This window comes from Anoplopoma fimbria, chromosome 2, assembly GCF_027596085.1.
Source record: "Anoplopoma fimbria isolate UVic2021 breed Golden Eagle Sablefish chromosome 2, Afim_UVic_2022, whole genome shotgun sequence".
NCBI lineage: Eukaryota > Metazoa > Chordata > Actinopteri > Perciformes > Anoplopomatidae > Anoplopoma > Anoplopoma fimbria.
In genome coordinates, this window is record NC_072450.1 from 20287222 (window position 1) to 20359310 (window position 72089).

The 72089-nt window shown below is 39.3% G+C and overlaps 3 protein-coding genes across 3 annotated transcripts; 1 reads left to right on the forward strand and 2 right to left on the reverse strand.

Annotated features, from left to right (window-relative positions):
• Positions 1-14520: 14520 nt before the first annotated feature.
• apba2b (amyloid beta (A4) precursor protein-binding, family A, member 2b) lies at positions 14521-38124 on the forward strand. The gene is made up of 14 exons (XM_054617343.1): positions 14521-14980; positions 16205-16512; positions 16585-17259; positions 20387-20467; positions 21563-21602; positions 22140-22285; positions 27489-27524; positions 29520-29606; positions 31894-32079; positions 33804-33983; positions 35530-35742; positions 35858-35977; positions 36519-36659; positions 38053-38124. Exons 1-14 carry the CDS (start codon positions 14521-14523, stop codon positions 38122-38124), a joined length of 2745 nt encoding a protein of 914 aa, XP_054473318.1.
• Positions 38125-40577: 2453 nt separating this feature from the next.
• On the reverse strand, positions 40578-44507 carry sord (sorbitol dehydrogenase). Its single transcript, XM_054613948.1, is given in 10 exon segments — positions 40578-41077; positions 41305-41426; positions 41808-41986; positions 42211-42276; positions 42752-42870; positions 43007-43058; positions 43061-43165; positions 43489-43653; positions 44188-44221; positions 44332-44507. Coding segments are annotated over 10 exon segments (1062 nt in total). The 5' UTR covers positions 44386-44507; the 3' UTR covers positions 40578-40911.
• Positions 44508-45667: 1160 nt separating this feature from the next.
• On the reverse strand, positions 45668-47594 carry terb2 (telomere repeat binding bouquet formation protein 2). Its single transcript, XM_054620637.1, has 7 exons — positions 47495-47594; positions 47110-47191; positions 46754-46893; positions 46285-46346; positions 46139-46200; positions 45964-46043; positions 45668-45793 (listed from the first exon to the last, which is right to left on the reverse strand). The coding sequence occupies exons 1-7, from the start codon at positions 47556-47558 to the stop codon at positions 45681-45683; spliced, it is 603 nt and encodes a 200-aa protein (XP_054476612.1). The 5' UTR covers positions 47559-47594; the 3' UTR covers positions 45668-45680.
• Positions 47595-72089: the final 24495 nt, after the last annotated feature.

Here is a 72089-nt window from a genome sequence, read left to right on the forward strand (position 1 = left end):
GAAATTGTTGTATAACTTCTGTAGGTCAATAGAGGTCAGAGTGCATCTTCACATACCAAACATTGAATCAGCACCTTTTTGGGGTGCAATGGATCACAAAACTCAGGGTTCGGACAGCTTCACGGTTTTGAGTTTCAGATCGGATTCAGCAGAAAAAAGGACCAAATATAACTTTGAGAGAGATGACCCGGTCACGGATTGCCAATCATTGATGAGTCATATCCACCAGTACAGATTGTTTTTGCTGCTGTTGTTTTGTTTTGTCATAGCAGTTTGTATACAAGGCTTCACACTATTTTTTTTCCACCAACGTCCCTAAAAATTATTTTAACAGCTCTTATTTTATCCTTTTATTTTGTATAGTCATCTTTAGAGCTTATTTACATACACACGCACAATTTAAATTATTAGGAAATAATAGTTTTTCCCTCCCTAATTTCTATTTTATATTCCTGTGAAAACCTCTCCTTCAAATAACTGGATTTATTCAAGTTCCTTCAACAAAAAGTACATTTTCTAAGATTAAATTTGAACATATGAAAACGTTACAATTTACCTTTGCCCAATACTCATTTTTACTGAATAGAGCTTTAATGTATCATAATGTAACTGAATGGAACCTCCTTATGTTAGCAGTGCTGCTATCGTTACTGGCTCTCCTGCTGCCAATTTCAACACACATTTGTTATTCACAAAGTAGCATTATGGGGGATCGCCGACTAGAAAGCATTAATGCCCATCTCCCGATTGCATATTTTTATTGAATATCAGCCAAAAACAATTGTCGGTAAGACTTTATTTCACACTATGATGGTAAGACTGCGTAATTGAAATGCAGTTCATATGCATCCCAAACGTTGCATGGGGGGCATCAGTTCGGATCATGGATCAACTAATATCTGTTCCACCTCTAGGACCTGTCATGCTTCAGTGACATTTGCAAAGTTTTTAGTAGGTGAGCCTACAGCTGAAGGGCAACCTTTTTATCCAGGCTTATATACTGCCTCTTAATACTATAGGGACTAAATGAGGGAAAGGTCCATAGTTTTAGTTTTAGAGCAGAGCGTAGAGACCAGTTACAGAGTGATGTGATGTAAGGGGATTCAAATGAGAGCTGCATTAATCCAGATGTCTGTCGTCATGGGATGAGTGCTGCTGTCGGCTGTGTTTGGTCAGCCAGCCCTGTTGAGCCCCGTCAAACCCTCTCTGTCCTTGCTATCTCTTATGATCTCTGGCTGCATCCCAAGGGACAGTGAAATTAGTACTCAGCACATCACAGTGAAATGACTGAGGCAATGTATCTACAAGCTGCCATCTTTGACATTGATTTATGGGTCTCCTCATATCTGACCTTTCATGAAATAAATACAAGCATGACAGTTCTCTCAATGAGCCATTTTGTACATACTGATGGAACATAAACATCATCAGTGAAAGCATAATCCAGCATTTACATTGAAGGTTGATATATTGTTTGGAAACCCTTGGGATATATTGTATTTTTACCGGGGACACTAGATCTACATGTCAACTGTCAACTTCATTTAAATGTCTTTTCAACTCAAGTACATTTTGTTTACAAAACCCAAAAGTGTGTGTCAGAGAGATTTGCGATCCCTACAAAACATGGCACCCTCTAACATAAGACCCTCAGTCAGTAGAGGGAGAAACTTTGTGCACACACAAATGGTAGAAACACTAGGAGACGCAACAAAGAGCCATGGTGTTGTTTATAAAGAGCAGGCAGAAATAGCAGTAGTAGAAATACAGTACGGAAAAATAGAGGTATAACGTTAAGTAAATAAAATGTAGATGTGTTTTCAACAGCGTCTCTGTTTTTTGAACTGCAAAGCACATTTTTTTGTTCTAATGACAGATGTGAAGTAAATAAAGGAATGTAATCTCCAGCCGAGTGTCACCGATCGTTTTCACTTTAATTGCTCATGACATTTTTGCTGCGTATTGTTGCATCCATTCTATAAACTTGGGAGCATGAAAGCATTAACGCCTCATTGTTACAACCAAGAAGTCATCAAAATCTGCAGCCAAATGGGCACCCAGTCTTGAGTGTTTTGGCTTAATAACTGTTAGACCAAGCGTTCATCTCCTCAAGCTACATCTATGTTTTTACTGTTTTCACTGTTTTATGGGTAGTATACCTTTGTAATCTGTACAGCCTGCAGTCTGCTTTTACATTATATTTTTATTTTGTGCTCTTTGTTTTTTATTGACCATCTTACTTGTATTTATTTGCCTGTATATTATATTCCACTTACCTTGCATGCCTTTGCTGATTTTATGTTTTTAAAACCATAATACAATTTTTATGAATACAATTATTACTGTAGACTAGCGACTTCAGTGACATGCATGATAAATGAGTTTATTTTAATTGGGTGACATTGCTCCACATTAATTTGCACACACAACATAACTCAGTAGTTTTCTGGCATGTTGGTGCAGCATTTTTTTGCTGCTTTGCTCTCTCTGAAGCATGGGTCTCTTCTTCCCTCCTATAATACTCTGAGTTCCTAACTACCCCTGTATACAGAGAACAACAATTGCAACAATTAGTCGATTAATATATTAGTTGGTCAACAATTATCACCATCTATTTTGATAATCAAATAAGGATTTAAGTAATTTTAAATTACACTTGGAAGCAAAATAAATCTCTGTCTCTGTCCCATCTTCTCATTTGTGAGAATTTTGATACTTTTTTGTTTTATGTGAACATAAACTGAATAGATTTAGGCTCTAGGTCAGACAAAAAAAGACATTTGAAGATGTCACATTGGACTTGGACATTTTTCACAATTTTGTGACATTTAATAGACATTTAATAAACTAATTGACCAATAATCAACATACTTATCGAAAATGGAACTAATCGATAGCCCTAGTTTCAAACCAAGACATCAGCGTACTTGCACTGCAGGTTTATTGGCCAATAAGCAGCTTTTTAGCCGTACTAGCAGTCTCTTGATATCAGTCAGGGCTCCCAGTCACTGATAATAAAATAGCTCTGCTGCACCTCAGAACATAATCATTTCGCTCTACTTTAGTCTTCTTTCACAATACAGTCCTAAACCCCAAATCATTATATTTTATCTGAACGTTTTATGACTTTGCCCTTACAAGTGGTATTAGTCACTTTTAACTACAAAATGGTCTTCATAACAGCCTATTCCATGTTAATGTATTATTCAGTTTATCTTTTAACTATGATAGAAGAGAGACAGGAGAGATGTATCTCGGTAGAGACGACTGTGATCAGGGCTACTCTTTGATTCCTGCATGTGTTGCCTTGACATTCACTATTCAAACCAGGGCAAACCGCACAGATGGAGTGTGATGACGCCAAATGTGAGCAGATACATCTTCTCCTGCCTTGTAAAGGTTTAACACTGAGCCAGAGCTAGCCTCTTTACCAAACGCAGGCACTGACTGTGTTCCTGCTTGGCACTTGTTCCACTGAGCAATGTGAGCGAGATTTCCCCAAAGAAATCTAGGTTTAGAATTCTGCAACCTTAAAATAGCTTTGAATCATACATTATTACAAAGCAGGCCTGCCTCCTCTGTCAAACTGAACCTGCAGCTGCGATTGTTGTCTTCTTGTGTTTTCTCCCAAGCTTTCACATCTGAAAAGATTCCCAAACATCATTAGCATAGCTTTTTAGTTGATATGAAGAAACTCCCAGATGACTTTTCTGTCTCTCAAAAGCAAATGCACTTAAAAAGGAAAACAGCCTTTTGTAGATTATGCAACACACATGAATAGATATAGTAATGTTTTGACATTTAAATGTATAAAAGAACAGTTGCTGGGGAATACGAAAACCTACAGAGCTGCTTTTGGGACATGAGGGCGTGTGTTATGTGTTTGTGTGTGTGTGTCTGTGTGTGAGCGGAGGGGGCAGATTTCAATCTTCCAGTCCGACTGTGTGTTTCCCCTGGGTTCAGTAAAGCATAAAGGATGTTGGGAGGTGTGACACCTCCTACTGAACCTGCCACTGCTTCAGGAGGATTGATGTGACAATTTCACACATGCACACACGCATGCACACACGCATGCACACACCATGCCAAGGCAAACGCAACAAACTAGAGCTAACTGTGTCAACCGTTCTCACACGTTGTCATACATGCCTGAATACGCACACGCAGATGTCCTTGCAACATGGGAACTGGACTAACAATCAAAAAGCCAGCCTCTTTGTGTCTGTCTATCTTTTGTTTCTTGTCAGGAGTGGTGCTGCTCCTCTGTGTGGCCGCGCAGGCGCTGTGTGCGTGATTAATCCTCAGCTCTGTCAGCTGGCCAGCGGTGATACTGAAACCAGTGCATACAAAGCTGAGAAGCCTGCATGCTCTCAGGGTCCGTTTCAGGATGTGCAGATGTGCGCAAATTGGGCTAACACGTTGCAACACTGCAAAGCAAGGAAGAGTAAAACATTCAACCCTGTTGTGTTCTTCAGGTGCAAACGTTGAGAAATGGGAAAGTCTGGCACCAAGCTTCGTTGTTAATTAACAGTTAATTATAATCGACACTTTGTTGTCCAATGCGTTTCAGCATAATGTAGACTTGCATGTATTGATGAGGAAAAAGGAAGTCTAAGGCTGATTGAGTGTCCACTATAGTATGTGTGTGTGTGTGCGTGTATGTTTGTGTGTTTTCCTTTCCGTGATGTGAAAGCTGATGAATATTTTCCCTCTTGTTTTCCCTGAGGGGTTGTGTGATTGACCGAACCCAGAAAGTTATTTCATGTGCATGCCACCAAACTGCATTAGCGGGCCCAGCCGTTGCCGCTCAGCCTGTCTGTCTCTCAATAAGATAAGGGGGATATATCCCGGCCCAATATTGCTTGCTCCGTTCTATGCTGTCACTGAATACAATGACCATCAGCGCATTCAATGAATATTATTAGCATTTTTCTCAGGATTCTGTCAATGTGGAAGACAGCTATGTGGCAATTGGAGTACACGCTGTTTTTGCCGTTGGCTGATATCTGAGCTGCCTCTTGGAAAATAAAGTTGATACTGCGGTGTATTGTCCAGTCTTTAAATGTAATTATGAGGCAGCTGTCAAACGTCCATAATTGCCAATCATTAACAAGAATTCACCTGACTAAGCAGTTTCAAGCTGTTAATGTTTTTCTGGTTTGAAAGGACCTCATGGAGGTTAAAAGACTGAAATAACTTCTGTTGATTGAAAATTTACAAAGAATGAGGATTAGAGGCCCGGGGAGGGAGCTCTTTCTGGATCGGGATCGATAAAAAGCAGGATGGTGAAAGACCTCTAACTGAGGGACCAGGTGGACCATTGTGCCATTCAGAGAGCAATCCTCAGCTTCATCTTTCAAGTCTTTGAGTGACAATTCAGAGGGAATGACAGTTGAGTGTAGCAGACCAGTATGGTGTCGTGGAATTGTCCTTTCTGCTCCACGGCTGTTTGCAGAGGGCCATGTATATATTTCTTTATATGGTTTTACTCATTCAAAGGTTGGAGCTAATGTTAAGTGGGAAACAAAACTCCTATTCATATTTTCAGAGAATTCAAAAACCTGGATACAGTATGATGCAGAAGTGCCAAAATGACATCGCAACATAATTCTCTGGAGTATTGCAATAGTTTCACAATTAGTATAATTAACTCTCAGGTTGAATATGAAGTTAATTTATTATTGCATTTCTGATTTGATAGAACCACTTACTGGAATTTAGATTTTATTTTGCCATTGAATGATTCAAAGGATTTGCTACGTTCACAAGAACGGCTTGTGTACTGGTGCCGACATGATACCAGAGTTTTTTGCACCAACTCTGATATTGATATATTACTAATATGTTTTCAAAATCTGTTATCATTATTTGCTGAAATAGTAAAAAAGCCTGTTAGTCAAAAGCAAGATTGACCCGAACCCTGTTACTTGCTCATTGACTTACATTGTGGCTTTTGGAAGGGCATTAAGTTAGACCTCCTACACCTGAGTATAGTCAACCTGCATTGTAAACTGTTTAGTCTCAAATGAGTTTCAAATGATAGAATAAATATAAAAACCAAACACTTTACACAAATATCTCTTTTCCTATTTAAACCTTGGATCATAACTTTATTTATTCTGGTTATTTAAATAAAAAATGAGATTTAAAAAAAACAATGTTTAAAGAATGTACTGTTTTGCTTTTCAGATAAAATTTCAGTCTCACTCCTCATTTCCTGAGATTTATTAGAGCTGTACAGTTTTTGTCAGGATCCCCACAAAAAATGACTAATCCCCTCTCAAACTAAATAAATAGTGTTTATTTTTCTGTCTTGCATGCTTTCCTTCCATGTTTTATCAGCATAAAGAACAAACAAACATAGTTTTTAATTAGCAGCATCTCCGTCATCTCCCTCATTTTTTATTTGGCCATTAGATTAATACCCATTTATTTTCTTGTCAGATTTCCGCCGAGAGTGGTGTGGGAGGATTTCTCATTAAATCCAAAACAAAAAATATTTTCCCTGCTGCTAGTGTGTGCAGTGGTGGCATTCCACAACAATGAATGGGTGATGTCAAGGCCGCTCTTACTGTTTTTCCCCCAAGTTCACAATTTTGACATATTAGATTAACTTAATGCTTTTTATCTCTCGCTCTTTCTCACATTCCCTCTCATCAGTAACCAAACCCTGTTGACAGCTTCAATTAAACCCTGTGAAATTGCCCCAGTATCTGTCTCCCACTGGGGCCATTTAGCTGCGTTTAGCTCTCTGTAGACTGGGCTTGTTGCCAGGCAAACTTTAGAGAGTGTTTCATGTTCCTGCTAAAAAAGTAGGCCAATGTAGCCCCGGAGTGCCACCTGGCCAGTCTCAGAGCCCACAAACTGCAGGCTAAATGTATATTCTTCTCTTGCTGTGGTCAATTTTGTGAGATTTACTTAAATTTATTTAGCTAATAAGTTTGATTACTTTGTTAACTCAAAGGCCAACTTGTCAAAAACATATATCTTCAATCTTGTTTAACTTGAACTTGAAACACCCCAAAGACTACAGCCAGCTAAAGTGCACAAACATTCTTAACTTTTTGCTTTTCAGTCAAATATTTGGTAAAGGACAAATACAAATCTGCCCTGTCCTTTTTCCTGGGGAAGGTTTCTCAAATAGTCTTGTCTTTGATACTGTTTTACACCACTGTGAATCTGCGTTGAGGCTTGTTGCTTGTCTTTTTAAACCTAGACAATGTGTTCCTATGAAGGGCCACACAAAAAGAAAAATGTCAATCTGGTGTACTCATTCTGCTTTCATTTGTTGATTGGAGGTGAATTTATTCAACACAGCAAACACCAAAAGTGTTGCCATGTCTTGTCTCTTCAAAAAACGTTACTCTACAAAAGGCTAATGTAGTTTAAATGATGTGCATGTGTTTGTTCTGTAAAAGGGATTACTTGATGATTGGTTGAGACAGTCCTCCTCTGAGAGGCTGCACTGGGAAACAAAGAGTTGCTATGGTAACAGTCAAGGGTGAAGGAGGAGGGTGTGTCTGTGGTGTTGTGCTTGAAGTGGCGAGATGGACATTGGCAGGCAGAATGGCGGGGGAGCAATTGATGCGTTCTGTGGTCCTTTGCCTTTTCCTGCTGCTCACAAAGTCTCTGCTTTCCTGCTCTTCCGGTTTCCCGCTTCGCTCTCTTGTCGTCGTCCTGAAGCGAGTAGGAGGCTGTAAGGAGAACAAACGCTGAATCTCAATGAGACAGCTGAGAGGAAACTCATTTTCTCGCTCTGTCTCTTTCTGATAGAGCCTTTATTCTTTATTTACAAGCAGCATAATTCAGCATGATCGGGGTTATTTCACCATTTATCAACATATGTTTAACAATGTGGAAATGCTGTATGGTAGTTAAATGTTATACAGTTAAATGTTTACAAGATCATTTATTCATAGCTGACCCCAATAAAGATGATGGATGGCTGCTTCATGAAGGGCAGCAGGGATTCTTTCATGGATTACTTAGTGTCTCAGAAAGTTCTCCCCATAATGCTTGAATCTACTCTTTTGGACAGTCTGTTTCTGCCAATATGGATCAGCAGTGATCAGCAATTAGTATTGGTGGCAAAAACATGTGATCAGGGATCTCTAAAAGCTTATTTGCTCCCTTTTTCTTTTGTCCTGATCCAATCTGTAATCCGACCCGTGAAACAATCCAAACCGTGAGTTTTATGATCCATTGTACCACTAGAAGTTAGCATATATGGAATGCGTAGGACTGTTGTAGAGACGCCATATACAGATCTGGTAGCGGCATAGAACCTGTCACCCACAGTAAGCCCGCCCTTAAGCCTATTCCGCTTTATGGTCTATTTGACTCTAAATGGACCATAATTTACTACATGAACCTCATGTAGTATTGAAGAAGACTTGAAACTAGCGATTGAGACCATAAACTCATGTTTACCATGTTTACTGAGTTAATAAATCAAATAAGAAGTAGGGTCATCTTCTCCTAGACTTCTATACAATCTGACTTCTGTTTGCAACCGGAGGACTCGCCCCCTGCTGGTCAGTAGAGAGAATTATTATTATTATATTCCTTTATTGATCCCCATGGGGGAAATTCAAATGCAAGTTTTAAGACGCTTCCTCATTGACTTTACTCTGCAGAAAAGAGGTTGCCGCCTGAGTTGGCAACAGAACAATACCTCGGTAGCACTTCCCTTTTAAAGTCCTTGTTTAGTTTACTGACAACATTTTATGATAGTATGACGTATCCCATGTATTTCCATCAGCCATAAAGAATGGGTCAATTTATTTTGCCCCTAATTAAATGTGCTTTAGATTGAAATATCCTTCATTACTTCCCATTAGGCCTACATTTTTATATAGGCATTTGTGTGGGATATCAGTCATTTTAATACAATTTTGAAGCAACTGAACTGCAGAATGTCTATATTTTTCTCTGCAAATCTTTGTGTCTGTTTGTGCAAAATAGGGAGAGAGCACCAAGCAGAAATCACTTTTCAATTGAAACAGCAATTGCCTCTGAACTGAGTAGCTGCAGGTTGCTAGTTCTCCATCTTCAAAAAAATAGAGAAGATTATTTCTTTCCATTCTCACTTCAAAACTCAGTGAACTCCTCCGTATTCCATCCCTGTTTGTCTGCCTTTAAATTGAAATTCACCTGACGGGTCTCATTTTTTCCCCTTATTTTGAAAAATGGGCTACAAGCTGCATTTAGACCACAGTATGAGCACACAGGCACCCACAGAAATTCAGCTGTATGTATTTAATGTTAAGTCACCAGCTTGTTTTGCAATTACAGTATCATTGTATTGTCAAGCCAGGATGTTGAATGTAGTTTTTGCTTGTTTTAATGCTTATTGAACTAAATTTATTATGTTTTAAACCAAACAACCATTTTAATTTCTCAAAATAGATTGATTCCTCACGACCTTTACAGCAGAGTCAACTCATTTTCTTTTCTTTCTTTACCCCTTTGGCACTTCTCAAAAGTAGTCTAGTTACAATGGTAAAGAAATTACTGATAACCAGATAACCATTTTATATTATGATCAAGCATGCAAAATATCTGATTATTTTAAATCAGTTTACCTTCAGTCAGTCAAAACTGATACACAATGTATCATAATACTGAAGTTAGCTATGTAGACTAAGGCTTCAATGGTTTAACTAATAACTGTGTTTCTTAAGTATACCATCCTGCAAAATGACAAGACGCCACTTCTTATGAAATATACTTAACTAAATAATTAATTGAACTCCTTGTCTGGTTACATTGTGAACAAGACTTTACAATTCTACCAGTGACTAAAACGATCAAAGCAGCAGTTTGTTTCAACCCATATGTTTTAGGTTTGCAAAACAGTGGTGAAGCTTAGGTTGGGCTGTTTGATTGAAATTAATTTCACAATAAAGTAGATGTTCAGATATTGATCAATCACTATGAAAATGTATATACTCCAATAATCCAATTGATGTTTATTGAAAGGAATTGTGCAATGTATCAGGCTAAACTTTTCATACATCCAACAATAGATACAAATCTTTTTGCTTACAACCAGTATTTTAATTACTCAACTCGTTGCACTGATGATGAATTGCTATCGTTAAACAGGTGAGCAATATGAGGGATTTGATCTAAAAAAGTTAAAGGCATTTTATTTTAATCTCAATTTTAAATACCTCACTGATTTCTATCATTACTTTCCCACACCCTAAGAGAATTTGTTCATTCATAGACTAATGGAATCAAAAGAGATACTTATGTCTGTCCGACTCCATTTAAAGAGGACTTGAATAGTCGTATTATAGCTCGGTTGATAATCTTCTCTCTTCATGGCTCATTCTTCTGTCCCGTCTTGTCTCTTCCCTGTTGAAGCCTGACTGTCTAAATCACTGGTGTGAACAGAGGTCATGTCCTAGAAGTCAAGACAGAGAGACATTAGTATTCCCGAGACCCTCATTCTGACTAAGCCATCTGCTGCCTTCGGACTGCTTCTCTCACCCTCTGTCCTCTCGTCAGCCCCTTTTTTACCTCTTTATACACACACTACACACATTCACGCAAACACACATGTGTAAGACATGTGTCTGCCAAAACAAGGTCTGAGGGTAATTTAATGCTTTGTCCTACTGTAGATTAAGCGTTTTGGGCAGACATGAATAGGTCTGAATGGAAGACAGCCCTGCACAAGTGGTGCCCAGCTGCAGCTTAAAACAGGCAATTGGGATACTGCAGGCGGCTGTGAGTACTGCTTGTGTGTCTGTGTGTCTGTGTGTCAAACCTTTTTTGTGATGAAGGTAACAACTTGAATCCGTGCCTATATTTTAGCGTATTTATGTAGAAGACAGATATGTTGTGTGTGTGTGTGTGTGTGTGTGTGTGTGTGTGTGTGTGTGTGTGTGTGTGTGTGTGTGTGTGTGTGTGTGTGTGTGTGTGTGTGTGTGTGTGTGTGTGTGTGTGTGTGTGTGTGTGTGTGTGTGTGTGTGTTTTAGCCACTACTTCTATTACATACCCATTGGCTGGAGCATATTCCTGCATTAATTAGGCAGAGAATAGAGAATAGAAAACCCCCACAAAGAACGGAAAATGACCCATGTATTTCTGTGAATTTTTTATTAGACATGGACATATGCAGACAGATTTTTGTTTGGTCTATGCTTTGAGAAATTAGATGAAGGGCATGGCATAAGCCAATTTCAAAAAGTGATTAAAAAAATTGTGATTGTGTTTTTTTTTATTGCCTAACATTACAGCTGCATACGAGCTGATATTTACGGACATTCTCTGCTTGCGAAAGAGAAAATAACTAGCCGGTAGAATTGAACTTCAAATAACATTACAGCAAGACAAACCGACGAACTACCCATCCAGTTTCATGCCACTATGAATATAATGTATCTAAGAACAAATTGATAATATAAAATAAACAAAAAACGCAAATAGCAGTGTAAAGTTTTTGGATTTTCTGCATTAATAATCTTGTGATATTTTGCTTGTCGAAGAATAATAGAAAATGCTGAGATGAAAAATGCAGAGAAACAGCTCTCTAATAGAGGACATCAGTGATTCATGACTCACCGAATGCCCCCCATCGCGCTATTCAGCATCAACGGTTCCTATCCATAGCTGACTAGAGCCACCTGTGTGGTCACCTATGGCTCAATGGAGCCTGACTGCCAACTGTTGATCACAGCTAAATACACTGCATTCAACAAACTATATTGTCCTTTTAATCACCCTGTCCCTTAACTGATATGAATCTGTTTTTTGGCAATAAAACAAAAAAGGAAATGTGCTTATGAGCAAGGCAGTGAAATAACAGTCAGTTGTTTTCATTTATGAGTGTGTAAACCTGCCTTCTCTTGCAACTTCAGTAGGTACTTTAAAACAGATCTTCTCCTTATATAATTACCAAGTTAAATTTAAGTGTATTTTGTTGAGCAGCTAGCAGCATTTAATAATAATTTGGGATTCTGCATGTAAAGAAAAATGAAACATCATAATTAATGCACACAAAGAATGCAAATTCAGATAGGGATCTTTGTCAGCTAAAATGCAAAAAATAATCCCCAAAATGTCAAAAGAAATGTATTAATATTTTGGAGTTGATGATTGTGTTCATAAAGGTAAACATGGGAGTTGTGGATCTGTTGGTAAATGGACAAACAGAACGGAAGGATCATAAAAGTGCCAGTGTAAACTAACCTCATGACATGTAGACACATACTGTGTGTGTAAGCACACTTGTACTGTTGAATGTTCATTCTAAATCTGTCCTAATGGTACTAAACAGGTGGGATAAATCCCATGTGTGTCTTGTGATGTACAAATGCATGCAAATTCAATAAACACAGTCTGAAATATGTGCCAGACAAAGCAGATTTGGGAAAAGCCACCTGGCAAGGGACTTATAGGGTTTCTAAATTTACACAGCAGTGGTAATGGCCCTCTAAAAAATATTTCTATGATCAAAAACATGTTATGAAACACAAATACGGCAACAGTCGGACAATATCACCCCAAATACAAGGCTTTTGAATCCAGGAAGCCAAACAAAGAGAAGGTCAGGGGTACCAATCCCTAAGGGATGCAGTTACCAATAGTTACCAATCCTTACTCCATGCTCTGGAGAATTGAGCGAGGCGGGGCTGAGTCTTTGCAGGAGGATGCTGGGATATAATGTGGAGGAAAGAAGGAGGGTGGAGTCAGGGAGGTGCATGCTGTGTAGCAGCTGGTGGGGGAAGGGAGGAGCGAGGAGAGATGGGAGGGAGGATGGGGCCAGTGTTCCAGCAGATCCTAGTTCTATTGTATCCCACAGCCAAGCTCAGCACCTCAGGTAAGAGATACAGTTAGTGCAGGGTTTCCTAGACGATAACTAACTGAGGTGGCTTTTCAGTCATTAAGTGTACACCTTGTATTGTTTGGTTTTAAATGATGAACAAAATTGCTTCATTAGATGTACATGTTGCTATGTTTGATCAGGCATACAGATCATGTGTATCCATGTGTATGTGTGTGCATTTACAAATACTGTGGGATCAGTAACCTCCATAGAAGTGCTCATATTTATTTAGAACATGTAGAGGTGCCATTAGATAGCAGCAAGTGCTTTGTGTGCACATGTTATCTTTGTCCTCTGACTTGGCTACCTGTGGAATAACCAACTGTGTGCATATGTGTCTGTATTTCCACGGATGTGTTTGTGTCAGGTTGTGCAGAGCTAATTAACCAGTGTAATCTCTGGTGATGGAAAATGTAATTATGGTGAGGAAAAAGGGAGAAAAGCAGCAACAACACCCCTCTTGAGGCAGTTGTTCATGGCAACTGGATGGCACAACAGAGTGGTGATGGCAACAAAATGGATGCAGGGCATGCTGGACAGAACCACTTTTTCAGTTGGTTGTTAAATGCAGTACAACTAAAAGCAAAGTGCTCTTATGGCACTCATCCTGGAATATGTAGTTTTGTGTGCGTTGATGCTGGCTTGCATGTTTGAGTGTTTTATGTCTGTAGGATTTGTTCATGATTTTTGGCTACCTTTTTGAATAACGTCCATTGCATTTTTGTTTTGGTAAGCCTTAAAAAACTTTTCATCTACCTCTTTGCTGCTGCAGTTCTTGCTCCGAATGTTAATATAACCAATGCTAGAAAAACCTTCTGGTTAATCTAACTGGATTATGTAACTGACCGCAATCACACCACACTGACATGGGTAGAGATTCAACTTCATAATGTTTTTACAAAAAAGTGTACATTTGGGTTTTTAGTCTTATGCAAGATATCAGGCAACTTTCTGTCTCCTCACCTGCACTCTCTGACCAGGTTTTGTCTCCATGGTTGACCGTTCTCAGCAGGCTACTAAAGGATCAGGAAGTCTTGACTTCCGCCATCAAGCCTAATGTTATCAGGGCACAACAGCAGCACCGTTGCTGAGCTGACCTTGACTAAACTATTGATTGGTTCTCTGGAAGTATCCCCATAGGTTTATGTGAGGCAGTATGCTTAGAACGGCGCTGGTCTTTGTGTCTATTGTTCTAAAGCTGAGTCTGAGTGATATATTGAGACCACTGTATTTGAAACCAAAGTTGTGCTAAATAAGCACAAAAGAGTTTCTCTGAATGTGAAACGGAGGCTGCCGTGTTCAATTACAGGAATAGATTGGTTTCTTGGGCACTGAAAATGTGTTGCAGCTGTATGCAAAGTGCAGAAAAAGATAAATGGAGGACTATGTTGTGTGTTTGATAACGGGCATCTGCTGTGAGTAGATTTGTCATTGGATGTGGAGTTGTATACATTTCCTTATTCAGCTGAAACACAGTGGCACTCGTCTTATAAGCTCCAAAGCTTACTGTCTTTAGCCTTAAACGTTATATTTTATCTATTTCTATTGTAGTATATTCCACTCTTGTGTAAGCACTTTCATGTGTGGATTAACAGTTGTATTTGAAGTTGCTTTAACACTGTGTCTGTTTCTGTCTCCTAGGATCACACCAATAACAATGCATGGCCTCTAAGCAGCCAGTCATGGCTCATAGGAAGAGGCCGGGGACCAGCGGAGGAAACAGTATGGCTGCTCCAGGCCCCGCCTCCTGTCCCACCCCTCAACGTACTGAGTCGAGTGATCTGAAAGCCCTCCCCCAACGGCAACGCCCAGTTCGTTACCCAAAAGAGTCACATGAACCGAAACCCCTCCCCCGTTCCTGTAAGGCACAATATTCTTCTCCCAAGTCTCACGACCCGAGTCCCAGCCATCCAGAAGTGGATGTAGATGCAGAGGTTGAGGTGAAGCAGAACAGCAACCAAGCAGATGCAGAGGTAGAGGTCCAGCGGCCAGCAACACCCTCCACGCCAGAACATGACCATGAACGTGGCCAAGACTACCATGGTCGGGCCGACTTCCACGGTGGAGCTGACAGCCTGGATGATGACTCCAGCTCTGACTACATTAACAACACCTCAGACGAAGAGGAAGACTATGATGACGGTGAGTAAGATGTTGATCATGTGGATAATTAATGTTTCATCATTATTAACCCTCCAATAACCATTCTTCCATTAGTGATGTTTGAAAACTTTATCAATTTCTGTTTCTTCTTCAAATCTTAATCTCTGTTGAGCAAGAACTGAATTCGAAGAAAAATAATGTAACAGCAAGTAGATGAAAGCAGACAAAAAAATAGATGAATAACCCAAACTAAAACGAAACGTCAAAATTTTTCATTCAGGTATTCATATACAGCATTTCCCCTGTTGCTATTTTCAATTGAAGCAAAGGTGTAATTTGTCAAAATATGCCCACAAGTTCAAACATCTTTTCTTTTGCAGCATTACATTTCCACTTGAAAATAAACATGGAAACCATGTGTCCCAGTATCAAATAGCTGCATGCAACTGAGACAGGGACTTCCACAATGATCAGGCGGGAGGTTTTTACTTAAAACTATGCATTTTGGACCATTATTATTATTACCGTAGATAACGCCCAAAAGACATAAAGACAAAACTTGCTATGCTTGAATAATTATTTTAGTATTAACACATAACACAGCCTTCATCTGAACATTTAATTGTTCTGGAAGTGTTTGCTCAATGATATTCAGAAAAATGTAGGCAAATTATATTAAATTTATTATATTAATTCACAATTAAAAAGTTATTCTGAACATCTCACTAATTATTTTACAAAAAGGAGCTTGCTAATGATCCAACAGTAAGAGCTGCTGAGTTTCATCAGGTGTGTTCAAAACATAACGTGATGAGTATGTTACTAACTACCATTGGTATTGTGTCATCTATTTATTTTTAACTGTTTGGGGGGGGATACCATAGTATCAATAAACTTAAGAACTCTTGTTATCAGCCCCAATTACAGGAATAAATATATGTAAATATATTGAAATTATTTTTCAACACTGAAGATGAGCGCAAGCACACACACATTCCTATAGAGCATGTGAGGGCGGGACTGATACAGACGGTATGTCATCCTGCTCACATTGTTTTGAAGCGGAGGCTATTGGTCGTAAAATCTACATGCATAATGAAACGCAACTTGCTAATCAAAACTATTTTATTAGAATCCAAAATTTGATATCGTAAAGTTCCCGCCTGGACTTAAATGAGTAGTCAGCTGTTTGGCTTAAATAAAGATTAAAATAAAGAAGACCCAAATATTAAGAAACGTGTTTGTGATCATAAATCCCTGCAGGGCTGGCGGAGGAGGACGAAGGTGTGACTTACTACATCCGCTACTGCCCCGAGGATGACAGCTACATGGAAGGTATGGACTGCAGCAGCCAGGGAGACTGTAAACACAGCCAAAGCCACAGCCAGGGGGACTCCGTCACCAGCATTCAGCCGGACGGAGCCCCCACTGATGATTGTCAGGAGGCCGTGGAAGGGTGGGCCGAGGAGGGAGAGGGAGTAGGCGAGGGGGAGGTGAGGGAGGAAGAATGGGTGGAAGATGAGGAGGGAGAGGGGGCAGTGAGGGAGGAGTGGACAGAAGAGGAGGGAGAGGTGAGGGAAGAGTGGAGAGAGGGAGATGAGAGGGCAGGGGAGGAGTGGATAGAGGAGGAACAGGTCACGCAGGAGCAGTGGGTGGGACGAGAGAGGCACAGGGTGGAGGAGTGGGGTGAGGGAGAGGGAGAGGTTCGCTGCGAGGTGGTGGAGCAAGATCCAGATGAACAGATATACAATGGAAGACCAGAACCCATCCTCGACCACCACCACCATCTCCACCACCCACCCTCCATACAAGACACCGTGCACACCCGGGAAGAAGAGGGGGAGGCAGAAAGCGAGGAGTACTGCCCCAATGAGGAAGAAGATGAGGACGGTGACGAGGAGGAGGGACATGGAAGAGTCTACACTGGAGACTACTATGCCCAGGAGGACAATGGGAACTCAGTGCGAGTCTCTCCGTACCGTAGCCGTAAGGTGCTGGTGGTAGAGGGGGAGACGGGGGAGGAGGCGGAGGAGGACATTGATCAAATTGTCGCGGAGATCAAGATGAGCATGAGTATGGGGAGTCTAAGCAGTGGCACTGACCAAAGCCCAGAGGAGTTGATGCAGGACCCTGCACCAAGTGACTACCCTCACCCGAAGCCTGACGCAGCCCCCTACCCACAAGCTCACCATCGCCATGACAGCAGGCCCAAGTCCCTGAACCTGCCCTCCATGCACCACAACAACCCGGACCTCCAGAGGGGCATCAAGGCACACGCACGATCGCCTGAAGACAGGCAGAGATGGACACCAGAGCAGGTGAGCTTTTTTTTTTAAGGTTAAAAGCTCTGAACATACATATTTTTCCATTTACCCACTGACAGTATCACCATCCCTGTTGGTTTGTTTTGGCATAACATTGGCATGAAACCAACCCGATTACGGATCACTCTATTCATAAGTATTGAGTTGATAATCCTAAAACAACGACATATTGATGTTTACTTTCCGCATGCTGTTTTCTATTTACTGACAATGGCGTGTGCTGGATTGTTTTAGAGAAAGACTCTGAATCACTCTCACTCTTTTTGAACTAAAAGACACAGTCCATGCTATATATTGTTCCAAACATCGAAATAATACAAAGTGGTGCTTATTTCTACAGTATACAGTGTAAAACCACATTAACCAGACAATGAATAAAAAATGTCAAAAAATAATGTCGTATGATATAGCCTCATTAGAGCCATTTAAAAGGTGTTGTTATTAATACTAATGCCATGCACAATATTGGGACCCTAATCTGAAGCAACAACATGGCATTTTATTTTTATACTATGACATGTCCAAATGTCTAAATACTAGTGGAAAAATGTTTGCTGATTTTTAAAATTCAAAACTAGATGAATTTCCAGGAAAGCAATTTAAACACAAACTCCATTACTAAATGTAGTGTGAGGAGCTAGAGATGAGTTACATGACATGTTGCTCATCGCCACTGAGGATATCTGGAGCCTTTCCCCTCCACCCTGTTACCTTAAGCTGCCCCCTCCTCATCTCTCTCCCTCTCACAGCTCTGGATGACACACACACACACACACACACACACACACACACACACACACACACACACACACACACACACACACACACACACACACACACACACACACACACACACACACACACACACACACTATCTGTACAGTCACATCGATAAACTCAAACACATGCAGAGCTCCCCCATCTTCTAAAAGTCAGATGGTAAAAGGAGAACAGGGGTAGTCTCCTGTGGGCAGCATGCAGATACACACCTTTGTGTGTACACACCTGTGTGTAGCATCATGTAACACAGAGTGCACATGTTGCAGTCACTCTGTAGCTCATTTTTAACACAGAACTGGGTCAGACTGTGAAACTAGATTAAATTGCAAGAATGTAGAGCACAGTGCAGATTCAGATGACTTCCAGACTCAATGAGACGAATCGTCTTGTCCTCTGTTATTAAATAAAATGTTCTGTGTACACCACTCCAGCTTGACCTTGGAATGAATCAGGGCAGCAATGACTTCAATAAAAGATTTGCTGCAAAGTGTGGGTCAAGAGATAAGAAGTATTACGAAAGAGGTCATCTACACACACATTCTGTTGGTGTAATGCGTTTCATAAAAGCAAAGTAAATTATTAGCTATTTCAAATGTTGCTACATGTTGTAAACATCAGTATGTCAGGGTTGAATTATTTGTGATATGTTGGTGTGATCACCGATGTGGCAAGGGTCAAGTGCTTTTGCAGCCTCAACATTAAGATTCAACACTTACCCGCTTCCAGTTTGTTTTCAGCTGTAACCAAATGTGCCTTACTTCAGCGTTACTACCCAGTATAGAAAGGTGTTGAATTAGATGTTATCATATACAGGTCTGGAAAAAATAAAATAGAGTATGGAAAAATATTTGTTTCCAGACAATTACCCTTATTCTGTTTTCAAAAACATAAAATTCTAAAAAGATATTGATCATGTATTGTTTTTCATGGCATTTGGAGTTGGCAGCCAGAACAGCCAAAATGTTTCCCACTGTATGAGAGAGCATTGGCTAGAGCAAGCTTGATGTCGTCAAAAGCAACTCAGGAAGTATGGCGTGCAACTGAACGCGCACTTTATGTATATAGTATGACTAAAGTCAGTATTTAAAATCAAATGGTTCATTATAAATGGCTTCAATTAATCACCAAGACTGTGAAGTCCACTGACAGTCTCGCAAACCCAAAATGTACCAATAATTATGATTGTGTAATATGTTGTGCCCACAAAGCTAAACATGTATATCAATCAGATTTTTGACTTTTGTTTAAAAAATATAACAATCATATCGTTACCTTCAAAGATTAGATACATCTTTTTGAAGGTGACATGAATTGAGTTGCCAGATGTAGTACATTTGAGTGAAGGTTCCCCCTTTTAAATCTGAAGCTTCTTGTTTGCAATATTTTTTAATTTTCTGGGTATTTTGTTTTGCATTTCAATTAGATAATCTGAGTTCACATGTGCAGTACACATTGGCATAAACTGCCAATGCTGGTTTTGTAATTGTGTAATTACGCTAATGGTTTAAAATTGATGCAGTGCTGATTTATTGATGATAAAGTTTTTTTTCTGTTACAGATGAAGGCATGTACAAGAGTCTGTACATGAATGTAGTTTTGTAGAGCAACACAGTTTAGCAATCCCTCCCACCAAACAACAACACGGCTCTAATTAATTTAATGGTTGTTTGCACAACTGTTTGGGCAGCATGATGAATACTGATCAGGACTTTATGTTACGCTCTCTCTTCGCAAAGGAGGCCGCTAGTGTCATGTTTGTGGTAATTCATTTCTATTCCAGATGCACAGCAGCATGGGCTGAATTTCACTTTTTCACTGCCACACCAAGGAGGAGGAGGTTTTATTGGCAGGAGGATTTAATTTCAGCAAGTAATACGATTGAATCCTAATGAGCAATTGTGGACTTCAAGATGGATATCCAGGGGAATTAATGTAATCCTCCCTCTGTGTGACTATATGGACGTCTAGAATATGTCTATATATGTGAGGAGAGACAAAAGAAAGGGCTTAATAGAGGACAAGTGAAAGACAGAACTTTAACATGTGCCAGTTTGAACCAAGACAAAAGACTGCTTCAGCCTTAAGATGATCTTGTTTATTTTTATTTTTTAGGTTAACACTTTACATTTATTATTGTACATAGTTTTGACAGTGCGAGACTCTCAGCAGGCTCACCTACACCAGTCACATGACCTTTCCTCAAACCTGAACCTCTGCCTCCCACTCTAACCACCAACACAAGCAGAAAGGAAATGTTTTCCATGTGTTTGACTTAGCCTCTACAGCATTCCTCCTCTAATTATTATCCACTCGCACCTGTTCTTCTGTGTTGACCTGCCAGGTGAGCAACGGTGCAGAGCAACCCAGAAAACAGCAGCGCTCTGACCTCAACGTTCCCCTGGAGAACAACAATGTACTAGAGGTAAGATGTTCTATTTGCAGTGTTTCCTCCATCACCCTTTAGCTGATGCGAGGTCATTTACACTTAAGATATTGTTGTATGTGTGTTTGTACATGTGTGTGTGACTGTCTGAGTAAATGAGTAATTGAGTAATAACAACCTCAGCTCATGTTCTCGCTAACGGCGTGATAGCGTCCTGGTAATTAAGCAGCAGTGTCTGCTTGCAGTTTTACGAGCGGCATTTTTCACTGAGATGTCTTCAGTCAACGCTTTCTGTAAAGGCTCCACCCACACCTCCCTGTCTTAAATAAAGTAGCCGTTCTGAATGTGTAGTGAGCAGGTTAGAGGATAAAATGGATCCAGTGAAATGAGCGTTTGAATCCCATGAATCACTTCACATTTCACAGTTCTCTCTCTGGCCGTCTCTTGTTATAGCTTCCTCCCCCTCCTTTACATCCTCCCTCTTACACCTCCCACAGCAATGCCGTTGTGGAGTCGATGAGAAATGCTTTGTGCTCTCTCTACACACACTTTTGTAGTGTCCTTGAGCAAGGCACATATACCCAGTTCCTGCAGCAGTAGAAGTACTAAGGTGTAAGTGCATCTGTAACTGAGTGCATGTGTGGGTAGGGCGACTTCTTAAACCGTTTTCACGACAGTCTCTCATACTGTTCACGCAGGGTTTGTTGTCATGGCAATTGTGAAAGAGTAGGGGGGCATCATGTCTTGCACAACAGGAGGGACAAATCACAATCACAGAAGTAAAATGCAATGACCTTTCTCATAATCATGGTTTTACAGAATAGGATTCTCCTTTTGATTCTCTCTTCATCTGTGTTTCCTAATAATTCATTTAAAATACATCAGCAGGCTTACCTGCTCATCATGCCAAATGTTTTAGTTGGTGTCTTTAAAATTAAATATATGCTTTGCTGCATGATTTTATGAACTGACACATGCTATGTATCATACTTTAATAAAATCAGCAGATGTTATCCAAGTGCAAGCCAATATGCAGAAACGGAAGGAAATCTTGATCTGTTTCTTTCTTTCTTACGTCACTGTAAACATGATCACAAGCATTTATCTGTCATATCCTGTTGTTATTTCTTCCAGCCAACGAAGAAGGCTACATCGTTCCCCAGCTTTGTGGATGGTAGGTTAATCTGTTTGCACACCTGTTTGGTGATGAAATCAAAATATTTTAATTGCATGGAACCATTCCAAGCATTGTGTTGCCCTCAGTCTGTCATTTCCCAGGCCTGATATAACTCTTCCAGTCCTTTCTCTGCCTCTGGGCATAAGCTAGGCCTAATAATGTATGAGGGGCTTAGCTGCCTGTCTGCTCCTTCAGATCATGACAGCACATTGTGTCCCTGAGTGGGTGTCTGAGAGTCCACATCTACATATCAGAGACACAGATTAATCTCAGCCCCAGCCTCCCACCAGCACTGCACCTCCATCAGCTCACAGCCATCGGCCATCTCACTGCTGAATCCCATCCAGCCTGTTATCGCCATATCTCCATCTCCAGAGCAGCAGCGTTTGGCTCCATTTCTCCACACAGCACGTTGACTGTAGTGATTAAAATACTCTCCCCACCACACACCGAACCCTTTCAGTCTAACCGCACTCTGTCCTTCCCTGTGTCTCCCTGTTAATCACCATGAGCGTCTGCTTCTTTCTGGGCCAGTCCCAGGACCCTGCGAACCAGAAGACCTGATTGATGGAATTATCTTTGCTGCTAACTACCTGGGCTCCACACAGCTGCTGTCTGAGAGGAATCCCTCCAAGAACATACGCATGATGCAGGCCCAGGAAGCTGTCAGCAGGGTCAAGGTACTCCAAAACACGCTGACTCAAACATGCAAACACACACATCCATTGTGTTTAGTATTATCCATATCCATGCTTGTCCTCAATCAGCAGACCACATTTATTCAGTTTTGGCGTTTCCTCTGGAGGAGATTCACAGATTTAAATGAGGATCATTCACCCTTTTTGATTACAAATTCCCAGGAACTAACCTAAGGAACTAATAGGCAGTTTGCAATGCAGGGACTTTCTCAGGGATCCAAGAGCCGTTTAAAGAACTCGGTAACTTTACCTGCCTGAACCAGGGACTTGATTTAGTCCCTGGGTGATAGTTACAGATAGTACTTTCAGATGGTTCGTAAGCTGTTGGGGTGGAGTTTACAAGTCTAAATGTCTCTGATTGGTCAAACACAGGCACTGAATTGGCTTCAACTTGTGTACAGCATTATTCATAAAGTAAGCAAGTATTGGGCACCACTAGTATTAATGGTAGGATGAGGGGTGGACATTGCTTGTTGTTTGTTAATATCAAATACAAATATACGTATGTTCCCACTAGTTGAGCCAAGAGAGCAGCAAGTAACCCAGAGAGAGAGCGTGAATGAGAGAGAGGGAACGGTGATGAGAGAACAGAGAGTGAGCAAAAAAAAGTCTGCATATTGTTTCATGGCAGTTCTGTTCCTCAGTAGAAACAAATAACCATAAAAGACTCAGTTTTCAGCATCCTTCTTTATTCATTTATTACACCAAACTTAAAAATCAAAGCACTACAGCATGACTGTGTTGTTTTTTCTTTGTGTTTAAAAATTGCATTTCTAACAAACGCCATAGGTTTCAATTAGTCATTGGTCTAATTAGCCTAATCTTTACAGTTCTTCAGATGAGGTGGAAATGCAAACAGTTGACTACATACTGAACTCTTTTTTTTTATATCAATAAACATTGATGTTAAAGGAACTTTTTGGGTACCAGAAAATACATTTAGATTGTTAATTTAGAAGTGTCCCCTGGATCCTGAAAAACTTCCTACAGGTCTAAACATCTATTTGAGAGCCTATTGCCCAACATCAAGTGATGTTTGTTCGCACCCCAGAAGGCGGCATCCGATCAGTGCAGTTGGTTTGCTGCCCCAAATCTGAAAGAGAATTTTATATGACTGCAGTTCTGGCTCTTCTCCCCAGAGGTGCCGGCATAATGTTACAGCGTCTTGTTGTAGTTCAGGCTGAATTGGTAACACTCAAAATATACAAAAGCCCTGCAGGAAATATGTCCAGTGGCTTTACATGGCAAATTCTGCATGTTTGATCGTATTTGTCATGCAGTTTCTGAATTCATTTCTTTAAATACTGTACATATCTGGAAGGGAAAATAGATCCCCAAACTCAAACAAACAAGTGAATCATTGCTATTTCAGCATATTGTTTAAAAGATGTTCATAATACTTAATAGTTATCATGAGGTAATTTTAGTTTTACGTCTGGTCCAGATTGCTCCTAATAAAATTTACATGGACAACAGTGCTGTTTGGGATTAGAGCAAAACATTATAGTTGTATATTAGGTATGAGGGGTCTTTTTGGCCAGATTTGGCCGTAGGGTTCTTTGTTTGACGCAGCAGGCTAGATAATAGGACTGCTGGCATCTGAACCTAATATCTCCCCTGTTTACACTTACTCCCTACTGTTCACTAATATTGTTGTGGTGATGATATTCCAGTGCAGTTTAAGGGAAATACTGTGGATGGTACCAGTGCGGAATAGAGGAGCTTGACTCATATTATTTTTGATTAGGTTAATGCTTTGTTCTTCACCGTTAATTTCAGCATCTCTCACATTTCTTAGTCGTGACTTGTGTGATCAAAAGACATTATTTCGTGACTTGAAGACGTAATGCAGCACTCTTGTTTTGGTGCACAGTTGCTACCCAGACACCAGTCTCTTTTATCTCCCTCTCATGTGAACACAAGCTTGACTGTATTTCTAAATATTAAATGATCTCCCGTGTAGTAGTCTACTTTTAGAAAGTTACATGCCATAATGAGTGTGGTTGCCCAGAGGGAATACGTTACGGAAACTAACTGTACTTATGTGTCTGACATTTATAATATAAGATCAGGTTCCATGTGCACGATATCAGCAAACATCAGAATGGTATGAAAAAGTAAAAAGCAGCCCATCACAATGATCTCCTGTCTGTGCCAGTTAAGGATTGGTATCGTTAGGATTTTATTGAAACTAGTACTCTTATCAATTCTGATTATCGGTTCGGTTCCTTCGATAATACTGTAAGCAAAAAAGACAACGAAGTAAGAGAAGACTCAACATTGCTTTATTATTCTTGTATGAATACAAATAATCTTTCTTGAGAAGCAATACAAGAAGTTACAAAATCTGTAAAATACATTCGTAGTTTAACAATTAGCTAAGGGATTAGCTTTCATTAATTAACCTAATCTTATGATCAAACTCCCTATAACATCGCTAACATTACCTGCAGTTTGCAAGGATGAACGGCTGCTAGCCAAACAGTCGAAAGCTGTGCATTTCTGCACACTTGTTCGCTGAATTTATCGCTTTGATAAATTGCCTTTGTGACAACGAGAGTTATCAGCATCTACTGGAGTAAAATGTAGACAAACTTTCAATCTTTTTGTTCTCTCTGCCATGATGTGTGTCTCACGCTGTACTGAGCCAGAGTCGGTGTGTGTGGAAGAGTAAAGCACAACGTCGTCCCTCCTGCAAAGACAGGCCCGAGTTTCGAGGGGCTTCCCTAGTGCCAGTGAAGATACTGGTTTTGTTTGTCACATTGTCTCCATTTTATCCAAATTTAGCAGGTTCCTTATGCTTGGAGACAGTTGGTAACTTAATTTATTTTGGTCCTTTGATCTAGGGACAGCCTCAGAAGATTAAGGCTCTGTCCTAATACTTCAATAGTCCTACCACTCAGCCTTATCCTCTAATTTTACAAGCTACAGTGTAGTGTAATTTGTTCCACCTCTACTTAGTGTTTTTGGTCCTTGTGCAGGCTGAAAATGAGTTTTAATATGTATTGTAGCTGAAGAGGGATTTAAATGGATACTGGTTCCTGGAAGTGTTCATATAATTGGTTTTACAGACACTTTTCAGTCCATATCAAAGATGTCTTGAAGTTGTGAAAAGAAGTTTTGAAATATTTAGTCATAATCATTCAGCACGATGTCAACAACAAAAGACTAGAGCTCAAAGTCTGTTATGAAGCTGTTGCGATCCGCTACTGGTTACTTAAACAAGTAGAATCACATTTTGTTGGCAAAGATTTAATCTCAAATCTCTAATAACTTCACTCTGAGGGGTCACAGCCCAATTAAAGGGTAAACTGAAACAAAGAAAACGGTGACAGGGAAAGTGGAAATCTTTTGGCTGGTTTCAATCTAAAAGATCACTTCACTATAATGAGGGTGTCTTCTGGCATCAGTCCACATTTATCGAATCAATGTTTCATTAGATTCACTCACTCACCCACTCACTCACTCACTCACTGACTGCCTTGTTCAATTGCCTTCCCTGCAAAATGTTTTGTCATGATGAAACCATGGCAACAGTAAGCAATCACATTTTACTGCTCTCCCCTGCTTGGAACAAGTTGATTGAACAAGAGGTCGTCCATTATCTCCTTGATTTGTCCCTCGTAAACAAATAAAAAACTGTACAGCAAATGACGTTTAATCTTTGACATTTAAATAATCACAGCCAACTGCCCTCAAGCAAGACATCACATGCAGAAGGGTGCAGCCATGTTTGTATATATTCTCTCCATATAAACCCCAACAAGAAACACATGTATACTAGAACAGAAATGCACTTAGACCCTGTAGTGCTGAACTGAGCAAAAATAAGTTTACCAGGTGAATTGTAGCAAGCAAGTCTGTGCAGGTTATTTATGCTGATCTTTTTGGCATGATGTTCATTCTGTTTGATGTAATATTTATGCAGCTTCATCCTCCCCTCACTCACCCGCTCCTGATGTCTCTCCCTCCCTGTGCTCTGCTCCTCCTCAGCAGAGCAGTAGATGCTGCTGAAAGCCTCAGATATCTTTCTTGCATGAGAGCTGATCACGGAAGAGGAAACTTTACAAAACGAAAAAACCCCAAAAAGTCTTCCCTTTGGGTGGTTTTCTCCGTTTTGTTATTTTCTCAAACTAGTACTGTCTTAGATACTTTCAGCTCTGCACAGTGGCTTGGGCAAACATCCAGTCTAACTCTCTAAAATCGAATGGGGGTCAAGATAATTTCCTCTGGTCGATGGCAGATGGAGAGAGGGGCGCTCGCTCAGCTTGAACCCTACACAGAGGGGTTGATTTTGGAAGATTACAAAGTGCTACGAGTTCTCCAAAAGATAATCAGTGTGAGTTCAGGCCCACGCCAAGAACAGAATTCCTTCTGAACTAATCAAACACATTAGCTGAGTAAAACTGACTCCATGTTGATGTAAGCTGTTTTCAAGCTTAGTTTTTGAAAAACAAACTAAGCTAGTGACTCAACCTTGTCACATCTTTTTGTTTTTTTTTACTGCAGCCCAGAGAACAAACCCCAAGTGCTCAGTTTAAATCCTCGCTCTGGGCTTTATCCCCTCCCCTGCCTCTCCGAGTGTTGATTGTTTTCCAGCATGTCTTTCCTGGTAATAGTGTTTAGACTGTGACATGAACACAACCTAAACTACAGACTTTGTTGTCTTTCTTAGCTGTGGTGCTTTTAGATATTGGGGCCTAACATCCATCCTTCTGTTGGTAAATATTCTGACCACAAAACGGACACTTGCAAACGAAACTGATAACTAAAGAACAGTTAAAAAACCCTCTAGACCCTCCTAATAGAGATTTATATAGATGCCAAGATTGCAGTGTCAATTCATATCTGCACACTTTTGATTTTCTGTGTTTAAAAGAGAAAAAGCAATTATTACCCTCTGTAATTGGTTGCTTGATTTGTAACAGATAACCAACACGGCTGTGTGAACGCTAACTCTGCACACACACACCTAGTCACACACACATAGTTACACACACACATCATCCCTGTCTCCTTCTCTGTTTCTGAGAGCAGCAGTAGCACACCTGCTGTTTGGTTTTGGGGCTTTACTGTCTTTACCTTCTTTTATTTACCTTCTTTATTTCCTCCTCCTCTTCCTCCTGTTTTTTGTGCCCCTGTATCCGCTGACCTTGTCCTGTCCCAACGCCTGCCTGCCTGCCAGAGGGTACAGAAGGCTGCCAAAATCAAGAAAAAGGCGGTGTGTAATAAACAGAGCAAAAGGAAGACCCTTTGGCCACTTTCCCTCCATTCTCACCTTTTTTCTTTCTCATTTCATTTGTGCCTGTCTGTTTCTGTGCATCGTCCCCCATCTGTGTCTTTGTCACATTTGTCGTGTTCATTCATGTAGTTGAGCAAACCTCGGGTCAGGTTTTCCAGAACTAAGACTAACGTGTTTTGTTATAAATTAACTGCTGTACATTTTTCTAGTGAGAATCCTTCACAAGCTTTAAGGTGTTGTACGGCACAAGACCAAATTTAACAAAAGCACATTGACACTAATTTATTAATACATTTTAAATGAGTGTTATGCTGTGCAATGACCTGTGGGAAAGAATTGTTAGTACAAAAAGCACTGTGTAACTGTAACATGAAATCATAAAATGCATGTTTTAGAGTGTAATGACATTTTGTAAGCACAAAACATATTGCGATATTGTACTAAATGAACCACTTACTCAAGCTCTAGTTGTGTCTGGTGTATGACTGACCCCCATTTCCTTTTAACTCTCTGAGTGATGGAACAATTCTGCAGTGATTCAAGTAATACATGTGCTATTAATAACATTCAAATTAATGCTATCTTAAACCTAAGAATCCAAAGCTTTGGAGGATTTGGTGATTTAATGAGGTTGGATTTTGAGACAGTAAAGATGTCTTACAACCAGTTTCCTCAAATATACCAAGATAAATTATAACAGAAACTGAAATACTATGTCAGTTAAGGTTTTGCCGGAATAAAAAGAACATACAAAATACAGTAACCTTTCACCTCAGAGTAAAGGACATATAACTTTTTTTTAGCTAAGAGAACAGCAGAAAAACCTCACTTAATCCAACGCAAAGCCTCTGTCAAGAGCTACAGCTCTAATTAGTGTATGCAAATACTTTTTCATATTTTGAACTTACATTGCTGTTACCCTCAAGTGAGTTAAATTATGTATTTGGGGGATAAAACTTCAGTGCATACCAATTTTTTTTGTGATTAACACAGTATTCACCAGCCAAGGCAGGAAATCATTCTTGCTAAGAGTTGCGGTTCGGTTTTATACTCCGTTTTAGTTCTTTTATATTTGTAGAACTGGACATCACAGTTTAGCTGTAATCAAAACATTTAAGTGGTGACCATTTGGTTTTATTATCAGCTATCAGAATGCACCGCATCAATGCTTCAGGCAGAAGTCCGTCATAGAAGAGGGTGATGTCATTTCTGCATTAACAATAGCCTCTGCAGGATTTTATGCATTAAATCCACAAGGCATATTGGATATTTGAATTGGGAGTATGGCTGCAATCATAAATGCTCACCAAAGGAAAGTGACAAGGGTTAAACTCCAAAAGTGTCTTTTAATCGTTATCTTTAGTTAGTTTCTGTGCATCTTCAGGCACTTTGTAGGGATACGGATGAATAAACTAATGAATGTTACAAGCCATGGTCACCTTTCAGGAAATATTTAGTTACAGCTATATATTTTTTATTCTATTTCAAAACCACCAGGCCTGTTTCACTCAGCAAACCAAATATAATTTGATTAGTCTGCAGTACACAGTGATTAGAGGGAAATGTGCACAGGCTTGTTCTGTGCTGAAACTGCATTGCTCTCATCGACAAAACAGCCAGCTGGTATCTGGGTGTAGTGTTAAGCTGTTTCTTGTTTCCGTGCCAGCTTGCTCTCCCCGTGCCTGGACAGCCGATGTAAACTAACAACACTGCCAAAGGCTTTATTTTTCTACCTTTTGCACCTCACCTTTTAGACTCAACAAACCTGTCCATCTAACAAGCATTTGCCTAACTGGAGCCTAAACTATACATGCAAGTGTTTTGTATATCTAAACTTAAAGGCTTCTTTCCAACATTTAACACGTACACCATTCAGGTGGGTTTACATTACCATGAACGTACAATATCTTACACGATCAAAGTCGAAGACGATGATGTGACAACTATTTTGTTGGTTTGTTTTTCTTGCCACAGGGTACAGAGGGAGATGCTCAAACTCTCACTGAGGTTGATCTGTTCATCTCCACCCAGAGGATCAAAGTCCTCAACGCAGACTCACAGGTGAGTACCAGCAAGCACACACGCTTCTGTCTAACGAGTCTTTCCTCACCTGTGAGAGTAAAAGCTGTTTACCCTGACAACACCTCGGCAACACACTGAGCCATACAGGGCTACACATGAGGGGGAAGTTGTTGTGTCATCGCTTTCATAACTGCAGCTTAACCGGTGACACAAACTGCTTCTTATGAAACCCCACAACTGATTCCTATTCATTGGTTTTTTTTATTCTCATGATAAAAATAGACTCTGCCAAGCGAAATAAAAAAGTTAAACGCCTGTTTTTTTAACTGTGCTTCAGACACAGTCAAAAATCTGATTGAAGTTTGACTTTCTGAATGTCGTTGTGAATGAAAAATCTCATTTATCTGCCAGATTTTCTTTTATTCAAAGTTTTTTTTCTCTCTCCGCTTTTGCGCTGTACCTTTATAGCAAGCAGCTGTGTGAAGCAGCAGTAGAAGTCTTCACAGGGGGCAGAGTTTTTGATGGATGTAGAAATGCTTCTGAGAGCTTTGCAGTTCCTGGGATCCCAAATAGAGCTTTGTGCTTCGCAGTAGTCATTTGCAGTATTCCAGTCTGAACTGCTGTCTGACTGTCTGAGTTTCAGAGTGTGTGTGTGTGTGTGTGTGTGTGTGTGTGTGTGTGTGTGTGTGTGTGTGTGTGTGTGTGTGTGTGTGTGTGTGTGTGTGTGTGTGTGTGTGTGTGTGTGTGTGTGTGTGTGTGTGTGTGTGTGTGTGTGTGTGTTGCCTGGCAAACAACGTGCTGCAATGCAGTTTATATCTTCCTCCTTTTTCCATCTGGTTGCCACTGATCCTGACACTCTTGAGAGAGAGATTTTGAGTAAAAAACGTAGTTCTACACTAAAAGGCTTGAATTAATGTCAGAAACCACATGTAAGCTGTGGTTTCTGACATTAATTCATAATAACAACAACTCCAAAGGTGGGCTAGAACAACACCAACAGTTAGGCTACTGTTATAAAACCACTCAACACAATTATTGAAGTGAAGTTCATACCCATGTGGATATACTGTACATTTTTAATTCATGTGGATATACTGTACATTTTTAATTTTATTTTTATTTTTATTTTATTTCATTTTTATTGTATAATATGTTGTATTTATTATCTGTTTCTGTAATTGAGCTGCTGCTACACCCGAATTTCCCCCATGGGGATCAATAAAGGAATATAATAATTAAATATGAAATATTATTTAGCAAATTATCATAAAACATGAACAAATACAAGTCCCCCTCAGCAAACATGCTGGTTCACCTTAAAAGTCCATATCGTCTCTAAACTGCTGTTCCTTAGTTAAAATCTACATCATAACACACAATTATTTGACTGAATGAACAAACATGATTACATGATTCAAATCACTTTGTTTCATCAACACAGACACAGAGTTTTTTGTGCACCTGTTTATTATTTTCGGATGAATGTACTCGAGATCTAATTCATCGTGGCCTCATTGGGCTATAATCAGATCATACAGTAGTTTTGAATTCAATCAAAAGAAGGCTTGCATGTTTTCTATCAACAGTACTTTCATCCTACTCTCTGCCCTAAAAGGATCATGCAGCTTTGACATAGAAAGGAAACATATCTGATGCACAGTGGGGCTCTAATTCGTTAATGTCACTGATCAAAGGAACCCAACTGTTACCAGGAACAGGATGATTACCAGTAACAATTACAACATATTTCTCAAAGCTATAGTAGAGTGGTATTAAAGAAACACAAAAAGAAACCTCACTGTTGGGAAATATTATATCATTCTGTCAGTTGAAATGTGTAATTGTGATGTAGTGTCATATTTACAGCAAATATTGATTTACTATCCAATATATATTATGGTCCAGTTAAAGTAAGCTTTTTGTAGTTTAGGATTTACTGTAATGAGTCAATTCAGCATGAAAACAATGAGCCACATTTGTCTCCATTAACTGAAAATCAGTGAATAAAGATCTGCACTGATGATATCATCTGCTTTTTGATAGTTGGTTTCATGACACTAAATTTTCTTTGTGTTTTATATATAATACACATATTTTTTTTCTTTCATAAATACTGCTGTCCAAGGGGGTTTAATTTGATTTCAGGGCTCACAGCTATGAATCAAATGTCTTATATCGTATATAAACTTACACACAGTAGAAGCTGTCATACAATTATGAGAGTTGAAGTATTGCCTTCTTCTGCCTGTAGAGTATTATAAACACAATAGAGTTGAAGTTTAAAGGATGCGTTTGACGTATGTGCTTTTTGTTGATATGTCTACAGGAAACGATGATGGACAATGCGCTCCGTACTATCTCCTACATAGCTGACATTGGGAACATTGTGGTCCTGATGGCGAGACGCCGGATGCCACGCACGGCTTCCCAGGACTGTATCGAAACCACACCGGGGGCCCCGGAGGCAAAGAAGCAGTACAAGATGATATGCCATGTCTTTGAGTCGGAAGATGTAAGTCCTGTGTGTGTGTTCAAGATCACAAACCTGCTCTTTGTTAATGTGTTTATGAGAAAAAAAGAGAGAAATTGAAATCCCTCTGGCTGTGAGAGGTCAAAGGGATGTCAGCTACTTAAGGTTGCACTCTTATTGTTCTCTCATTATGTAAGAGAACTCATTTGAGAACTCATTTGGTACAGTAGATGAGTCCTACAACATGTTAAGATAAGAAAGAGATGACACCTATTGCTTTGTAAGTGTTATTTGATTGTTGGATATTATTTCAGCTTCTCAGCTATCATCAATATTAATGTTTTTCAATCATTTGAGTTGTTATCCTAAATATTGGTATTTTCAAGGTTTTTGCCACATTGTCACAAATGTTGTCACCAAGAAATTCTAAAAGTTTTGTTTTGCAACTTTTAATAACCGAACAGAAATGAAATGATGTTAATTGACTGGGCATTTTAAATTATATATTTCTTTCAACTCACAGAGCTGCTGCTTGTCTTGTTGAAGCAGATTCAGCAAGACTTGGCAGCATGAACAATGTTGCACAGAGGAGCCAACAACTGAGTGTCTGTGCCAGTCAGTATAAAGGCTGGACTCCAATCTGTCCTCTCTTCGTCTAATTTCTGCTGCCAGGTTTTAAAGGCCGGCCAGAGTTATAATGGAACCATTCAGCTGCTGATCCATCAACTTGTAAACTGTTTCTGTTATTGTAGCTCTGCTGGCTGTTTTTTTTATTTTGTTTTTAATGTTCTGCAAAACTAATTCACAGTATATTGATTTTGAGAGTTTGGGCCATGATTTATATTCAATTGTAGAATTCAATTAAACAAGAAAATAGCCAGAGCTTGCAGAATGAGTACCCTCTTTATTCTCATGATCTATCTTATCTCTCACAGCCAAGATGAGGCTTCGGGATTTCATTTTTCACGTTTACACGTTCTACTAATTTCACTTTTATACAACTCGTACCTATCTTGGTAGAAGATATTAGTGTTTATGATGGAGGGCAGCAGTTTCCAATTCATTTTCTACTCAGCCCCCACAGCCATAACAGATCAAATCCCCACAAGTCAACCATTTATCCATTACTTCTAGCGATCTATTTCTGCTCTCTTATTGACTAGTTTTTGAACATTCTCAATCAAAGCATATGGTGTTAAGCTGTCACTCTGTGGTCAGCCTACTGTAGCTGGTACTTTATTAGTTATAACCGTTTTAACCTTATTGTTGTGTTTATTTATCCTTTAAACACAAATATGGATGAAGAGATTTAAGCAAATTTACAATTTACATATGTTTAAAAACAGTTTTTACTTTCTGCAAAATGTACAGAAGTACCAACGACTTTGTGTGGAATACTTATGGCTTACATTTGAAAAGCTGAAATCATTTCATCCAGTGGAGGACAGATAGACAATAAACTTTATTTTGTTTTCCTGCCAATTGTCCTCAGTAATCTTCATTCCTCCTCATGGAAACTGGAGCAGGAAAGTGTACCTGACTCTCTCAATAATAAATAGCCTAAGACAGCAAAAATCAATGTATATCATGTCTTAACATATTCTTGGCAGCCTCAATGCCACTTCGTTTGATGCCACAGGATGCTCCTTTTTTCCAGCGTATTGTTATTTATATACAACTCAGTGAAGATACTCATCTGTGGATATAACAAAACAGGATCACAAACACATGTTTCTGTCATGATTCCTGCTCTTTCCTGTTTGCAGGCCCAGCTCATCGCTCAGTCCATCGGTCAGGCGTTCAGCGTAGCTTACCAGGAGTTCCTGAGAGCCAATGGCATTAACCCCGAGGACCTGAGTCAGAAGGAGTACAGCGATATCATCAACACCCAGGAGATGTACAATGACGATCTCATTCACTTCTCCAACTCAGAAAACTGCAAAGAGGTTGGTCTATATTAAGCATTAAACACGTGTGTTTCGTACTACTGAAAGATTTTTCTGCAGATGTTTGTTGGTTTGTTTCGGTGCAAGAAAAAAAACACCGTGAGACTTTACATGTGTGCTGCAGGGCCATTAGAGAAACACACAAGTATACAGTAGCTGTTCACTAATTAGACAGATTAAGAGGCAGATGGTACAGTAAAATCTACTCGGAGCATGTCAACCCTAGCTGTTTTTTTTTTTTTTTTTTTTTTTTTTTTGCTTTAGCATTTCCTCTGCTGCTAACACTGTGCCCTAAAAGCATTACTGGAGACTTTTGGAGAATTAGTAACCGTGAAACAGTTTCCGCTGTATGAGCAGAGAGGCAGCATTGGCATCACCACGCAGCTGCTATAAAAGAGGCACATGAGTCATTTTTAGTGATGGGGAAACTGGGCTTTCTTGAAGCATGAACGCTTCCTAACCAACTGTGCTGAATCGGAGAAATGTGTTTTTACATTAAGACTGTGTGGAGATGTGCACAAAAGAGAATTAACATTATGATGTAATAAATAAATCACTGGTTAATCTGTTAGTGTGTAAGTCGAATATAAATAATATATTCAACCTAAATATAACTTGGTTGGATGTAGAAATGTCACTATCACACTGAGATAACACCAGGTGGAGGTTTGAGGTGCAGATTTAAACCATAGAAACAGAATTCAAATCAACGAAGCAGGATGGTCATGAGCGGCGGCCATTTTTATGTGTACCGTTGCCATTGCAACAGAAAGATGTACGATCTGGCTTTAACAGACGTTGATACGACTCTGTGAATACCTCCGCTACTGGCTCAGCAACACACTTTTCAGCCCCACTGAATTGTGTTGTCTCCATAGCAACTAACAACAATCACAATCTTCTTTTGACCTGGTGAAATGACGAAGGCAAACACTTCAATGGACGTTATACTCCGTTTAGAGCTGTTCATTAAGATGCTGTGGAAATGAATGTCTGATAAAGGTTTGGCTCAAACTCTCCAATCAACTCAGGGGGATATTTTGACATTCAGGTAAAATGATTTGGGTAAGGGGAAATGACAGAAAGTACCAGAGAATGAAGAATGCAATTTTCTATGCTCTCATGTTCCTGTATATATATCGTGGTATCCCCCAGCCGTATCCTCTCAGCTCCAGGGCTGCTGTTATATCACAGATTTCTACTCTGATCCGTGGAAGGGAGCTAGAAAAAGTGAATTTTCTGACAGGTATCACAAAGAAATCATATTGTTTTAAGTGAAAGTGAGCTGAATGTAGCAGAATCCTTTGCTTGTCTGATCAACTACAGAAAATTGTTGAGGGGAATAAAAGTCTCAGGCATGCTGGTGCAAACAGACAAATGTTTTTGACAGTTGCATTTTCTTTGATTAAAAAGCAAACAAAACTGATGAAATGTTAGTGTCATAGCACTGTTATAGGCTCAAGTCGCTCAGTATTGTTTGAATTATGGTCAGTTTCTGTACATGATGAAACATGAGAGTGACCAACAGTCTGTCTTGTCTCCACAGCTGCAGCTGGAGAAGAGTAAAGGGGAGATCCTGGGTGTGGTGATCGTGGAGTCGGGCTGGGGCTCCATTCTGCCCACAGTGATATTAGCCAACATGATGAACGGCGGGCCAGCGGCTCGCTCCGGCAAGCTCAGCATCGGAGACCAGATCATGTCCATCAACAACACCAGCCTAGTGGGGCTGCCACTCGCCACCTGTCAGGGAATCATTAAGGTAGAGAGACACTGAAGCTATGAATTCAATAATAATCAAACATCGGTCGAAACCACATTATTTCCTTGAAAATGAACAAGTTTTATTTAGTTTTAATGGTTTCTCTTTGATAAAGGGCTTGAAGAACCAGGTTCAGGTGAAAATGAACATTGTCAGTTGCCCTCCTGTTACCACCGTCCTCATTAAGAGACCAGATCTGAAGTATCAGCTGGGCTTCAGTGTTCAGAACGGCATTGTGAGTATGATTCTGACTTGTTTATTTGTGATATTAACTAAATGTCATTTTCTCAAAACATTATTAAAATCTACTGCGTGATTGTGTTTCTCTCATCTATATATTGTTATCTTTGATGTTAAGTATGGTATATTTTGTATTGGTTACCGTACAGCATGTACATGTTTCACATTCCTGTCTCAGTTTAGATTAATTTGCTCATTATTTTATTTTCTATTTATTGGACACACTGAAGAAACACTGTAATTTGCAGCGTTATAATAAATTTATGTTTTGCCTAGAACAGTATTTGTACACTAAATATCTCCTTTCTAAAAAAAGAAAAATAATAAATAATTCCATTATTTTAGGGAGGATGTAATGTGGAGTTTTCCATTTAATCATTTTCTTTTAAATATAAACTCCCAGCCTCAGTTTCCAATGTCATTACTGTATCATTGCTAACATTTGACCCTTCTAGTGGCAGGCATTTTGCATATAACTCTGAATTCTTGCAAAATGCTTCTAATACAAGTCTGTTTCCTTTTGTGTGTTTGTTCAGATATGCAGTCTGATGCGAGGAGGCATTGCTGAGCGAGGTGGTGTCCGTGTGGGTCACAGGATCATAGAGATCAATGGGCAGAGTGTGGTGGCCACAGCACACGAGAAGATTGTCCAGGCCCTCTCAAACTCTGTCGGCGAGGTTAAACTGATGCACACACACACACACACACACAGACACACACACACACACACACACACACACACGCACACACACACAGAATAACATACAAATACACACATTTGCAAAAATAAAGCACATATCTGTTACTTTTTACCAGAACTATGTACTGATGTAAGATAATTGTTTTCTATAGAAAACAGTTGTTTAATGTGTTGTGTAACTCTAGAGAAACTTCCTCAAGTTAAGCAGGTAAATACAGAGGTGAATACACAGTTTGAAAAGAAATTGGGGCATTGAGTTTGAAAGATGTGGGCATTTACCAGGCAGGGGAAGTCTAACAAAAGATAAAACCATTAGCATTATGGGAAATGTAGGATCCAGCAGGATGGGAAAGAAAAAGACAGGAGAACACGGCCTGTGCTGAGCCAATCATGTCACACTGCTAAATAAATAGTGTAAATATGGACAAAAGTTTCTGTTGCTTTGGAAGGATGACTTCAACCTATTGAGGCTTTTAAATGTAAAATGTATTTACCTTTTTTAACTGTGTGTTACCGTGTTGGTCGGTATATCTTGTTCAGTGGCCATCGATTCATCACTACTTTTTATGTTGCATAGTGGAATAATTCTGCTTTAAATAAAAGTCTGCTTTATAGAAACCAGGAGATGAATCAAGATTTAAAACATAAAAATGAAGAGCCGCACCCAAAGATTATAGTTGCACTGTTGTAATTTCTAGCTTTGGTTTGACTTGAAACCATCATCTGGAGCAGGTAGAAGTAAGGGTTACTTAATACCAGATGTGCTCTCTTGCATCAATGAGGCAGATGATATCACATGGCTGAACTGTTGGCAGTGGTGGAAAAAGTAATCAGATCCTTTACTTAAGTAAAAGTAGAAATATCAACGTCTTAAAATACTCCATTAAAAGTAAAAGTATATTATAGTATCAGCAAAATGTACTTAAAGTGTATAAAGTAAGGCATATAGAAGAATGGCTCCTTTCAAAGTTTTATAGAATATGATATTATTCTGTTTTTATCACTTACAAATACATGTAGGAGCATTTCAATATTGCAGTTCATCGATGTGGAGCCAATTTAAGATACTTTGTACTGGGTAGGTAAGTATTATAGTCATATCAAATGTTTTTCTTTATCTTAAAAGTAACTAATAACTAACTGTCAAATAAATCTAGTGCTCTAAAAAGTACAAAATTTCCCTCTGAAATCTGGTGGAAGTATAAAGTAACATTAAATGGAAATACTACGAGTACCTCAAAATTATACTTAAGTATGGTACTTGAGGAAATGTACATTCTTTCCTTGCTGCAAACTATCGTAATTATATTGACCTTTAAAAATCCACTGTGTTTGGCCTTTTAATTGAGATTGTTATGTTTTGTTGCCAGATTCACATGAAGACCATGCCGGCAGCCATGTTCAGACTTCTAACAGGACAGGAGACACCTATGTACATATAAACGATGGCCAGGGACCGTTCAACACGACAGGCTGTCCGCTGTGATTGGTCGGTTATCGTACAGGGCGAACCAAGCTGACCAGTGAGCGGGGGGGAGGACTGCTTCTCCCTGCCAATTATTTTTTCTTTTTTCTTCTTTTTGTTTGAGATGATCACTTTCAATTCTTCATCATCTCTCCTTGTCTGTGCTTAACATGCGACAGCTATTTTATTGACATGAGATGCTTTTTTCCATCTGACCAGCTGAAGAGACTCTCTGTATGTGTGTGTGTGTGTGTGTGTGTGTGTGTGTGTGTGTGTGTGTGTGTGTGTGTGTGTGTGTGTGTGTGTGTGTGTGTGTTGTGTGTGTGTGTGTGTGTGTGTTTATTTATTTGTCCTGTCAGTGCTTTTCCTTTTCACTTCCATTTGATTGTGTGGACGGACTTATCAAGCGAATGCATCACAATTTATTTTTTATACTCATGTAATGCAATATGATACTTCTACTATACTTCTTGTATAGTTTCATTTTGTTCTCTGTTTATTTATTTCTCATGTAAATACATATTTTGCTAATATTGCAAGTGAAGGCGGTGGGGGAGGGGGAGGAGCCACAGCTGCATTGTAAATATTTATTGAATCTCGCTGTTGAATTGAAATGGTCTGTGATGACGGCAAAGACACAATTTAATGCCTGATATCAGAGTTGCCAGTGAAAAAGTGAATGAGTTAAGTGTCTGAAATGTTGGGTTTAAATATGCTACGTTAATTTAATGTACATGTGAATCGAACCAATGCTTGCAGCAGGGGTTTATGGGAGAAACGCCATATCCTTTTGTTTTTCTTCATTTTACGGCAATACAAGAGTTAAATCTCTGGAGTGTTTTATAAAGCTCATGTACAAACATTCACACACATTTAAATAACAAGCAACTGAGTAAAAACTTTAACATGCATCAACTATGCTTTTGATATCAAAGTCACATGTATGAAAATGAAGTTTCTTTTGTGTGCTACTCTACTGTATGTTCTTCTTTAGTGTTCCTGACTGAAACTCATGCATACTATGAGTAGACTGTGAATGTAACTGTGTCATGTGAGTTGTCCCATTGCCATAAGCAGTATTAGAATGTCTGTACATAAAGAGAAAACTTGTCAAGTATTGTGCTCATGTTAAAAAACAAAACAAAAAACACAGGTTTAGTCACTGCAAACATGTCCCCACCTGTATGTTGGCTTTTAGTCTTGAGAGGGAAAGAAAGAACTGTGAATCACACACTGTGACAGAAAACAAGCCTAACCGCTGGTTAAAGGTCTTACAATGCATCGTAGTAAATTTTAACCACATGAGCATTATTTGTGTGCATGCCTCGTAAAGTAGTTTCATGTCATTGTGGCAAGAGAATAAAATCTGAGCTAAACCCGGCTGGTTTTGTTGGACTGGATTAAACTGATTCTAACAAACTGGTTCTAAAAAAGGTTGAATTTGCTGTATGAAAGTGTAGCCTGGGCACCGACTGGAACAAACATGTTTTCATGATTAGTCTGTTTTGTATGGAAGCCCATTGCTACCAATAAAAGAAAGAAAAATAGGAAACAAAAAAAGTTTGACGTGAGAAAAAATAAAACTACTGATGAGTCCAAACTTTGACTTATTGTCTCACAATTTAAGATTTACTTAAAGTACAATTCTGAATTCAGTTCGATTATTGTTATAGGACTGACTAGATGTCTCAATTTCACACTACATATTAATTATAATTAAAATGAGCATTTTTTTTAATATTTGGAGTTTGAGAAGCTATCCACAGATGCAAACATTTTAAATACATTGCAGAAGGTAAGATTACTTAAGTAAGATCTTTAAAAACAATAAAGTATTAAATCTTTTTTTTTAAGTTTCCAAAGTCGCTTTGATGTCTGTCGATGCATGTATTGCATCATTTCCCGTTTACACAAAAAAGTAAAGCGCGTTGATTTCTTCATCAACAACTGCAGAAACGGTACACCATGATGAGTAACGTATTGTACATATTGTATGCCACTAATACGTAGTGTGGAATTGAGACAAACGGTGTGTCCGCGTGCTGATTCTGTGATACGTAATCCTAAACAGGTTTTGAATATGTTTTGTTCACACTGAAAAGTAAAGAACTTGAGTATTCCTCAAATTTCAGTTAACTACACTTTGATTTTCGAGTGTGCAGGTAAAGTACCGTCTTAAATGACCTCCTCACTCATTTCTAAACATCAATTTGATTGATTAATTTGTTAGTTTGTAATGGTTAATGTTGTTTCTTGTATACTGACAAAATAAGTACTTTGCACACTAATAAACAGTATAAATTCTGTACTTGTAGTATAGAGTAGAGAATTAGGTCAAAGACATTGCTATTCGTTTCCTCTTTGAGCCTCTAGTTCCCCCTAATGTCTGCTGCTAGGTAGTGCTGGTTCTGTAGAAATGAAAGAAAACATTTTATTAAAATGTTATTATTTAAGGATTTTATTTTACTACAGTAGCCATATGTAAAATTAGCACAAGTTTAAAATAGAACAAATTAGACCTGCCTAAAAACAATTAAAATATCGGTTAACGAACAAAGTTCAGCATCAAGACATAATGACTCGTACCATTTGATGCTTGTTACGTCTCTGACCTGCAGTCAGTATACAGTTCTGTAATCAGTTTGTCTCTTTGAACCGCCTCTGTTATCTTCCTAAGGATCAATGTCCAGTTTGTGTTTATGTCTACTCGTCATGCTGAGTCGCTCTCAGGCAGGTCAGATTTGTTTCACTGCGGCGGGTCAAATCAGGGATTCTGGTCATTCTGGTCACACTTTAACATGACCTTTATCCCCAGACCCTGCCGCGTGGTTTCAAAGGCCTGGGCTGCCTGCTCCAGGGGAAAGCGGTGGGTCACGAGGGGCTTCACGTTCACTTTACCCGACGCCAACATGGCTATGGCCATCGGCCAGCTGCAACACAGATCGACAAACATTTTACTCTGGAGTTCAATCTCTGTGATTCTTAATAATTATTGAGTTTAGCTTCAGCCATGGACGTAAAGGATTTGATCAATTCATTCTTTTTTTATATCTTATTCAATAAATACATGAAATATTACTCTCAGGTGGAACTGTATCCAGCTTTGCTTTAAATGCTTATAGAACAAAAAGTGTAAATTATGGATTTTTTTTCTTACGTGTTGCAGTAGCGGAAAACTCCTCTGATGTCCACTTCTCTTAGAGCAGCATCGATCAGAGGAACAGTGACCATCTGAGGACTGACACCCACCAAAGCCACCGTACCTCCTGAACGTGTTGCCTGGCAGGAAAAAAACAGCAAAACCAAAATGTAAGAATAGTCCATTAGAGGTTTAAGAATGTATAGAAGCATTACTGGCAAAATTAACTTTTATTATCAAAACTAAAAAAAAAAATTGCCACTGTGAGTATTTAATATATAAATGTTATCTATAACAACGCAACTCATTTTAAAATCTTTAAAATATATGTAAAGTAAAAGTAGCTAACTCTGTCAAATAAGTGAGTTGTAATGGAGTTGAACTTTAATGTTGCATGAAATGGTTTTTAAATTTGTAAGTAGTACAGTGCCTGAGTAATCTGATATTGTCTATACTTTGTGCAGAGCTACTTCATAACTCTGAATGCAACATGAAATGGTCTTCACTGAGTAGTCACATACATAGATGGCAGTTTGAATGCTGCTCTCCACACCAGAGCATTCAATGGTAACGTGAGGCTGAGCGCCCAGCTGGTCCTCCACGCTCTTGGCCAGATGCTGAGGTTCGTCTCCTCGCTTCACCTGCAGTTGGAAGTCTGCACCCAACTCTTTGGCCATTGTCAGACGCTCGGGTAACATATCTGAAGACAGCAGAGGTGGATAACAGACAAAAAGAAAAGCCTGCAGAGGAAATGCCACCAGAATCTGCATGTTGTGTCACTTCAGTTGAGATAGATGTTAATAAGGTGTGTGTGTGTGTGTGTGTGTGTGTGTGTGTGTGTGTGTGTGTGTGTGTGTGTGTGTGTGTGTGTGTGTGTGTGTGTGTGTGTGTGTGTGTGTGTGTGTGTGTGTGTGTGTGTGTTACCAGTGATGACGACCTGCGAGGCCCCCATCGCCTTGGCCACAAGCAAGCAGACCAACCCAATAGGTCCTGTGGGAAGAGAAGAAATAAACAGGATAACTACTTTAGGGACTGTGTAAAGTGTTTAATTTATGTTTGAAATGTTACTGCTCAGCTACAGTTAAAAAAGAGTCCATGTTGTGAAGTGTTTTTAGCAATAAGAAACATTTTCAACGCAGGTATCCCAAATATGCATCAGCTTGTTTTTGCAGCATAAGGGATTTGTTAAATATTAACTGTCTTGGAAGGAGTTTTAAGGTTCGGTAGTTTTCCACTCACTCAGGTTTTATTGTACCAGCATGATTCTCATTTTTGTGACTACTGATGTGTTTAAACTAGCTTCCCTAGGCTGCTTGCAAGGACATGTTACATAAAAACAACACAATCAGCCCCTTTTTATATTAGTTTGCAGCATGAACTGAGAGGCAGCCTGCAGTGTCTTGTTGAAGGAATTGACATGCTTGTTTTATTATGTCAGTTTAAGAGTTTTGGCTCATTATTTTACCGGCGCCACAGATGAGCACCGTGCTGCCGAGGGTTACACCGGCTCTGCGACAGGCGTGGATCCCCACAGACAGAGGTTCGATTAGGGCTCCCTCCTCAAATGTCACATCATCAGGCAACCTGGACAGTTGAAGAAAGACACAAAGAGAGAAAAGAAGAAGTAAAAAAAGGAAATATGCAAAGGTTAGGCAACAGATCAGAAAGTTGTTTGGTAATCTCTGATGCAAAGCCACAACAATCCTGAAAAAAACGTTACTTGTAACAGAAGTTGGCACTGTGTTTGTAGTATCGGCATAGATTTCCATCGTCGGGGGAGTGGCACAGAAGAAGATTGTAGGGGACAAGTTATATCGTCCATTTTTAAAGAACTCATCCATCTCCCGGGGTGCGCCAGGCTCAATGGCCACTCTGTCACCTAAAAAATACACAGTGGAGCTGACTTTACCAAGATAACTCTTTGTGCCAGTGAGTGAAATTGATTTAAATATCATAAAAATGTAAAGGACTAAGTGAGACATCAAAAATGCATCACTATGATGAACAGTGTATGACGTCACAGTGCCATGAATGCATGTTTTAATGAATTTGTAGCACTGCAGGTGCAGTTTGACAAAGAACCAGAGTTGACAGAAGCATCCATCATCATTTTTGTGAATTGTAAATATCTTTTGAAATATAAAAGCGTGTCATCTGCCCTTTTAACAGAATGGCAGATTTCTGCAGTGCTCACCCACTCACCTACTTTAAGGTGCTTGACTGATGATCCGACCTTCGTCACCCGCCCCGACGCCTCATGTCCCAACACCATCGGTTTTGTGAGCACAAAGTCTCCAATTCGTCCATGCTGCCAGTAGTGAACATCTGATCCACAGATTCCAACAGAGTGCATCTGGAGCAAAACCTCTGGGTGCAAAACATCAGACAGAGTCCAGTACTAACTAATAAGAGGGTATTCATATTTTGTCACCTTGTCATAGAGAGACACTACAGACCAGCATGATCCAGACCTCTGAATCAGCATTTCAATTATGAATGAATGAACTGAAACATAATGGCAATTCAGTCTTATCTTTTGGGTAACTACTGACAAGAGTGAAAAGAATAGGAAATACAAATATCTACTTTTGACACCAGTGCATTGTTGACTTGCATGTCACAAATATTTTAAGAATGAAATAAAATATGCAGTACTTCTGACTCTAAAACACAAATACATGCAATTTGTTTTCCTTAAGTTTAAAATATATTCCTATAAGAAAATAAATCGAGCTAAAACAAAGTAGCCAAGTTAATTGGATTGATTTTATTTAATTGATTCAACTTATTAAAACCTGGCAAAGCATGTACATCATGTTCACATATTTCGAAATGCTTGTCGGTGGACAATAAACTGTAAATTGCAGCTCAACAGTAGGCCTACAATTGAATATGGCATACCATTAGGTCCTGGCTCGGGGATGGGGCGCTTTTCCTAGAAAAAAAATATTTATATATACAAAAAAAAGTTTGCAATCAGTTTAATTCACACAGACTGTATTTAACTTTAATGCATGAGATGAGAGTTTGAGATCAGTCTCCTACCACCCGGAGGTCTCCTTTCGCGTGCAGCACCACGGACAGATTGTCCTCCGCCATGACAGATGCAACACTGAGCAACACGACAGGCTGAAGAAGAAGCAGGCAGATCAACCGAGACCAGGGAGAGATGTCTCTTCTTGTCCTGCAAGTGTCAAAGTACAATAAACTGCATGCAGTCTTCACCTTCCTGATAGAGGGGCTGGTATCAAAACAAAGCATGTGATTGGCCAAAGACCCGTGGAAGAGTCCACTTTGTAGGGGTGCCGGTAACATCTAAATTAATTTAACTGCACTCTTTACATCATATAACTCCTTCTACGGCTCGATATAACTTTGGTAACGTTATACATTACGTTGACATTGATTATAGGTTGACATTGAGCGCTTGTCATCGATATGCCGTGATGTAATTAGCATAAAGCCCCTCTGCGTCGTCACAGTCCGACACGATTGGCTGACTCTACTGCCATGTATTTTCCTCAAGGTTTCCCACTTTTGATGACATCTACATTGCAGATAAAACTGTGGCTTGAAAATTCTTATAAAAGTTTCCAAATTAAATTCAAACATCTTTGTTACAAAAACATTGAGAAAGTGTTTCTATCGACAATTAGGGAATAACTGTATAAAGCATTCCCATTATGATGTATCTGTTTGTACAATATCTATTTATTGTCGCACTTCATGGACCACTTACAAAGAAATAATAGCTCTGACCAAAATACATCTCATTAGTAGTTCACTAAATAAGTAGTTTGATATTTTCTAGCATTCTGAGGCTGCCCACTGGGGATTCAAAACTACATACGCCTATGACGTCTATTAATAAACAACAATGCAGTCATTGCTCATCATTGCAGTAAAACTGCACTTTTCTTACTTAGAGAAGTGTTATTTAGTAAGCTATGACTACCGACAAGTTAAAAAATGTTAGTTGAACACAGATTTAATTCCTATGGCAAATTTATTAGAGGCAAGTCAAGCCTCGCCCTGTTGTCATACCAGAAACTGATCAGTAAGACAGATTTTTCAGATGTAAGAAATTATGTAATTGCAAATGTGGACCCATGTGTACCATTTGCCCTTTATGATACGAGCATTTTCATTGGCCAACATGAAAAAATAGGGACTATGTCAGAGAGATAAAGCAATTAACAGATCTTACACTGATGTGACACTGATTTATTTATGTCAATGTATTATACATCTACACTGCATACACAGGTGCAAGTAGGCAATGCAAACATAATAAACAAACGAATAACTCAACTGACAGAACATTAACTACAGCTTGCAACTGTGAAGGCACTACTGCTACTTGTTCTTCTTTAAAGTGTTTTTCTCTGCTTTGCTTATGTGTGCGGCGGACAGCAGTGGGCTTTACAGCTGGAGCATCTGAAACATCCGAGGTGGAAATCACACAGATCACAAGAGTATTTCTGCAGGTTGTCAATGCTGACGTACCCTGTACAGAATAAGTGACCAGAAAAAAGGGAGTAATGTTAACACACTTAACAATGATCTAAATATTGATTGCACCAGACCTTCATTACAGGTAAACAATCAATTATTTTCATATTAGAAACAGTACAAACAATGTCTCATACATTTAGTAATTGATAATACATGTTTCACCTGAAAGCGTGTTACTAACTGCATAATGAGCATGTAGAGGGGCTTCACTTTCTGATAAATCTGTGTCAGATGGTTCAGAACTGCCAAAAGAGAAATAGGGATTTATTAATTTACTGGACAGTTTGCACATGATTTAGAACCAATATTATGTATTTTGAGAGGAAACTCAACCTACTCGCTTCTGCTATCTTCACTGTTTTCATCTTCCGTCTGGCAACTAAAACTCTTGTGGAAACCCTGAAAAAAACGGAAAAAGGAAGTCCAGCTAAATGATTGAGTGATACATGATCTGACTTGTGTAAATTTGCCTGGTGTATTTACCTTTGCCACCGGCTGCTCATCTTCACACTCCCAAATCAACCTCCCAACCACGTGTCTCACCTCTAAAATTAAAATACAGAACATTGTATGAGTTATAATAGGTCAAATTTGTTTGCTTTGAATTGAATAAATCGTTAGAGTGGATCCCATATGTTTTGGCTGAGGCAATGACCCTTTATAACAACTTGATTATGTCTGTGAGTTTCGAGTAGTTGCAACCAAGACTGACTAGTCCCTTTAAATAGTTTTTAGACCCCTAAAGAGGTAAAACAATCCATTATTCACCGTTAAAAAAGAAAGATTAATTTGCCCGATTTCTGTATTTTTTTCTTATTCCCTATTTTGTTAATCATTTGTCAACCGCTTATACTTATCGTGGGACCTAATTGCTGGTCTTAACCCCAAGGTTGGGAACCACTCACTGATTTAGTATGGTTTACAGCTAATCAATAAACATGTTCGTTCTCACCCTCCTGTATTGAGGCCGGAGGCAGCACATAATGACCAATGCACACAGACCTCACACTCTGGCGCTTCTCACAGCCGGACAGAAACAAGCTGTGAAAAACCGCAACCTTGTTCCAAAGATAATCTTTGCTCTCAAATATCCTGAAAAACAGAATCAGAAGCAGTTTTTTGTTATGCTCATTGTATGTGCTGACATACTTGACAATAAACACAGTACAATAGTATTAAGACAGAATTAAAAAAAAAAAAAAAATGTGAAAGTTTACAATGGAAAGCTTATAGGGAATTATATAAAAAATACTCACAAATGATCTGCTAGATGATAAATGTGCAGCTTTTCCAGTTTATCACACTCACCTCAGTGTATCAGCACATGTAGCATCCTCACTGAAAAGGTAATCTGCTGTTCTCCAACCAGCATCGGTCCCACCCTCCAATACTACAAGACATAACGCTACATCACCACCAAAAGGCAAGATCATCTACCAAACAGATGTTTGTGCTTTGAAATGCCAACTGCAATGAGTTACATATCTCTAAACAATGGGAGTCTTTTGTTTTGTTAAAATGTTGGCATCATATTGTGGCAGCATCTCCTTAAGACATTGTGTCAAAATATTCTTATTTTATAACCTAATGTCACAAACTTGCTAAATGTATAAATGCAGTAGCATCATTTAGGTGGCGATTCATTCAATTATCATTATAATTTACCTGATAATGGTAGGGAAAGGTTACTTACTCCAAAAGTTGTGACAAGCCTGTGGCACACTGCTTGAAAACCAGGCAGATTTATCCCTAAACATAGTTACAGTCCTCTGTTTTGAGAAGAGGTTAGTTTTAAAGTGTTTAACTCTCTTTTCCTTATCTTTTTCTCCCAGTAGACTGTGTGGAAATGCTGCACTTAAATTTGGCGCGCAAACGGCTCTGCTGCATTTAAATGCTCTCGATAATTATCGGAATTTTTGAAATTCGCTGAAACGGACGTCCAACTAAACAACAAGGCTTAAGAATCGTGAAGGTTATCGGTAATATGTAGTTAACGTTGGGAGTACGGGAGCTGGACTGTGTTTGTGTGGTTTAATGTTTAGTTGTATGTGTTCTTATGACATACAACTTATAAAGTAACGACTTAAAACCACAGCCGTCAAGAAAATATCCTGCGTTTGTTTCACTCACGTTAGTGAAACACACAGCTACTCTGGGTACCTGAAGCTAGCTTGTAAGTGAAAAGTATTGAGTGTTTCTTTAATGTGCCTCTGTGGAAGGAGAGGGGCAGAGAAAGGATCCAACTGACCCTGTTACTGAAATGTCCCCACTGAAGTTTGACCTGCACACACACTGCAGACTGTGGGAAAGTTTGTCCATCCAGGCACACACACACACACACACACACACACACACACACACACACACACACACACACACACACACACACACACACACACACACACACACGGTTTCTGAATGAACTGTCCACAAGCAAAGGTATTTATTATCTGAGGTAAGGTCTTTTCTTCCGAAATGTCATACAAGAAAATCCTAGTGATTAACAGCTGCAAGGACATAGAAAGGCTCACTTTCACAATTCCCTTCCTTACCACCTGCACCTGGTGTTGTCAGACTTGTATTCAATCTATAACTGACATGCACATAAAGTAATAATAACTTTTATTTATATAGCACCTTTAAAAACAGAGTTTACAAACTGCTTCGACAGACAAGGCAGCAAAAGCAAGGCAATTAAACAAAAGAAAGCTTAGACAAACTAAGGTAAGACTCACACCCTGATACCCTGAGTAATGATACTTTACAGTCTGAGAGATGTTTGTCAGTTATTTCTAAGTTAAATGTACTGTATTTCTTTCTCATCTTTTTTAAAGCCTCAGAAAGTCAATCGGAGAAGGCTAATATCGCTCAGTACCTATAACCTATTACTCATCCTCCCGCATACTGCATATTGTAGTTGATGTTAAGTAGGGCGTCCCTCAGGGATCTTATATGGGCACTGTTCTGTTTGCCATTTACAGAAATTGATTTTTACATTTCAGAGATATGGATTTAATCTCTGCTATGAACAGTTTAATTATTGCAATGGTAACAGGATATTAATACCTTGGCATCTTGCTCATTGAGAAATTGACAATGTATAGACATACGTGTGGGATTATCATAGTGGATATCATTAAACAACGTAGTCCAAAAGACAACCTCTAATTTAGTGTTTTCATGATTTTGGAGAGTGCAACAAGTTGGGCAAAATCTTCCATAGGTGTTCAAGTGGGTTGATATCTGGTGACTGTGAAAGCCGTAACAGATGATTCATATCATTCATACTCTAATCAAACCATTTATTGTCACGTGCAGAATGGCAACATCTGTAATGTTTCTATTTATTGAGGATTTTTCTTTGTCACAGAGCAGCCGTGTATTGCAGTACTACATTTCACCACCAGGTGGTAATGTTTTGTAACATATACAGTTGATCACCAAGTCATGGTCGATTTTATATGGCTTGTAACAGTGTGGTCTCTCTATATATTTAGGTAAAATCATGCATTGATCAAGCTCTTATTACTATACTTTTTTCAATTTCATAAGTGCAGCTGCCATTAAATACATTTGAGTCTCTACAGGAAGTGTATATTCTATATATTTTAAATGTAACTGTGATATTGAGCCGGGGACTGAATAATGGTGCAGCTTTCAGTTGATGGAATTGCACAAGGGTGGGGATGTGCCCCAGCTTTTAATTCATCCACACCTGGTGAGGAGAATTTAATTTATTTTCTGTCTTAGTAATAAGCAATATTCCATCTGGTGCTGTTTGTTCAGTAACCAGAAATGTTTGTCGAGGCTACATTTAGTCTGTTACAGATAAAATACTTGATAAAACACTTAATTTCAGCTATTGTGTTGTTAAATCTCACTTGTTCACAGTTACATTGAGCTCTTTGTGTACTGTCTTTTCAATTTACTCACATATTGGTCAGCAGGGTTTTTTTACAGTATGTAGACACATCAGCACCTCTGCTTTAAGTAATATCTAAGCAGAGGAAATCGAAACGGTGGGGTTGTCTGTGGGTCAGGCGCTCATTACTTCCACATACACACACACACACACACACACACACACACACACACACACACACACACACACACACACACACACACACACACACACACAGAACCCAATATTGTCATGTAACCTTGTGTTTTATAACAGCGGCAGCCTATCAAGGAAGATATTGCTTTACAGCAGGATCGCAGGTTTAACTGATGGGCTCTGCTTATTTGAAGGCTGAGAAACCAGAGAGCCTGTTACTATGTCAATAAAGGGAACAGTATAGGATGTATCTCAGACCATTACAGGTCTTAGGAATTGTTTTGAAAACCACTCGGCACACCTACTTCCTGTGAAATGCATGCACAAAGGCAGAGGCTCCATGTAGGTTACTGCATTCATGTATGTAATATTTTGGTCAGCTTGCCGGCACATATAATGTCATTGGATGGAGACTGAGTTCCTCCACTCAATACAGTAACTGGTTGAGAGGGGGTTCACTCTGTTGCCATGACAACAGCGAAGCCACACCCTGTTTCTTATACCCAACCCCCCAACATGCTCCGCTCATAACAAAGCACCAGAGAGAGGGGCTGGTTGGTGGTACATGCACTGAGGTTTAACATGAGGAGAAGGACATGAGACAAAATGTATCATCTATCTGTTGTTGCTTGACCTAATTACTCGAAACAACTGTATGATAATATGACGATATCTGATTTGGTTTTGGTTACCTTTTTATTTTCATTGCACAAAAAAAAACTGTAAAATATTCTTGGAAATTTGTATTTTACTGTCCGTGGAAATCGTTCCAATGACCAAAACATCCGAATTGTATCTCTTCTAATGATACATGAACTACTGTAAATATTAAATGTAGTGCTGAAACAACTAGGTGATTAATTGATCATAGGATTGACATACAATACTGATAAGCGGTTAAAATAATTTATTAACAGCTTTTTAGCTTCTCCATTATGAGGATTTGATGCTTTCCTTGTTTTATATCATTGTACATTTTCATATATTTGGGTTGAACAGCATGAATATGTCACATAGGAATCTTTTTCTCATTGGTAAATTATGATTGGCATTTTGTTTTACTTTTTAGAACAACTTATTGATTCATTGATTAGAAGATCAACAACAAATATTTTGAACAAAAAATTATAAAAGAAATACCTTTGGGTTGTTCGACACCTTTCGTTCTGTGAAATTTGTGATGATTTTCATCAATTCATTAAAAAAGAATCCATCAAATTTAGAAAAAGAAGATAAGTTTCAGCTGCAGATCTTATTTTATGTTAATTTTAAAACGGGGGATATATTGTAGTGCATTCACGCTCCGACTGTTACATTTTACATGTCCCTCACTCTTTTCTTTGACTCTGGTCCGTTGTGGGTTTCTATGTACTCTGATGTCCAGGAATAATTCACATAATCTGAATTATGTAAAAATGACAGGATCTGTGCTCTTCCTCTCCTTTGTGTTCTGTTGTGCTGATTTTGTCCTTTCAGCTTCCCTTCTGCTGGACAGAGTAAATGGCCGGCGGTGGCAGAGCTGGCTGCCCGGGGCTCATCCTTCTCCCCTCTGTCCTCATGGTATTGTTCCATTGTGTGGTAGCCTAGATTATTGTATTGCCGTTGTTCTTGTCATTTTGCTATCAGTGGCAGTATGTTTTAGGGCTGCAACTTACAATTTATTTTTGTTTATTCATCTGATGATTATTATTTAGATCAACTAATTTAATGGTTGGTCTATTATTTTAATTTCAGATAATAGCAAACCCATCACAGTTTCCCAGGGCCAAAAGTGGAATCTTTGTATCACTAGTTTTTCCGAACAACAATACATAACCCAAATGGATTCAACAAAGTATCACAGACAACTAAGAAAATCCTCAGAAAAATCATATTTGAGAGGCTGAAACCAGTCAAACCAATTAAATGACAGATTAGTTTCTGTCACATTTTCTTTAAATCTACTAATTGATTAATCGACTAATAGTTCCAGCTCTGGTATGTTGCTCTACTAATACTGTACAATATGATAACCATAATGTCATTACAAAAACCGTTATGATTTTTCTCACTAAAGAGAATCACTGTAATCCTGTTTCAGAGATTCTGTTTGGGTCTTCCTGTAGGCTCAGTTTGGCCTGGTTTTGGTTTGTCTTGGACTCCTTTGGGGTTTTTTTTTCACCCCATACTGTGGTTGTGTTTCAGAGGGGAGTGATGTAGTAAGAGGAGCTGTGCTAAATATGTTTTAATGGTGAAGCGATGGCTGCATTCACAGGGGAATTCAAGCGGAATCATCTACAAATATCTAATCTTTAATGAAACACGTTCACCAGAAAGCATAAATAATGAGCTGCATGAGTTAAAATTACACAGAAACAATAGCACAAAAGCAGAAACACCATTTTAATTTCCCAGCTATGTGAGGACTGTGGAGACATGTATGTAGTTGGGGATGATCCAGTACAGGGAGGTCTGGATCAATAAGAAATGTGTATAAAATAATGTCAAGCGCTCTCAGGCAAGCTCAATGACAACTTATGTCTTCATGAATTTTTGCTGGCGTAGCATTTTGTATATTATTTACTGCTTCCAGACATCACATAGCCAGTCAGCATTCTCATACAGTACTTTGTCAGTGAGATGGAGCAGTAAACCTTTCTGGACTTATATTATTAAAGTGTTGTAGAAGAGCTGATTTGATATATACGCACCTCCGTCACCTTAACTTGCATTCAATTTAGTTCAGTGTTAAATGAGCAGTCTATTATCTCTCTCTTTCTCTCTCTGTCTCACCATCAAGTCTCTTTCTCTCCAGCTGAACCAACAACATCAAAGGAGTGTGCTTCAAATCACAGGTGTTGAAGGATTAAGGCCACCGCAGGATGGGGTTTTATTCTCAGCCTCATCTTTGATGTAGTGTCTCTTTCACTCACTTGGGTCTCTAACCGGTAGCATGGATTGGTAGCCCAGAGTGTCCATTGCTAAACTGAAAATATGGAGTGTCTTCATTCTCCCACATCGTCATTAAGTAAGAGGCTGCACTCAGGAATTACAAAATGATTATTGTCGGAAGTTGCACAAATGAGGACAGCCTCTTACAGTAGGAGGTTGGGACCTGGGGAAATATCTATCTATGTCTATCGCCAGAGATTTTGCCATACTGTTTATACTTATATTATAAACTGTGGTAAATATCCCCTTAACCTCTCTGGGTGAAGCAAGTCATTCTGGGTAATATTGATTTTTAGCTAGTGGTTCAATGGAAGGCAGTCAGGTTGGTCGGTGTTCCTCTTTGATCCATACAGAAATATCTCAATAACTGTTTCCATTAAATTTTATACAAACATTCATGTTGCTCAGATGATGAATCTCTCTGACTTTGGTGATTGCCTTAGTTTTTTGTAACGCCACCTGTAGGTGGATTTTTGTTGGTACAGAGTTATAAGCTCGATAACTATTGTATAGATTGCCATTATATTTGGTACAGAAAGCCATTCCATGCTGGACGGCCCTTCTGTGTGGAGTTTGCATGTTCTTCCTGTGTCAGTGTGGGTTTCTATTTGTTCTCCGGATTCCTCCCACAGTACAAAGGCATGTAGCTTAGATATATTGTACTGTACATTGGTGTGAATGTGAGCGTGAATGAATGTCAGTCTCTATGTGTCATCCCTGTGACTGTGACACTGACAACCTGTCCACCTTGCCTTCGCACAATGTCAGCTCGGATCGGCCCCAGCCCCCCCGCAACCGTGAATAGGTTAAGCGGGGTTACAGAAAATGGATGGATGCATCTTATCCATAAAATAATGTCAACAATTCATTCTGGCAAAACTATCTATCCACCCATCCTACCCAACCTACTTAATCACATAAAGAGCTAAAACCTAATTAAATAGGAAAATATCAAAAGCAAATATTTTCTCACAGTTTTGTAATTTCAAGCTTGTATTTTAGTAAAAGTGACCAAGAAAGTTTTCCAGAGTGACCGCTCTGGTGCTAGCTGTAGGCTCTTCACTGACCTTTAACCCTGGTTGGGGCACCGGGGTTGTGTTGGTGTGCTGAGGAGGGACAGGAGGGTACATTGCTCCCCAGACCGTTAAGGAGCCATGTAGAGAAACAGCTGAGCAGCGCCTGACAGTAGGGGGAGAGGAAAAGTCGCAGGCTCCACAGGCTTACCTTTAGGGGGACACACTCACTCTTAGACAAGCATATAATGTAGACTCATACATGCATCACACGCACGTGCACAAGCATGCACGTGTTTATACATTCGCACGGCTGCACAGAGGTATCGGTTAGGCAACACACAGAGTGAAGGATGCTTTTGAACAGAGGACACCTGCGAGACAGAAACTGCCAACAGAATCAAAGTTTTGACTGACTGTAGCTAAGTTTGTGCCTCGCCAAGGACTGTCATGCTGCTTTGCCAGACCATGTGTGAATGTTATTTGCCCTCTTAGTTGCTTGGGTCCACAATGAGTCATCTTTTGGAGTTTGGAAGACGGCATTACTAAGAAATGGCCGCTCCCTGGGGTTACCACCCTGCTGAGCACCAGCCATCAAGATTAATGACCTGACTTCCTTTTTCTTTTTTGAAAAGTCTTTTATAACTTTGCCCGTTGAGTTTATGAACCTACATTTCATCCAGCTCTCTATGGTTTTCCCCGGATGACGGCAGTGAAAGAATCATTTATTTAATTTACTTAAAGGTGCCCTGTGGAGTTTTCTTGTCAACAAACAAAAGTTATGTTTACAGTGTTTCTTAATAAAAAATAATTAAAAACATGGCAAATGCAACCTTCCTCATGAAACATTAACAAAACATTTTATAAACCTGCAATGTTTGCATACATACAAGTTTACCAGCTACGAGTCTCATATATCCCTGCTTTTGTTGCTTCGCAGTGCATATCATGTTGAATTATCGCCACCTGTAGATTAATGGAATAGCGTGAAACCATTGGCCGTGCTACCTTAAATAAATGATATGTGCATGCATGACAAACACATCAGTGACCCACTTATTTAAAATATCTGTTCCATGTGCCACTAACTCCACAGGGTGCCTTTAAGTAAAAGTAGCGAGACCACAATGGAAAAATACTTCATTTAAAGTAAAATTCCTAATTCAAACACTTAAACCTCCATTTATACATAAAGATCTCTATTCACCTCATGAGGAGTATCACACAGTGTTTAGGGCTTGACCCATACTATGGACCAAAGTGAGGATATCTCTGCCTCTGCTGCTTTGATAAGTATTACCACTAAAATGTGCGTTTAAGTACTGATTATTCAGCAGAATGGCCCTTAGCAGTTTTACATTGCACATGGGGATTTGAGTCCTGTTCACCCTGTTGGGGCTTGCTTTATATTATCCCTTTTATTACATCAGCTTTGTTGTATTGCCTCCGCTAAATAAAAGTAGTCCTCTCGCTGTGTATGTAGGTCAAAGCTGTCTAACAAATTATAATATTTTATTGTTATTGCTAAAAAATTAACCTGAAAGACCTGAAATATGTAATATAATCTGTAAACCTTTAAAGTTGCTGGTCAAATTTGTGGTACATTTAACTATTTTATTATAAACTGCTAGTTTGTTTGATTTATAACAATAATTGTCATATTGTATATGCCCATTTTTAGAAATCTTAATCTGCAAAGTAACAAGGAATGAATGTAAGAATAAAAGGTACAATATTTGATTAAAAAAACGTATTACTTTCCACCACTGCAACCAGGGAAGTGTGGCCGGGTCCAAATCAGCAATCTTTTACATCCAAGTTTGATAATCAGTCACACTGGCTTCTCTGATGGATTTTACATAACCCATAATTGTATCTGTTGGGATAATAGCCTGAGACCTGTCTCTATTACAGTACTAATGATTAATATCCACTTAAATGTGTTAAAAGTGTTCTTAAGTTAACAAAGATAACATACAACATCACAAAAACACAAACTAACTGGAGTGTCAGGTTTTTCCATTCATCATGAAACAGTGTAAACATAGAACAGTTGTGAACAACTTAACGAATATTATTGGACGCCTGGCTTATTTCTTATTCTCTGAGACGCTGTGATCAGAAGACCTCTTCTGCTTGTTTTACCGGCACAGGATGCCCCTCTCTAAACACAGGCCCCATCCTCTTCTTATAACACTCACACACACAACTTGTGTTTTGACAGTATCTCTCAAACTTGTATCTCTGTTTTTTGTAACCTGCTGTGGGGAAGAAAGGGACGGATCTGAACTGTATCTCTTCAGTAATAGGCTTCTACCATGTCATTTTTAAGTGTGAAACTAGTACTAAAACTTATCAGGTGATAAGAAGATACAAAAGCATTGGTCAACTGTTGATAGTGGTATAAAAAGGGAATGCCCAAAGCTAACATGCAAATAAAGATAATAAGAATAGTTTACAAAAATATGCTCTGGTTTGTATATAGTTGCTTATTTTATGAATTTTCTATTGCTTGCCACGGCCAAAATAGCAGAAAGGCTGAGGCTATCATTATTGTGGCAAATTCTAAACTGTTGAGACTAATCTGCCAGCTTGTGTTACTGTTGTAGATCTCGGCTAAGAGGCAACGAGAGTAGGGGACAAGCTGACTGGAGTTTTACACAGAAGTGCGCCATTTGGTTAAAGCGTTTCTGACTGTTGCAGTGCGTGCCTCCGTAGGGCAGGAACATACAACGTGAGTCACTCCACAGTCCGAATCTCTGACTGTAAAGGCCCGCTAGTTTACCACAGGACATTCATGATTCCAGCAGCAACCTGTCACTCCACAACTTTATGCTGATGACCTCAGTGATGATAAAGAAGCTGATACCCTCCAGTAGGGACAACTCTTTGTTGGTAAATTATCCTTGTACCAATAGTTGAGGGACGTGTTGCAATTTATAGTATGAATTCATGATCCTGTATGATGAATATGAAGCTAACCAGCTCATGCTATCCTAAATCTGCAAAGTAACAGAGCGTGTCCATGTTCCCAGGGTCCTAGTTTTATATCCTCATCGTGTGACACATTAACATGACACATTCGCATTGAGACCTTCTAAAGAGTTTTATGTTCTCAGCGCTGTATGTTTCTCCAGGTCAGCTGTAGAACTCACCTACCTAAATATTATGGATGGGGGCTGCATATTAATTACAATGCAATTAAATTATACAGCCCATTTCCCAAAAATGTCCAGGGTTTGTCCTCTCCATGTTCATATTCAAAGAGCTTGAGGCTGCTCGTTACATTGACAATAAATTCATGAAGCCTTTACACCTATTGTCAATACTTAAGTAATTTGGTTTATGTTATTTCCAATTCATAATAATGAAAGCTAATGCAATCATGCGGCGAGCATGATGAGCATATTTTTTCTACTCTTGTGCCAAGGAGGCAGACTTATGAACATTGGGGTATTCATACATCCAGAATAGAAGATAGTCTTAAAATGACCTCATTACAAAAGATCTTCACTGGAGGGCAATGTCACAACAGGTGCATTAGGTTCCTACCTCTCTACAGCCGTTTCATTTCAATTTGAACTGCGAAGATGGCCCCTTACCAATCTCTCATAATGTTAGATAATATCTCGAGTGGTATTGATCTTCTCATCTAACTCTCTGCAAGAAAGCTAATGACCATATATCCCAAAAGGTCACACTATTGCTTAAATCAATGTATTGTTTGGTCTTGAATACGGTGAAACATGCTGATCACAATTTCCTAGAGACCAAGGTGATGTCTCCAATTGCTTTTTTTTGTTCGATCGACAATGCAAAACCCAGAAATATTAATTTTGAAGTGCTACAAAACAGAACAAAACCAATGATTTCATTGTAAAAACGTAACCAGTAAATGTATTGTGTGATTAATAACCATAATAATTAATCAATAATTATGATTGTTGTCAATTACTTTTCTGTCGATTGACTAATTATTAATTAACTAATCATTTCAGTATTCAAATCAAATTTTCTTCTTAGTTAGTGTTGGTAGAGTGGATTAGCGATGTGTTCAGGATTTTTTTCTAGTCTTCATGTGTTTTATGGATTTAGAGATAATTTACAAATCTGTTTTTCCACATACTCAAGTCATTCCATATCACACAGAACGACAGCTAGGTTTGCTTTCATAGCATGAAGTCAAACACATCCAACATAGGCAGGGGCGTCCTGACAAGGGGTCTCAATTGACGTGTAGAGACAAGTGACATTACAGTGGCATCTGTGCTATTTGTGGATGATGATGTTCTGGCTTTACTGTAATCTCCAGTATGTAGTGGGGGAGTTTGCAGCTGAGCGTGACGCTGTGAGGAGGAGAAATGGCACCTCCAAGTCTCAGGCCTTGGAAATTTGAGTAGTGTTCTTATCCAACAGCTAGACTGAGAAGAGACTTTGAGGTATCTAAGGAGATTATACATGAGTGAGAAAATGAGTTGGGACAGGCCGGTCCTATGTGAGGTTTTCAGGAAGTCCATCACTGAGATAGCTGCCACCTGTACTGGCAGACGTCTCAGTTATTCACCGTCTCTCTTCTTTCCTCCATTTAAATACAGTAGATTTCTCTTGTTTTAGGCTTATGCCGTGTTTATGGGATATCACATTTATCTTAATATTTTTTACATCAATATCCAAGACGTAATTACAGCGGGGATACAAATCCCTGATATATCTGACTTAATAACACAAAAGTGCATGAAAACCAAACAAATATTCCTTTCTTCATGTCAGCCAGAATCTGTTCAAGGTAAAGGTAATAGTTAATTTAATGTACAGTAGGGTTATTTTGTAAATCAGGTCATTTTAACCCTCAAACAACAAAATATGTAATCATAACACCGTCTTCAATTGTCTGACGTGGCAAACACCACCATAAATGTAGTGAAGTTAAAGCACAATATTTCCCTCTGGGATGTAGTGGAATAGAAGTTTTAAGTAGCATAAAATGGAAACACTCAAATACCTCATTTGAGTAAATGTACTAAGTTGCATTCTATCACTGCTAAAACAAGCACAAAGTTCTTCATAGAATTTTTTTTCTGGGGGATCTCGCCCATCAATACTCCAGGGTCCTTATTCAACCCAAAATAGTCTCACAATATCCTGTAGGAAACCCTGACAGACTACATATACATACCCTATTGTTTTGCTTCACGGATGTCATCAGTTAAGTCAAGTCTTGTGGACATCGTAGCTTGATACATTTTTTTATTGCGTAATCAATCAATGGGTAAAATGTGGTTTAAAAGTGAAAGGTAATTAGATATACTAAACAGATAATATTGCACATATCAATAGAGTCATTTAAAAGCTCTTACACCGTATCAGGGTTGTTGGAGGAATATACTGTATTCCAAAAAGGAAATATCCTCGTTAGAACACTGTTAAAAAACAATGGTTATACGTAGTCAAGACATCTGATACACTCTGACTTTACAACCAAACTAGCCTTTTTTTTAAAGATTATTTTTAGTACAGCCCAAGATAGAAAGGAAAAGGGGAGACATGCAGCAAAAGGCCGCAAATTGGACCCCAGCCCGGGCCTCTGTTGTGAGGACTCAACCTTAGCACAAAGGGCCCTGCTCTACCAGGTGAGCTACTGGGTGCCCCAGAGTAGCATTTCCTTTTTGTATAGCCCATTTCTGAACTACATTGACAACCGCTGCCACTGAGTAAATAAATATATCAATCAACGTGGAGCATAATGCAAAAAAATGTATTTGCTATTGGGTGTGTTTTTTGGTGAAATCAAACCATAAAGATTGACTCTAGCAGTCAGATTAGTAAGCGTTACATGTTATTGCAATGACTGCTTTTAGTTTTAACTGATAGAGATGGACTGTGACTCAACTCGTTCACCTCTGAATGTGCAGGGGAAGGTCCGCTGTATTTCAACTGATGGAGCCTTGTAGACCCAGCTCATTAGATTATTCTTTTTCACTCCTATTTATCAACTTTCTTATCTGAGTTGATGACATCATCTGTGACGAATATGATATATTTGGTGCCGCAGTGGCCTTAAGTAAATTGTCATCCCCCTTTCTCTCTCTGACTCTCTAAAACACATTCACCAGCCAGCTGATCATATCAAAAAGCATGGAGCAAGCATTAATACTTAAATCAAAATCCCCCCTTCTGCATTTAGTTTAGTTCTCAGCTGATTTTTATCTCCGGCCTCTCTGATGTTACCTAATAAAGTCATTTTACTTCACCGAAATGTTTATTACAACCACTTCTTCAAAAAACTGTCGTCTCCTAAGGTTAAACCATTTAGATGAAAGCAGATGAAGGATCTTAGAAGCAGCAGTGCATGTAGAGTACGTTAATACTTTACTGTGTATGATGCATCACTCTGAATGGTGGTGCTACTTTGCACTCAGACAAGGAACTTAAAGATGTAAAACTTGGTTATGTCTGAGTGGTCTGTATTGAAAAATGTGATAGAAATTAGGTTTAAAGCCAGGTTAGTAATCTCCTTCAGAAACATTTTTTATATTTTTTTTTCTCAAGATTACGAACCCTCCCTTTTAATTATGATTATTTCATGTCTGACTTAATATGCACATTGATTAATACATGATTTAACAAAGGTATCATTATGCACAGTTTCAACTAGCAATAATATCACTCTGTGGAAAGATTGAAAATCGACAGGAAAGTCATCTTAAACAGGAAACATCATATTCTCTACCTACAATAAAATCCAATCTGTGGGCAGGTTGAAGACAACATATGATTTATCTTGCGAGCATCAAACAAGCATTTCTTTTCACAGATCTCCATTCAAACCAGCACAAGGGCAAGCACTTTTTTATTTCACACCCAGGCTGGAGATTGTGAGGGCTCTGTTGTGTTGCAGTTGTTGGTTCAGGTTACCTCTGCCTCTGGCAGGAAGTAAGCCTGCTGTGACCTTGACCTTGGCCCTGCAGATCTGCTCAGTGCAGCAGAATCTCCATCATTCTCTCTCTCTCTCTCTCTCGCTTTCTCTCTCTTACCAACATATGTACTGCCAATGTACCTACATATTCTGTTTGCACACTATAGCCTTTTTTTAGCATCAGGACGCAGATAAACAGTATGGTTATGTTTGTTTTTTTAACCCCCTGCATGTGTGCATGTATTTAATGTCTTCTATTGTAAATTTAAGAACAGAACCCAAAGTGATGCATAGTTATCACAGTCAAACAGAAATGTGTAAATAAAAAAATAGTTTTGACATGTTGGAACCAAATTCTTTATTCAGCGAAAAATGCAAGAGTAAATAGTTAGGAGAAATTATAACAAATTGATTCAAATAGCGAACTATTGATACTCAACATCAAACATCAATTCTAAAGTAGAAAGTAAAACTTTTTACAGACCTTAAACGCAGAGATTGTTGGACTTCAATGTCCACTTGTGTACATTAAAATGCACACATCCACTAATCCTTATTGATTACAGACTGGCCTAATGAGGGTGTTATGATGAATCAAAATGTTGATATGGTGTGACTTTGATTTAAAAATAAGCATTTGAAATAAATCTGTCTGAACAAGGCAGATTGTCTCAGCTGTAGTTTGGCAGTGGGCGTGGCTCAATGTGTCTCCAAGCCATAGCGAAATGTATTTAATGCATTTTACTGGGGTTAACATAGAAAAAAACACCAGAGAAATATACATGTTGATGCATCTTGTTACTAACTTGACACACATACACTTCATATCTTTCATTATCACCTTCGACCAGTGCCAGGCTGTCAATATAACAAGCTTGCTAGTGAACATTGCTATGTGTGTTGCCTTGTTGGAAATCATGGCTCAAAAAGACAGCTGGGTGTGTTGAAGAGAGGGGTTTTAAAGTTTATGTGGTGTTACATAAGAAATGCATCTCACAGTTCATCCATAGCAATAATAGGCAAAGGACTCTTTGATGCACGCACATACAGAGAAGACAGACAGGCACTAAGGCTTGCACGCTCCTGTCTAGTGTACTTTCACAGGACTGTCTGATCTCTCCCCTCTCGTGTTTCATTGGTGACATGCAAACTGACTGGTCTCACTATGGTTTGGTGTGCCGGATCACTGTTAATTGGCTTCCGAACCACAGACTATTATTACTGAAGGGTATGATGTGCTGACATTGTTTTGACACTCTTAAGAGAAAAACATATGCTTACAGCAGTGTTCTTAACTGTTTTTCCAGTTATTTTGTTTCACGCATCAGTTTTAAGGGAACTGTTACAACAAGGGTTGATAAAAAAGGGTACAGGGTATATGCAATTAAAGAGAAATAACCCTTATTTTGTAGATGATACAGCTAATCATTGACCAGAAGAGAACAGTGTTAACTGAGGTCTACAGAGGTCAAAATGTCACATTATTATTCATGCCTTAACTCCATTTCAAAGCCAATATCCCTCTGGGTCTAAAACCTCCACTTTAAAGTTGCTTTGTGGTATGAACAATGCAGTTGGCTGTGACTATGACACAGCAATCTTTAATTGATAGTAATTAGTGTGCATACAAACTCATGTTTTAATGTTTTGACAGCAGAAAGCTTCCTTTAGCACAGATACACAGAGGTTTTACTATGAAACTGTTGTTGTTATTGCACAAATCTGAGCAAACGAATTATGATGGATTCACTATTCACTTTTTGGTGAGCAGTTATCTTGATGAATCCTCCTTTATTTAAAATCCACACAATAAGATACTGAAGTACAACAAACAGCAAGATACAGCACATCTACAGCAGCAGATTGCCACCCTATAAGACTTTCTAACAAAAATGTAGGCATACACAGATGGTGTAGTAATCTATTTTCACTCTTAGCTGAGATTGTTGTGATAAGATTCACAGCGACAGCATACCAAGCCCACACATGTAAGGCTGCATGGCATCACCTACAGCACTGTACTGTAAACAAACACAGTCTACATGAATGATTAGTAAAAAAAAAAAAAAAATGTCACGTCAAATGCTGAGGATTTAAGTTTCATTAATTTATAACGGTACTAAAGAAAAAAAACGAGTTAATTAAACAATGCTAATGGAATGCAAACTGTTCCTCTGACATTTCCTTCATCTTTGAAAGACTTGCTTTTATTATTATTTAACTACATTCTGTCTAAACACTGGCTGTACTGAGCAGCTCCCTGGTGTACGTATATGAGTGCATCTGTGTGAATGTCAAAGAGGGCATCACTTAAAAACAGCAAGCATGCTCTGTCAACCTTCACTAAGTAACATAAATCCATGGATTGCTATCCATTGATTTTTGCCAAGTCATACAGAAGATGTTTAATACCCCAGGAGTATTATTTGAAGGTTGATCCAAGGGGGTTTGACTAAAGACTGGGGAGCTTATCCCATAACTCATCTATTACTTAAACCACATTACTTGTCTTTTTCTCATGCTGTCTAGATCTACTGTTCCTCCCAAGAGCAGCATATTGATTTTTAAATAAGGAGCTCTCATGACTTCATTATGGGAATTTTATTGTACAATATGTTTTAAAACCTAACAGAAGTTGTTGATTGTCAGTAGCTGAACTTACTGTGCAGCTAGTTAACTTCCTCACAATTGAGTTGTGCCATACACATTCACCCATACACACTTACAAACCTGTTTTAAGCTTTAACAAGAAACTGTCACTACATAGAATTAACTTACTTTATTATCATCTTTATTGTTCATGTACATACATGTATACATGAAATTTACCTTCTGCATTTAACTCATCTCTGAGGAGCAGTGGGCTGCTAAGAAGCAGGGGTTAAGTGTCTTGATCAAGGACACCTCTGCATGAGGTCAGGGTTCAAACTGCTCACCTTGCGGGACGAGAACTCTACCCCATGAGCCACAGCCCCCCCATATTATATAGATGTGTAGATATAGTTTGCTTGAAACTCCAAACAGGGAATAACTGCCTACCAACACATTCAAAGCTCACTAATGAACACGTTATATCGTGTTTTTTTAATCTGTGCAAAAAATTATTTGAAAAAGAATCCCTTTAAATCATCCCTTATCATTCAGTGTCTGTATCTGCAGAGCCATCTGACTGTATTTTATAATTTTGCACTGTTGGGGACGTTTGGGGTGTCAAGCTTTAACAATGTAGCAACCAGGTGCCAGATCGTAAGAACGCATCCAAGAGGAAGCTACAAAAACGCCAGACAAAGCGTCAAAACACAAATAAAGCGCGGCAAAACGCCTAACAAACTAAGCTTGATGTAAACAAGAGTGAATCTGTGGTTGGCTTTCACCCGCTGGTGAGCATTGTAGCCTTCGTTGAGCCGGGGAAGGAGGGGCCACCTTACCAACTGCAACCAACAAATACTACTTATTGTGACTTTTAAAGTGTGAATATACTCATCTTTCGTTTCCTTAAGTTTGAACATGTGTGAGATGTAATCAGAAATGAAGTCGGTTAAAGTGATATCCGAACCTTTCCGTTTCTGGTGGATTTGGTGATATCATGTGAGGACTGGTTGTAACATCAAGTGTGTTGACATAATACAGTATATAGTAATAGTATTTATTTATGCAAAAGTATATGGAAGAGTAAAGCTTATACCTTTATACCTAACAGATGTATATTCAGCCACCATGTGTGAATTCATTTTCTTAACTTTTCTCTGAAAAAAAGTCTAAAAAGACTAAAAGGCAGCCATGTTTCATCATCACAGTTAGATATGTTGGCAACAGAGCAGACCACCGGACTCTGAGGTACTTAGTATTGTAGTGTGGTAAACAGTCTATATTGCTGCTGTGTGTTACCTGTAAACAAAGCTTTTTAACAGGAGGACTAGCGGCTCCCTCGAGCTGGCTCGTTGTGCCTCTGTTCATCACTTACCTCAGCAAATCCGAGGCTACTGTGGGACATTTAGGAGAGAAAGTCTCCACCTGGCAGACTGTTAATAAAGGTGACAGTGGGAGGGCAGGAGGGTGGAGGCTGCTGGTGTCAAACCCTGCTGACTGGAGGCACAGAAGCACAAAGCTTCACCTTACTATCAGGTAACACTGTCTACTGTGTACAAACACGTAGCGGTACACACAAAATTAACATTAAAATTCTGTTTTGTCTGCAACTATCAAGCAGGATATCTGTTTTCATGTACGGTATATCCCCCTTCAAGTGGAACCGTCCTTGTTTTCATCCCATCACCCCCCACACCATTGAAGCAGCACCATCAATCACTGTCCGAACAGCAACAGCAGTCATTTAGGATCCAGGGCTTCTGGTATTCACTTCCAGTCTCTCCTTCTGTTTGTCTTCTGCTCAACCTCCAACACCTCACCACCTCCATGCTCTGTCCTAAAACTGTGTGATGCTGAGTACATTTAAAAAAGTCTGTTTCTACCTGTTACTTAGCAACAGAAAGGGGGGGATTTTGGAGCCAATAGGGCTGCCAATGAAAACTGTTTTTTATCCACGTTCCTACCCTCCTCCTCTGATGCTTTGACCTGAGACCGGCAGTATAGCGTGAGCATGTGTTTTTGTCGAGTCGAGTTTCGTGCGTTTCACATACATTTTTTGTAGAAACAGCAGGCACATTCACTTCAACAACTGCTCTCTCATTTACATATTGCATTACCCTTGGTTGGATTCATATGCTCTATGCATCTTCTGCAGCTTCCATGTCTAGCGGTCCATGTGTGCCTTCTTATCACATCACTGCTCTCTGGCAAGTCTCACACACGTCACAGGCCGGTTTTTATCATGCAGATACTGCTCTTATCTCCTCTCCACTGTGCATTTCAGTGCAGACCTGTACTTCATTTTTACCATTCTAGCATTAACAATTTGTCTTTACATTTCCCCCTCGTCCTACATATCAACCAGGGCCAGATGCTGCAAATCAGCTTAAGGGAGACCCCCTACATATATTACATCTGTTGCTTTTCTCATTGTAACAATTTATTTAAATGGTTGAATAAACAGGTAAAATAAATAAAAATAATCAAAGCCGCTATGACTAGCTCCATGTTACAGTAAAACATTAGACCGCTATAGCTGTATACTAATATTAGATAGTCGTGCATCCAAAATGAGTCTGGAAATGGACCCGGTGCCATCAAGATCTAATTATAGCTCACCATTTACAATCCAAATTAGAAAAGAATGTTCTCCATAGTGACATTCTGCCACTGCTTATATTATTTAATTCTGTGTCCCATTTTAGCAACACTTTCTATGTACCATGTAATAATGCTGCACCTTCCAGGTCAGTCTAAATTAAAGGCAAGCCTGATTTAATTATCAACACCACCAAACATTTCATTACATTGTAATGAAAAAAGTCCAAAGTTCAAATTAATAATCATATTTGTGCCCATTCATTTTATTCAACATCATCAATTTCCAAGACCATAATATTTAATCATAATTATTTTCGTTGTTGATTTTCCTTTCCAAAAATGTGATTATCTTCTTCATCAATCAATTAATCTTATGTTTTAAAACGTGAGAAAATAGTAAAAATGTCTATCATTATTTCTTCAAATAGTTTTTCTTAATCAACAGTCCAAAACCAAGAAAAATTCAGTTAACTATAATTTAAGACAAGGAAAAGCATAAAATATTCCCATTTACCATCCATATCATGGATTTGTTTGGAGTTTATGCTTGAAAATTGGCTTTACAAATGTATTGATATTAATATACCTGCCAATTAAAGGTCTAAGCACTACATGAATATACATTTTTGTCATACCCGTTCTTACATCATTTTGCTATTGAATATGAAGGCGTATCATGTGTCATGGCCAACTTAGCCAAGCCCAGAGCCAGTGTTGCCATGGCGATGCAGGCCTGGCATTGAGAAATTAAAGCTCTGCAGTGGAGTGTTGAGTTACAGGATGCATACAGCGTCCACGTTGCACTGAGATGGAGAGCCGTAGCCCACAGACGGTGTTCAGGGATTCATGACTGTACAAGTAGTAAAAGATAACAGGTGGATGACGACACACACCGACCACACAGTGACTCATTTCTACAATGACACACTTATAACTGTAATCTCTGTGCATGTGTGTTGCTATATGCTCAGCTGATGTCTACTCATGCTGTGTGTGCTTGTTGATTATTTGTATGCCTCGTGCATGACATGGTGTCAGAGAGAGTGAGACAGGAGAACGGTCCAAGGCTACAGATTTAATCTGGCTGCTGTGGTCATGTGATTAATCGTGGCCAGGGGCCAGGGGATAGTGTAATTTATGGTGAGGGGGGGGGATCAACACATTTGGATGGTTGCTGCTCCTGAGGGAAATCTCACTCTTAAACCAATCCAGTATTCTTCTCCATCTCCTCCACCATATTACAACTGTGACAGCAGGGTTTGGGGCATGTCAGCCATTTCTGTGACTATAAAGATGATGAACTCGACTCCAGGTGTAGTTTTACTGAACAAATGTGGGTGAAGTTTAAAGATACAGTCCCCTGTGGCCATTAAGGTGAATATGTAAATGGTAAATTGAAGTAAACCATTTAGCAAATACTTACGTTTGAGGCTAGCAAGATTATCACTGAAGAAGTGCAAAAATGCTACACAGTGAGCACTAACAGTCACGTTATGTTACTTTAGAGACACTCAGAATCTATGCTCACTATTTGGGATGATGGAGTTCCATTTGCAAGTCAGTATCACCAAGTAGCAGTACATTTGATTTATTACCAGAGATTAAAGATAATATTGAAAGTCTGCTGAGAGCAGTGCATCATTCAGTGTCCTTCTGGCTGAAAACCATATCACTGCTGTGGTGACCTCAGCATCCTCAGTCTCCTTCAGACCACTGGTGTGCTTGTGTGTGTGTGTGTGTGTGTGTGTGTGTGTGTGTGTGTGTGTGTGTGTGTGTGTGTGTGTGTGTGTGTGTGTGTGTGTGTGTGTGTGTGTGTGTGTGTGTGTGTGTGTGTGTGTGTGTGTGTGTGTGTGTGTGTGTGTGTGTGTGTACTTAATCCTCTTTCCAACTCCAAGAACTGTAAATAAACATCAGAGTTGGAGGGAAAGCAGGGATAGGTTGTGTTGACATTTTTGGGTGGATTTTCTGTTGTTTTCATAGCTGCCAATATCAAGCAGTGCTGATAACAGCAGTTTCATTCTGACCTTCCCCACCAGCTGCTCACCAGCTTGCCCCATCCAACAGGAGTTACCTGCCTCAATGCACTGGCTGTCTGACTTCTTCTCCTGTGGTGTTATTCAATCCTGATGTAGTTTATATCTAGATTTACTTGTCCGGTGTATGGGCCATCTCAAGAGGACTGTGGTTTATACACCGCAGGTCTCCCTTCCGTCATTCTGTTTATTAGTCCGATACAGATATGTAAATAGAGTGACAGTGATGTGCTGTCTCACCTCATGTTGCATTTCCATTGTCAAAAATGTGGGATACTCTCCAGCTTCACTGCCAACTTGTTTAAAGGTTAATGGTTCTGCCCAAGTGGTTTATATAGAAGGAGTCTGTGAACAGTCTTAATGGTTACATCATCTCCTAATCACTCTTCATTCCTAAAGAAACACTATTTTCCTCTTTGACAGAGGACATGTAGACATAAAGCAACCCCGCACACAGGGAGCCACTCTAACCTAGATCTTGTTCACTAGACTCCTCTGATGTCCCCGTCGTCCTTGAGGGCTCACAAAAGACTAATGTTTACTGGCAATTTCAATTTGACACTGAATCAATCACTAAATTGATTAGCATTTTCAGAGACTCTGTAAACTATCAGCCCCTAAAAGGAGAGCAAAGTGGTCTGAACCTCGCATTGCTCTGGGTTGGCTGTAAGATATGAAAAAGAGTACAACACAAATTTTCATAGAGATCTTAAAACAATAACAATAGTTTACTAATCTTTCAATCAACTTACAAAGCCCTAAGTATACAAAGTGTTGTTCAGTCTTGTTATTGAAAACGTGTGGACATTTTATTTGAACTGTGCATAATTATTAAGCATAATAAATTAAATAGCACATAAAATAAATCTGATAAATTAAGTGGATTGATTTTACAGTTAGTTTTGACCTTTCAGAGCAGTTTCTTAATGAGCTTTGCTTGGCTCAGTTTCACTGAGCCGCCAATGAGATCATGTTGACTCGCCTCCTCGTTCAGTCAAACCTTCAGAGCAGGACTGTGTGGCTACTTAAGAGATTTGAGATTTAAGCAACAAGGTCAGTAGTTGAGTAGTAGATGGAAACAACTCTGTTTTTCACACAAACGATAAGATAAATCTTTACTTATCCCAATGGAAATTGTTGTGCCAAGATGCTTGACTCACAAAGAAAAAATATTAGTCTTCCTCTTCTGGAGGACTAAGACTAAGATCAGGCGGAAGCAGCAGGGGAACTTGGCAAAAAACTTCAGTCAAGTCTGACAGTTTCCAGAAGCCTTCAAAGAATATACAGGAAGTCATAGACATATCTTCATTCTGTTAGATCCATCTGTAGGTTACTTGTAGTTTAAATACCACATTTTGAAATGTGTATATCTGTTATTGTTTTTTATGTCTGCATTGTAAACCACTTTGTAATTGCTGTTTGTGTTGATAATCCCCACCCACACAAGATATGTTTGTGGACAGATAAAACCTTCATTGCACAACATGAGACTAAAAGCCTACAAGCTAGTGTGAAATTACACCAAAGAGTAGGATTTGGGACAAAACATGCTGTTTGATGTTAATATTAGCTCTTGCAACAGCCAGGCGTTTCCCATCATGCTCTGGGTCTTGCAGTCAGTTGTGAGCAACTGTGGCGCTTTGCTCTAAAAACTATGGCTGCCTCGATCTTGTGAAAATATCGTTGCCCTCGTGTGCATGACGTCACAGCAAGTCGGGATCAAGTTGGATACAAATCTAACCAGCATGCATTGTGCTGCAATGGCCAGTGATCGAATTTGCACAGGCCTGACTCACCTGGAACGGGCCTAATACTGCAGCACGACCATTATTAGAACGTTAAGGCTGGTAGCAACGTAGATATCTGAAAGGTCAAACATATATATATATATATATATATATATATATATATATATATATATATATATATATATATATATATATATATATATATTGGTAGACAGTTTGTAGATAAATACTTTTGGGAGGTCCATTCATTTTTTATTTTTAATAAAGAAATGTACAGAGTCGGACATTTTACTGTTAAGAATAAAAATAAAGCAATGCTTATTCTGTGAGATAGGTTGGTTTTCTTGCTGTTCTTCAGACTTCAAGGTCCAGGTTTCATGTAGTCTAATCTTTAATGTTGTCTTAACCAGGATGTGGTATTGACTTGTTGTTGTTTTCCTTTTACTGCTGAGGATACGCTGCTGCTTTACTCCACTCAGAGCTACAGTTTTATCACTTAAATGTTTTCTGACAAACCAAACCCTGATGGGTTTTTTTCCCCCTAATGGACCAATCCTGTGAAAAACATCATCCATTTGACTCCGATTTAACAAAACTGAGAAATTACTCAGCAGTAGTAGGTTCCCCCCTCTTAAGCCATAACATTGCTGCCTCTCTCGTCATCCTCCTCTCCTCTTCCTCCTCCTCTGTCACCCCCCCTCTCTCTCTCTCCCTCTCTCTCTCTCTGGGTGAACACAGGCGCTGTCTCTTTCCTACCTCGCAGACGTTTGGGTGCCACCGCCGCTGCATCCTATCTCTGACTCTTGTTTGTCTCTTTCTCTTGGTTCTGTTAGTCCACGGGGACAAACCGGGGTAAAAAAGAAAAAAGGACAAAAAGAAAAAAGGGGGGGTGGTGGTGAAAAGTGGCAGCTACGGGGCAAGCCACAACAATGACCCGGTCCTGACTAAAATCGAGTGGATTAGCCAATCTATTCTGAGCTCTAATGAGATTAGAGGCATGGGTCGCGGCGGCGTGGTACCTTTCGTTGAGCTCCTCGGGGAACATTTTCCCTGTCAACAGTCCTCCAGACGTGAAAATGGCGTTTTTGATACTGAAGATGCCACGGGTGCCAGGGGACAATAACAGACACTTGAATGCACGCTCACCTGTGCCGCTTGTGTGGCGCGCGGATTCCTAGAAGTAGAAGTAGTGGTGGAAGAAGAAGCAGCAGTAGAGGTGGTCGTAATAGTAATAGTAGTAGTAATAGTAGTAGTAGTAGTAGTAGGAGAAGTAAAGGAGGACAAAATGAAGTACCAGAAATACATCACGGTGATGCAGATGGCCATGGGAGTGACAGCCTCCAACAAAGACTGCCTCCCCGTTAAGAGACAGCTGTGGTGAGTAGAGAGAAGGGAGGTGCGCGCTTGGATGGGGAGCGTGTGTTGGAAGAGTGGGAGCGATGTCTTTTAATGTGAAGGAAATAGCTTTATTAAATGAGCTTTGTTGTTATGAGAAACTGTCCAGTCCCCCCCTTTTTTATTTTCTTCCCCACACTTGTGTCTCGTGTAAATTAAAGCTGAGCAGCTGTTTGCGGAAGTCGGCGGACTCCATGTCTCCTCGGCTCCAACAACAGTCTGGTATTGACGCCGGTGATGTCCACGCACAGCGGGCACAGAGTACCGGAGGAGAGGCTCGTGCAGCAGCGTCCTGTTCAGCCGTGCATGAAGCTATGTCTCTCTGTCTCTCTCTCTCTCTCTGTGTCTCTGTCTGTCTTGTGTTTTCGCTCGGTGGACTCGTGTTTGTTGTGATCCGGGTGAGTTTCACATGCAGGTGTATTTACAACAACAGTATGAAACAATGCGCGCCCTCCAACACAGTCTGCTTTGACGTGGTTGTAGGAGCGCCTGCTGCTCTCACTCCCCTGCTTTTCTTCCTCGGGCCTTTTTTTTTTTTTTTTTTTTTTTTTTTTTTTTTTTTTTTTTTTAAGCCATCGTTCATTTGAAGCTTTGGAGTGTAAATTTGCTGATTTGTATTTTCCCAGCAAGTCTCTGTTCTCAGATCTATTTCTGTGAGCTGATGTAAAAAAAAACACAAAAAAACAACAATGCCGGCTGGTTTCTCCTCTCTCATCTCTTATTCAGTAGCTTCATGCCGCCTGCATTTAGATCATCGTGTGGAGGAGTGATGCTAAAGGAGTTTACCGTCATTGGCTGCTCATGTGTCCGTGTTTTCCATGTATTAATGTTTCCACCCAGTGTAAATCATATCAAAGTCTGTTGTGATTTACCTTACTATACATTTGTCACCCAGCTGTATCCACCAAACTTCTCTACTTTAAGGACTGCTGCCTTTATTTCACTTTGGCTTTAGTAAACAACTGTTACCATCAGTTTCCGACTGTGGCGTAGTGGAGAGCAGGG

What these genes read in the sequence shown, in the direction of transcription:
- apba2b (XM_054617343.1), top strand. Translation starts at nt 14,521, where the DNA reads ATGGCTCATAGGAAGAGGCCGGGGACCAGCGGAGGAAACAGTATGGCT. An exon ending in GTTCCCCAGCTTTGTGGATG is followed by an intron (nt 21,603 to 22,139) that starts GTAGGTTAATCT and finishes TTTCTGGGCCAG; the next exon opens with TCCCAGGACCCTGCGAACCA. An exon ending in CCAAAATCAAGAAAAAGGCG is followed by an intron (nt 27,525 to 29,519) that starts GTGTGTAATAAA and finishes TTCTTGCCACAG; the next exon opens with GGTACAGAGGGAGATGCTCA.
- terb2 (XM_054620637.1), bottom strand. Translation starts at nt 47,558, where the DNA reads ATGTTTAGGGATAAATCTGCCTGGTTTTCAAGCAGTGTGCCACAGGCT. An exon ending in ACATGTGCTGATACACTGAG is followed by an intron (nt 46,894 to 47,109) that starts GTGAGTGTGATA and finishes TCTGTTTTTCAG; the next exon opens with GATATTTGAGAGCAAAGATT. An exon ending in ATGAGCAGCCGGTGGCAAAG is followed by an intron (nt 46,201 to 46,284) that starts GTAAATACACCA and finishes CGTTTTTTTCAG; the next exon opens with GGTTTCCACAAGAGTTTTAG.